The 60,647-nt window shown below is 30.4% G+C and overlaps 3 protein-coding genes and 1 long non-coding RNA gene across 7 annotated transcripts in view; 2 read left to right on the top strand and 2 right to left on the bottom strand.

Annotated features, from left to right (window-relative positions):
• Positions 1 to 2,009: 2,009 nt before the first annotated feature.
• LOC112679234 (protein transport protein SEC31-like) lies at positions 2,010 to 5,721 on the bottom strand. Its single transcript, XM_025548950.1, has 2 exons — positions 5,613 to 5,721; positions 2,010 to 3,761 (listed from the first exon to the last, which is right to left on the bottom strand). Exons 1-2 carry the CDS (start codon positions 5,622 to 5,624, stop codon positions 2,352 to 2,354), a joined length of 1,422 nt encoding a protein of 473 aa, XP_025404735.1. The 5' UTR covers positions 5,625 to 5,721; the 3' UTR covers positions 2,010 to 2,351.
• A 6,195-nt stretch (positions 5,722 to 11,916) lies between these two features.
• Positions 11,917 to 12,624, top strand: LOC112679218 (THAP domain-containing protein 6-like). 2 transcript variants are annotated; one of them, XR_003148187.1, is made up of 2 exons: positions 11,917 to 12,140; positions 12,250 to 12,624. XR_003148187.1 is itself a non-coding variant. In XM_025548938.1 (2 exons), the coding sequence occupies exons 1-2, from the start codon at positions 11,997 to 11,999 to the stop codon at positions 12,509 to 12,511; spliced, it is 402 nt and encodes a 133-aa protein (XP_025404723.1). In that variant the 5' UTR covers positions 11,917 to 11,996; the 3' UTR covers positions 12,512 to 12,624. The 2 variants fall into 2 exon arrangements, 1 of the variants encoding a protein (XP_025404723.1); XM_025548938.1 differs by having other exon boundaries at positions 11,917 to 12,136.
• Positions 12,625 to 21,347: 8,723 nt separating this feature from the next.
• LOC112679206 lies at positions 21,348 to 29,628 on the bottom strand. Of its 3 annotated transcripts, none has more exons than XR_003148185.1 (4): positions 28,921 to 29,628; positions 28,583 to 28,619; positions 22,770 to 22,845; positions 21,348 to 22,339 (listed from the first exon to the last, which is right to left on the bottom strand). It is a non-coding gene; the product is annotated as an uncharacterized LOC112679206 (long non-coding RNA). The 3 variants fall into 3 exon arrangements; XR_003148184.1 differs by having other exon boundaries at positions 28,934 to 29,628; XR_003148183.1 differs by having other exon boundaries at positions 28,938 to 29,627.
• A 9,794-nt stretch (positions 29,629 to 39,422) lies between these two features.
• Positions 39,423 to 60,647, top strand: part of LOC112679242 (glutamate decarboxylase) — an 81,826-nt gene continuing 60,601 nt past the window's right edge. The window contains exon 1 of the mRNA XM_025548959.1: positions 39,423 to 39,755. The gene's annotated coding sequence lies outside the window, so the exon portion shown is untranslated. The remainder of the gene's footprint in view (positions 39,756 to 60,647) is intronic.

Raw genomic sequence — 60,647 nt, 5'->3', positions numbered from 1 at the left:
TTTTTCATTTTGAAACTCTTGTTCGATTTTGTCTCGAGCTTTCCATATGTTGGAAATTTTAGAGTGATCTACGTCTAACTCATTAGCTATGTCGGAATTTATTTCACCTTTTTTTAAACGAAAAATGGCATTTACCTTTTCTTCAATGGCAAATTGCTTTCGTTTGCTCATTTTACAATTTCACAATACAATTTAACACACGAACACAAAACACATTTAACCGCACGACGATTACCAGTACACTGACGATAAAATAAAATAAAATAAAACTGACGACTAAACAACGATGAAATAATGACGGTATTATCAATATTGTAATAGTACCTTCGATAAAGTAAAGTCATTATAGATAAAATATTTTTCAAATACAACCAAAAGTAACCGTCACAACATCCGTATAGTCATTATATAGATGTCATAATAAGTGATACACATTAGTACATACAACATAGGAGTTTTGCCGGGACCTTTATTATAAGGTCATTACACCCAATATGTCACTACAACTGGTGTGATTATAAACGGTTTCTACTGTATTACCTAGATGTGTTTCGAAGTGAACGATGTATTATTAATATTAATAATCAATTGTTAATAAATTTATTATGTTGATCATAATAATTGTTTGAAATCACGCAAAGGTTGCAGTTTAGAATTATGAGATACATTATAACGTTTATAACTGACAAATATTGATATTTTCCAATCGCAACAACTTTTTAAGTGCGTAACGAATATGGCATAGAAATAATTCGAAACCCTACATTGGTTCAAAGATCATCGGTATATTCCCAACAACTAATAATATCACAGCAGCGAGATCTATACCGTTTCCACATCACGAATGGTTTTCGTCAATCGATTTCCAAGCGGTTTGTCGTCGAAACGGTAGTTTGCATTTACCTCTAGATAGCGCTACATTATTCCAAGCTTTCAATTAGTCTTTATTACGGGTAATGGTGTACAACGCGAGATTTCCATCATAGATAGCGTTATGTGTACATGTACCGTTTTAGTAAAGTACAAAACTCGGTCTTGCTAAATTTATAATAGTAATATAGTTTAAAATAATTCTTAAGAACTGGAAAATAAGGAGAAAAGTAAGTTATTAAAATAAAGTTGTACATTTCTATTTTATTTATTAAATGAAACAAAAGATCTCTTGGTTTAAATGAAGTTAGTAAATTTGCACTATAAGCTTAGTGAACCACAATTTTCTTTTTAATAATAGTTAAATTTTGATTAAATACGATTGGTACTTTGGATTAATATTTTTCTCAATAGTTGATTAACGTAAAAAGAAAACATACGGAATAACTTAAAAGTAATAAATTGAATGTAGTACAGAAACCTTTTATTTTCAAGAAAATTTCACTTTTTTCATTCCATCGAATATTTTCGTTTAAATATACTACTGTATGGAACCATCGATAGAATTTTTAATCAAAATAACAATGAGTACAAAAAAAACGTCCAAATAAAATCAAACGCACAGATCAAACCATTGGACCTAAATTTTTATCAACTAAACTTAAATAAGGAGAAGAACAAATCTTCTGGTATTTTTAACATTTTTTTTTTTCAAAATGTTGTTACTATGGATTAAACGTCGATATGTATATACACTTTAAAAGCAAACAGTCATACAACATTTTCGAAAAAACGTCTAAGGTTTCGTTAACATGTTTTCAACTACATTATTAAAGTACATTGAAATATACTTTCTGCAAATCTTAGTATACCTAAGATTTTTTCTTAGCCTTTATATTATAATAATACATATCTCAAGTGATACTCATAAAAACATAAAACGTTACATTTTTATACAGTGTCACCAACCGTATAATTAATTAGTTATTAAAATTTAATAACATTACCAATTTTTTTCTAATCAACTCAAATGACATATATTATAACGTTGACTAGACAATAGGTATGCTATTTAAGGAATAAGTATCAAAGGTTAATAAATAATTACGTTCTTTCGATTTCTTAATCAAGTATTATTTACGGTGATATTTAATCAAAAACAAATACAATCAAAAATAGATTTATAACACATTACAGTATATTTATATTAGAATAAATAAACGCAATAACTACAAACACGACGTAACATTCGATTATTCGAACTTTAGGAATAAAAATATATTACGTATATATTCTAGTGAACAAGATAATAATGTTTTTCATGACTATAAATAATGATCTGCTGGACTCAACGATTCGAATAAGAAAAGAAAATCGTTTTACTTTTGAAGAAGTCAACAGCATACCGTATTAGGAACGCATTAGGCAGCGTCGTAGTGGGTAACACAGTCCATCGAGAGGGTAGTTGTTTTTTCGTCGGATCATTTGGTGCCGTTCGGTTGATAGTGCAACTGCGGCGGCTGCGGTGACGACGCAATCGAATTGGAGTCGTCGAAAACAGCACCGGCGATCAGTTTCGGGTACAGGGTACCGTCGACGAACGCGTTGCTACGGGAACTGCCTTGGATGGTGTTGGATTCGCTGTACGTGTTCGCGGATACCGGGTTCGAGCTGCCGTAGACGTTGGCGAGAACGGGAACAGTATTATCGGGACCGGCGCCGGCGGGCGAAGGGCTACTATCGGGAGCGGAAGCCTCAGCGGGATACGACTTTTCGGGGACGACTACGATGGGGCTCATGGGAAGTCTGGGCGCGTTCTTCGGACCGTGAGCGTCGGTCAACCCCGCGGGCAAGCGGAATGACTCGCTCGGCAGCGTGTACGATACGCTCGGTGTGGGGTACGCGTCGGGACCGAGACCGCGTGGCGTTGTCGGATAGGACTTGTGAACGGATGGATCGAAGGCCGGAGGACGGGAAAAAGCTCCATCACCGTGCGGTAAGGAGGAGGCGACGGCTGGGTCGGTCGAGAACGAGGACGGCTGCGGGGAAGGGACGTTGGCGGCTGAGTAGAAGGACGAGTCTGAGACCGGCACATTGATGTACGGCGGTGGTCTCAGTTCCAAGGCCAAATTGGGTACGGGTTCGGTACCAGAATCGGACCCGGGCGAAGGCGGTGCTGACGTCGCGATTGAATCGCCACCACCCGTCCGAATCGGCTGCGGTTCCTGCTGCGGTCCGTGGCCCGCGGAAGAAATGATACCGAAAATGGTACCCGACGCCGTGCCGACCTGATTGTAATGCGGACGTGGTTGCTGTTCGTCTGAACCCTTCGGCGGCGCGGTGGTCGCGATCGGCGTGACGGACTGCGTGGACGCGTCGTTCGTCTGTGGGACCGGCCGGACGTGGGTCTGTCCCACAGTGACAGACTCGTCAGCCGGTCGCGCTCTCGGGACCGGGTCGAACCGAAGCCCCTCCGCAGCCAAGGTTCGTAACTGCTGCAGATCGTTACTGGCGGCGGTCGGGTACGGTTGCGGCGCCGGCACGGCCAAGGGATATCCTGCGGATGCCACGTCGAACCCGAACCCGGGGAACCGGGGATGGCCGGACAGAGGTGCCAGCAGGAACTGAAACTGGAGCCCGCCGAGGTCGAAACCCGCGTCCGGGTAGCCGGTCACGGGCAGCGCAACGACGCCGGGATTGAACGCTCCAAAACCGGCCGGACCAAAGTGCGGTTGCGGTGACAATGGAACGGACGGCGACGACTTGAAGACCGCGTTGAAGCCCTCGGCGGGCCCTGGAGGACCCGGAATGAATGCGCTTCGTTGGCCCCGCGGCACGTACGCACCCTGAGTCAACGACAGCCAGACGACGCACAGCTGCAGTATTACGGTCTAGAAACAAAAATCGAATGTTAACGCATTCAATACGGTACGAGTGTAACAGCCGGGACAATACAACGCGCTGCATAATCGTACGGCGCGTAACAATATTTATCGCGTAAAACCCTACTAACTTTGGCGATTTTCATTGTTTTATTTTCGCGACATAACGTGTACAATCGTACACCTTGTATTAAGAATCCGCATTCAGGACTAGACATTCGAATTTCGGTTCGAAGCGATTGAAAAAAAAAATAAATAAATCGCAAAATATTATCTGCGCGTAAAATTAATTAGTGTTCAAATAATTCCCTTGTATTCATATTGATACACCGACAAACGTATTATCGTTTCCGTTACAATACTAATAACGTTAGTGGTCTCGTTTCGAACCGGGAAAGTTCGTTCGTATATACTATGATACCATGATATTCGAGGCATTTTAAATTGCGTATAAAGGTACAAAATAGATAGGTAGTATGGAGCTCGGTTCTGTTATAACTGTAACTAGCCTATAAAATATTCACCGGACTATATCAGTTGCGACTTTTTCGAAATTCGTTTCAATTTTCATATAAATTATTATTTTGTTTAACATAAATTACACGTGTCTACCTATGCCATCTTTACTGCACTTTTTTCCCGATCAAAGAACTAAAATAAAATAAGAAATGAACGGACTTCTTTTAATAATACAATTATTTACTTACGTAATAAACGATAAGCATTTAGAATATTATCGAATTATCTATTTAAATAAAATTTATAAATTAGAAATGTAAATTAGAAAGACTATGTATTATGCGTAAACTACTGTTACAATATAATTGTGAAAGTACGACGAAACGTAACATATTACGCAAAAAATGGTTTTTATGCGTCTTTTATAAATATAGTACTTTTATAAAATAAAAATTAATTAGTACTGAATACATACGTTTGAACAAGTTTAAATTCCAATATTTTACTATCATTATTTAAATATGAACATGGAAATATCGCATCAACCTAACCTGACGGCATAAACGACGATTAGATTATTGGTAGATATTATGAATGATTTAGTCAACGTGTTTGTTATCATAGAAAAACGAATAATTAATAGTTCTAGAGTGCACTGTTCAGGGGGTTCAGAATCGTTTTTAACATAGTCCACACGAACGTTACGTCGAGTGAAAAAATAATAATTATTTCGAAGCAAGACAAGAAATACTTTGGAAAAATTCCGTTCAACGCGATCGTGTGCGCGTGTCGTGTATAACTTTTGGCGATCTAGGACAAATGGACGTAGCCGTTTGGACGTGGCCGTTTGGACGTGGGAACAAATGGACGTCAAAAATAAAATAAATATATATATAAATCAGTAAACAAAATAAATAAGTTATTTATATGTATTATAATATGTACATTTTAATGTCAAAAATATTCATTCAAAAAACTTCACCATCGCGATTTGAATTAATTATTGACATCTTACATGTACACTTGAATGCAATTTGTACACGACTAACACAGTTATAGATGTGTATTGTCGTGTCTCGTGTATCACCATGTTTCGATAAAGTGTGATAATTATTACAAGTTGTAAATACCAATAAGTTATATATATATATATATATATATATATATTGATATAAAAGGAACCTATTGCCAAAACGATAAAATTCCATAAGGTTTGATATTATGATACGATACCATTAGTTAAATTATGAACATAAAATATCAATGATTTTATAACTTATAGATACATATATTTTTTTTTTTTGACGTCCATTTGTCCCTATTCGAACTTCTAGAATGTCCTGTCACCAGTACGAATGCGCGGAATCAATATTGATCGTCGATAAAGCGTTTAAAATTTACCTTATTTATCATCGTGAGCGCAGCTGTATATGGGTATTGCACGTCCGTTCCCTCGAATCCGCGTAGTATTATAATATTCTATAACTGACGTCCCGGCCGGATCGCGTCCGCGGTTTTTATATCCAGTATTCGGCGGACATTCCGGTCATCCCCCTTTCCGTTGAAAGCAGTCGTCGACGCAGCCCCCGACACGGTTTTGTCGATTACGACTTTCACCGAATCCAAACCGAAGAAGCAGTGCATTCCGGTTATCTACGAACGGACGGGATCGACAAATACGGTAGTAGTCGTCATCGTCGTAACACGTCACCGGGCACACGGATAAGATCCGGAAGTTCGTGCACTCGCATAAGTAACACGCAAAAATTTTACTAGATAAAATACGTACTCGAATCATGACCAGACAACAGCTTAAAAATAAAATATAATTGTATTTTACTACATGATTATGATTTGTAAACATAGTGTACATTCCATTACGATTGAAATTCATTTAACTCGGGAGTTGAGTTTTTGCTGTACTGCACAAACGACATCGAAAAACGTTAAACTTAAAATGGTAGGCAGTAGATTTTGTACAAAATTGAAATTATATTAAGATTTAGACAGGACCTTAGTCGACTAATTTAATCTATTCATATTAGTTGATTGTGCACAATGTATTTGAATAATTAATCGACTAATATAAATTATTTAAAAATAGTTGGTTAGGCAGATTTTAGTCGAATAGTTAGTCAGTAGTACATGATAAAAACATACTTATAGTCGGTAATAATAAATAGTCGCTTTTACCCATCACTAATGTCAGCCGTTGACAGTGCTTGTAATACCGCGTTGTGAGGTATGTTCCGGGTACAAAATTTAGTTTTTCATGTGATTCAAAGCCTTTGTTGTACAACCATTTCCGGAACGTATAATGAAATATATATTCTGAGTCCTAAATCGAACGAATGCAAAACATGATGCTAATATTCTCTTAAAAGTTGAAAATATTCTTTCGATATTCTTTAAAAATTATAATAAAATATGCTTTTATATGCAAAAGAATACAGTAAATCATGAAAAAACTGATACGAATATGTGTATAGTAAAAAATAATACCGTTTAAAAATATAACATTAACTTGGGTAATATTTTATTTGTTTATTTAAATTAGATTAATAACGTTATTTTAATCAAGAAAATTTTTAAAAAAAGCTACCAACAATACTTTGTGCCATATGCTTTGTTATCATACTGGTATGATGGTCTGTTAAAATGTTTTTATACGTATGTACCTATACTAAAAAAATGTTCGACATCAAATGAAGTCACCGGAGAATGTTACAAATCAGTTATCATAACCATCGGAAAATTAACTATAATTTATACTTCATTAATTTCATTCAATATTTTTACTAGGTTTTTCAACATTTAATATCAAAATTATCAAACATACAATTTATTATATTAACGCCACTGCAACACAAAATATCGAAAATCTATAAAATGAACGGATATTTTGTCTGTTATCTTGAAATATTCTCAAATATACGAAAAAAAAAACTTTTGCCATTCATTTATACGTTTTATAATTTATAAAGATTTCGAACCTCCGTGATTGCATAGAATCATAAAAAAAAAATTATGCAAAAACATAGAGACCTCTAATTATAACATTTTCAGGGTTTTCGTATGCTTATCAAACGTTTCAGGCGAACCTGTCCGGATGTTTATTGCACTATATTTTTTCGTCTTTGGTACACGTTCCCCAAGCAGTTAACTGATTGACCGGGACTAAATCAACATACTAATTAAAAGATATCACAGCACCAAAAACGAGTTTGCTTAGATTTAAAGTATGTTATGATCTAAGAAATATGCTATGGATCCCACACTTTCACACTAATTATTCAATGAGATACAGGCGTTTAAAAAATGCATGTTATTTTTTTTATGAAATTGGAATGATTATAATTTTGATATACTTTCCATTTTTTTTTTAATAGAAAATGATTATTGTAAATTTTGTAAAATTTGATATCAGTGACACTGCGCGACAATATTACGTGATTTGTAAATTCAATAATTTTACTTAATTATAATTTATAAAAGTGTATATAGTCTTATACGTAAGTTAAAAGTGTATACAATAACAAGGTATACTAATTTTTAAATCACACCAATTACTTAAACATATAAATATATACCAAAGAAAAAAAATTCTGAAATACTATCGTAATTTATTAAAATTTTTGTGTAAATCAAACCACTTTTAGACGTAAAACATTGACGTCATGGAGCCGACAAGTGAACAGCTGTCAATGTCATTTTTTGAACTTTAGATTTTTACCAAATTATTTTTCATTGCTTTGTCTACACTAATTCATCAATAAACTAAAAATTAAAAAAAAATAATCAGTGATGTGATGTCCTTTGTCATAGTACCGATTCAACCGTCGAATTTTCTTACTGCGTGTTGTAGAACAATAATCAAAATTTAAAGTAGAATAGAAATACGAATTTCGTGCGATTTTGTGCCCTTTTGTGATTCATGCCCCTTGCTGCGCCACTGACGCGGACGAGAACACGCGCGATGTTTCGGTTACGCGGACAATAACTACATAACACGCTTCCGGAGGCGATGTTGACTGCGTTCCAAAACGCGTTCGCGTTTCAACAATAATGTACGCCTAGAGGACGAACAGTATAGTTAACGACGACGACTGCTAAACTATCTTGGGCGACCCGTTTATGGGAATTTGTAATCGTAATCTGCGCGGATGTTACGTAAACAACAGATGCACCTATCGGTGGTGTACAGCACGCGCGCACTTGGCTCGGTGTTTTACGTTGTTCGCATTATTTCCATTTTTTTTTTCTTTTCTTCTCTCCGTTCTTCCTCTATGGCCGTCTCGCGTGCCTACTTAATATTCACCGTTTAACCCACTGCCGGCACCGGTTACGGTTTCACGTGCGCACAAGAGTTCTTTGTATACCGTACACGACCGCGAGTGGTCACGTATGTGCGCGCTCTGACAAGTTCGAAGCGCACTCGAACGATTGATCTCCGTCCGCGATTCTCGCCGGAACGAGGGATTTACCGTATTATGTGGTTTATTAGTAATCAAAAGTGAACCGATCCTAGAACCGACAGTTAGTTTCGACCGAAACTGTCGATATTTGATGCACGGTATCAGTTTTTTTTTTCGAAACCGATATTTGAACAGATACTGAAAAAAAAGAACCACCAGCTTAAAATTATGTTTTATCACCACAAAATATGGACAGTAAAAATAATGCATTACTGTCAATTACATTTCTCTCAAAAAATATTATTAACTATACATACTGAAATCTATAATTGTTTATTTTTTAATTTAAATTTTTATATTTTGTTAAATCTGTTATGATTAATATAATTAATTATTAGTTACTATTGTTTCAATTAATTTGTGAAACTTAAAATGAGCCTTGTTATTCGTTATTATTTTTAATTATTATTTTATTTTTTTGTTATAAATGCAAAGGAAAATTACTAATTGATATTATTTTCTATTTTAATTTTTGTTTAATCCCATTTCAGATAAAAAATAAATAATTATAAAATAGCTATAAAAATACTAGCAATTTTTGATTATTAATTTGTCCGTGTTTTTTACGTTGTTTATTCTATAGATACTTGTTTAATACTATGTCTAAATATTATTAATAGTTTATATGCAAATAAAACTACGTCCTTGCAAATATATTATAATAAAATAAGAAACGGATATCGTATTAGTAGTATTGAATATTTTGTACGATTAAATAAAAATCTATTACGAAACACATAAATATTTTCACTTTCGTTTACATGTAATATACATAATTCATTAAGATTTCAGTTAGAAAAAAAACGATTTAACCATACACTCAAGAGCTATGTCGTTTAATTTAAAATTAGATACCTATGCCATATATATTGATTTCTGTTTTATCGTTTCGACAAAATGTAACAAATCATATACAGTGTATGCGTACATGCAATCTAATATGTTGGAAACGACAGTCTACGTAATGTGCAATAAAAACGACATTAAATTATCCACTTTAGTAAACCTATTTTACGAGAGCTGCAGCAGTAAAACTAACAGTTGACTATGTTAAAACACGTTTCCGTATTTGATCGGCGGCTCCGTATAGAACGAACCGTCGTAGAACCATAACATTAATACGTAATGTTATTTTTAAGTAACAAAAAATTACGAAAATACGTTAATTTCGGTTGTTGATTATTATTTTTCAGCAAACCCGAGCGTATTATTAGCCATACTTAAAATGTTACAATTTCGATTGCTTTCGCGCTTTACGAAATGTAAACGTGTTTTCTGATGAAACACGGATAAGTCGTATTGTTTTATTACGCTCGTTTACCAAATGGAATTAAAACTATTTTGTTTACGAATGGAACAATTTATCAAATCCAACTGATGCGTACTTTCGTGAAAACTTCGAGATTGTGCAGCAGTCAAAGACGGTACTCGTATAACATAACTTGTAAATATTATTTATTACATATTTCATATATATTTCATAACATTCATATATTTTTCCCTTGACCATCGTCGTTTCCCAAGCATTCGATCTGGTATGATGGACTTTAGTACAAACTTAAACCTTTAGCTTGCGAGTGACGTAATATAAATAAAAAATAAAAACTGATACCATTTATGATATTGTATTTTGAAGAAAAAAAATAACGTACTTCGCACATGAGATATTGTTCTACGTTAATAATACGAACATTAGGTAGTAACAGAAATAATCGTTCGGATTTTTTTCTTCTTCAGGTTTGACATAAACTCAAGATCATGATACAACAACTATCAACAACTATAATAAATGCAAAATGCGTTTTTATTATAATATGCTTATATAGACGATGTGCTCTGCAAATATAACGCATACGTTATCATGGAAGATACAAATGTTCTTTTTCTTAATATTTTTTTTTTCGTTCACAACCAACGGTTCTCGTTATGTTCTCGTACATTTAGATAAAAGTAAAAATAAAAATAAAAACATGACTTCCGATTGTTAAAATAATAGTCACATACAATATCGCGTATGATACGAGTATTGTACAGATATTTGACTCGATATATTTTGACAGTCAGCACACTTTGTGTTAATTCTGTTACACTTACGCTGTCAGTTTAAACGACGTATTTGGATTAACGTTTATTTAATTCAATGGTCTTTGAAATGACGGAAAATGACACGTTTTATGTAGTCTTAACAACAGTTAAATAATAAATAATCACTAATAAGATTTAGTAATCATGGCCAAATCTAACACAAATTTATTTTTTATAATAATGAATAAAATGAGGGAGTGAGAAATCAAAAATTTGAAAGTTCAAAAATTAGGACTACCCTAATATAGGATATATATATATATATATTACGGCTAAATTCCGAAACATAGCTAAAATGCACATTATTGTGCACTCTAGCCCCACTGGTTGGATAAAGTAAACAATTAACATTTAAAATCATAGTTTTGTACACATTACCCGGCAAAAGCAACTTTAGCCATCGTGTTATGGCATATAAGTTAAAAATTTAATATTAATTAACTAAATTTGATGCAATATTAAATTTGTTTTTACCAGATATTATTAATACTATTTATTATTATTTATTTAAACACGGTAAACTTTGATGACATTTTGAATTGTATAGAACATCGGATGCTTTGCATTTGCAAATTATTTGTCTTGCAATTTGATTTACACGCAACAACGCTGAGTTTATTATTATTTTATTTTTAACTTATATTAATTAATTTTATTAAAATAAAATATAATTATGAATGTATTAATAATATTTTACATTAGCCATAACACGATGACTAAAGGTACTTTAGCCGGGGAATGTGTACAAAACTATGTTTTTGAATGGTAATTGTTTACTTTATCCAATCAGTGTGGATATAGTGCACAATATCCGGATAATGTGCACTTTAGCCATGTTTCGGACTTTAGCCGTAAAATATATATCGCTTGTTTGCTACAACAATGATTTAACACAAAAAATATGATTTTACACAAAACGCATTTGAAAATTTTATTTGCAATGATATGATGGCAACGCAATAACGTCACAACTGCCATCTAGCGGCTAATTTTTGTATATTCACTTATCTCGTTCTTGCAGTATAGACACCGTGCATGTCAATGTTAGCGCTACCGGGTTGATAAATTTTTAAGTTCTTTTATCATCATCTGGTTAATAACTATCATAAAAATAATAATATTCATAATTGAAAATTGAAATTTCCTTTTTGTTTTAATTTCGACGCCTATGATTTAACATTTACCTAACCGTTTTCAATTCATTGATTTTATAAATATTGTAGCAATGAGTAACCGAATTTGCTGTGTAGTTAATTATAATAATACTTATAAAAATAGCAAAAACGTGATATTCTACAGTTTTCCAAACAGACCACATGAAAAAAATTTAAAAGATCGTTGGGTAAAAGCTGTTAAACGATTAGAGCAAGTAAATTATTTTATATTTATTTTAGTTTTATTTATTTATTTTTATATACAAAAAAAAAAAAAAATAATACAGTACCTATTTATTAATGATTTTATGATATTATTTTTAGTAAAACTGATCGGTTATGGCAACCAATGGCTCATAGCTTAGTTTGCAGTGACCACTTCATTGGTAACAGAAGATCTAAAGATCCAAGAAGTCCAGCATATGTCCCATCAGTATTTTCTAAAATTTATAAAAGACAGTCAACTAACAAACAACAACAAAATAATAGATATCAACGAAACCTCCAACGTCAAGATAACAAACAGAGAGTATTTTTAAATTGTCATGTAGTTATACCTCTGACAGTGCATAACCACAAATGTTAAATTACATGAAAAGTATAAGTGTTAGCACTCAGGTTGCATTTGATTTTGATGATACTAAAAATTTTACTTTTGAATGTACATTCAATAAAACAGATTGTAATGTCGTGATACAAGCATGTCTGCCGGTAACTTATAATAACACCTTCCAAAAGCCCAATACAGTTGACATATCATGTGGTCCAGACATATCTTTTGTAAATTTAAATTATTTTAGCGGGTTTCAATCAATTTCAAATTAAATGCAAGTAAAATATATTACAGGTACTACTTTTCAAATATTTAATCTTTTACTCTCTTTGATACCTGACTCATCAAATAGTTCTGTTACTAAGGAAAGTAGATTAATTAATATTTCTTTTAAAAATTTAATTAGGCATAACTTACTCAGCTATTAGTGTATTATTTAATATAAATCGCACAACAATAACTAGAATATTTTATGTCATATTACACTTAGCGAACCAAACAAAACATTTTATTTTTTGGCCCAATAAGAGAACAGTAATTTATACCTTGCCCAAAGCATTTGAACAAAACTATCCCAATTGTTGGTATATTGGCTGTACTGAAATCAAAACTGAGCAGCCAAGCACTGTTGAACAAAGAGTGTACATGTTTTCACGGTACAAAAATGCTTATACTGTTAAAGTGCTAGTAGCTATAAATCTCAGTGGTTTCATCTGTTTTCTATCCAAGTCATATGGTGGTAGAATTAGTGATTCATTTATTACTAATATCAGTGGCTTCTTATCAAAGTTAGAACCAGGAGATGAATTCCTATCAGATAAGGGGTTCCCTGGCATTAAAGTGGCCTTGGAAGGTTCAAAAAAGTATTCTCGTTGTACCACCTATTCTTCATAATGGTCACTTTTCTGAGGAAGAAGTATTAGAAACATATACTGTTGCTAGTGTAAGCATTCACATAGGTTTTTGCAATATTTAAAACATATTTAATTTTAAATAAAATTACTATAAATTTGCTACCATATGTTGATGAAGTAATAAACATTTGTTGTGTGTTGACAAATTTGCAAAACCCTATATTAAATGATAAATAATTATTTCAGTATTCAATTTTCGAACTTTTAATGCATAAAAACAAAATATAATGTAAGCTTAGGTATTTAAATAATAAAAATTAAAAATTATTTACATGCTTTAATAAAATACTATGTACTTTAACAAAACTTTTTATATATTAATTTGACAAAACTTAATATTGATGTTATTTGTTACTGGTTATTATAATATGAATGAATGTATTTTAAAGAAAAAAAAAATGTTATAAATAATTACTTAAAAGTAAAATTTAGCAAATAAAAATTAAAATAAAAGAATTCTAGTTTTGCTATTAATGATTTTAAGAAAGAGACATATCTTTCTAAAGTTACAGTTACAGGTTCAATTTTGTTGTAAACAAATAAATCACATTGTTTTAGCCCTGTAAAGTAAATTAATATCTGGCATTGGGTGAAATATTGATGACTTGGCTTCAGAACTATTTTATTGTTTTCAATAATTAATAATTTAAATATGAAACATGACAAATTCTATTAATACGGTCAATTATTGGTTTAGACTTGCATAATATAGGGAATTTTATTTCTAAAGCTTTTAAATTTTGATTGTTTTGTATTATAATACCATCTGGGCTGGTACAAAGCCATGGTTTTTGAGCATGAATTACATTACCACATTTTAAAACTGTAGAACCAAAAAGTTTAGAATATGACTCTACAGCTTCTTCTTCATACTTTTTTCCCATAAGCAACATTGATTTTACCTTGGTATCCTAAAACTTTTCATTTAATAGAGATGTTGCAAGGTTATTTTGATGTTCAATGGATAAATTCTTACAAGATTTAATTTTATGGGCTTTTGCATTAGTTGATATTCGATAATTTCTAACTTTATGCCATAAACTGTTCTCAGATTGATTTTTAGTTTTATTGAATAATTCTATAAATTCACATTCATTAACTATAATTATTTTTGAATAATATTCATTTTCCATACAATTTAAGGGAAAGAAACATCCAGAATTCAGAATTAATTCATTTTGTTTTATTAATATATCAGATATATATATTTTATTAATGTCATTTTCTACTTGATCTATGATGTATTCTAAACACATTTTGCTCTCTGTGTAGGCCTCATACCTTTGCTCTTCTTCAATCATTTTACTTAAGATACATGGTATTGATAGTATGTTATATTTATTCACTAGAATATCATGACTCACGCATCAGTAACAACATCATTTATAAGTTTTTTTTTTTTTTAAATAGATTTTCATTTGTCTTTCCTTTTTTATACTTCAGTTCACCTAATTTAGAAGGCTTACCCCATTCTTGTTCAAATGTAGTCTTTGATAATCCTTCTTCATTATTAATATAATAAATAGTAGCTGCTATGTGTTTGCACTTTTTTCCAGCAGCAGCTGGACACTGACAAGTACAATCAATTACATTTCTCAAAGGATCAATCTTAGATAAAAGAAAAAAAATAGTAAATGTTAATTTAACTATCCACTGCAATTGAATTTAAAATAAAAGTTACCTCCAATGTCACTTTATAAGGTTGCTATGTAACAGACATTTGTCTAATTGCATAACTAGTTATAAATTAATATCCATTTGGTTGTTGGTTTTCAGTTACTGAATGAACATGTTTGCTTTCATCTAGTTTTAAACCTTTATTATTTTTGAATTTATAACCATAATTAATACTTTGAAATCCACATTTTACAATGATATCAGGTTGTATCATATTTATACAGTAAAAAAAAAAAAATTATTAGCTAACAATCTAACATTTACTATTTAAAAAAATATTTTAATATCTATTTTGTATTATATGATATTTCAATAGGTATTAATAATAATAATATCGATTATTGATAAATATCATAAAAATGATTGATATTAAATAATAATTTTATCTACTTTGTACAAAAATTATCAAATGTATAGACCAAGGAGTATCTAAAAATAGTAATATGTAAATAGTCCATCAAATCTCAATATCCCAATAATAAAAAAAACTTCAGGAGCTTAAAACCAGAGCGCGTTGTTTTCAACCAAATGCACGATGCCTTATAAGAAAAACACCAAAATTATTATTATTTGCAAACACCTTAAAAATGACGATTTTTGTGTTGTCATTATTGTAGCAAACAAGCAATATATATATATATATATATCCTATATTAGGGTAACCCTAATTTTTAAACTTTCGAATTTTTGATTTTTCACTTCCTCATTTTGTTCATCATTATAAAAATACATTTGTGATAAATTTGGCCATGATTACTAACCCCCTTCTCATACCACAAGGTGGCTAAAAAATTGCAAAATAGGGTTAGTTTGTCGTTTTTTTGTATATAATTAATAAACTTATGACTTGAACTTATTGTAAAAATGTACATGACGTAAATTATAAATATTTTTATTTTTAATAAAAAAACATGTCTATACAATTAAAATATCGAATATTTCATATATTTAAAAAAATTAACATTTTTACGGTTTTTAAAGTATATCGAAATAAAAGTTAATAATACGAAAAAATCATTTGTTTTTAGAAAATTTAATTTCTTATTATTCTTACACGAGATATTTTGTCGTATCATCAACCATTATTTTAATATACTTAAAAAAAACCGTAAAAAAGTTAATTTTTTTTAAATAAATTAAATATTCGATATTTTATAATTTTTCATAAAAATTAATATATAAGTATGAAAAATTGTATGGATATGTTTTTTATTAATAATATAAATGTCTATAATTTACATTGAGTACATTTTTAAAATATTTTTAATAGTTTATTGATGACACAAAATGGAAATAAAATTTAAATGAGTAAAAAAAATAAAAAAAGGAAAAAAAGTACAGTTAAAAAATTAAAAGTAAGTAATAAGAGCTTTCAATATATTATTATTTTTTCCTTTTTTGTTTTGGTTCGCTAGATTTTAAATTACCAAAAATTGGCCTTCTTGCACTTTAGGATGGCGGAGAGATTGCGTTCAGTTTATACACTGATTGGGGAGTAGAGCACGTTTTCGACTGACGTCTAAATATCGGACATTCCCGTATACCAACACAAGTAAATTATTTTAATTTTAATCTGAATTCAATGAATTTCGACAATCAAAAATATGCTGTAATACAATAAAATAAATATTCTGATATTTAACTGAATTAATTTTATTTAACTACCCACATTTAATACAATCAACGTGCTTCTTTGAAGTTCAAGATAAGCTTATTACACTATAAATATTCGTCAAAACATTTATTATTAAGTTTTTATCGTATGTTGATTGAAAAAATATTATTAATTAATCGCTTCAATAAATTGTTTTAATTACACAGAAATTATTATTATTTTTTTATTGTAAAGATTATGAAATTAGTCTGATTAGGTACATATCTTTATTTATATTTTTTTATACTGCATATTTTTTGGTATGATTTTATTGATTATTAAATAAAAGTTTGGTTTGTTAGAAACAATTTTTCAATTTGTATTTTAATAATAATAATAATATAATAATCTTATAAACATATTAATTTCAATGAATATCTTATGGATATCCATTACACATTACAATTATTAGATTAATGATACTGATGCTGAACTAAATGTAATGGATATTATACCATAATTAATTTATCCCTGATATCTAATGGATGTCCAAAGACTAATAAAAAGACAGCTGATTAGATAACTAGTAAATTTATTATAGACATACAGTTATGTCTTATATATGTTATAGATCTATATGGGAGTTTACCAATTGCGCTCAAAACATTTCAAAACTTATTATTTAGGTATAGTTATATAATATATGAATACACAAACCAATTTTTGTTCAATTATAAATAATTAATTTAATATATATAAATGAATAATTTTTTTTCTTCACATTTAAAAAGTTACTTTTTGATCATAAATTATTCAAAATTAAGTTATAATTATAAGTATAATAAAAATAAACAATACATTAACTGATATATTTTTGCGACTATTAATACATAATATAATGTAAATAAATTCAATTTTAATGTTATACTAGTTACATTATAATTCACATTTAAATATTTTTACAATATTTTCATGTCTGAAGGTAGACAAATTTGAGTAGTGCAATTGGTATATTGACTGTAAAATATATGGATCGCGATTGATACATTCGTCCTAAACAAAAATTCTTTTTTAAGCGCAATTGGTCCATGCCTATCTATATATCATATCTATTATACATCCTTTCTATGGCATACTATCGGATTTGTGTAAATTATAATATAAGCTCATTGCATGGTATACAGAGCTTGTCATTTATAATTAAAAACCAAAATAGTTGTTGCTTGATTTAAGGGCATATTTACTATTATTTCTTCCATAAATGTATACATCTTAGGTTTATGTTTTTGATAAATATAAAGTAACATAATAAAACATTAGGTATCGGTTTTTACACAAAAAACATTAAAATATGTATTCAATCAATGATAAAGTGTATTCACTACATACTCGTAACATTCAATGTTGTATGGTGAAATGTATAAAATTGTTATTATTCCGTGTTTACATAAAAATTAACCCATATATAATATATACATATATATTACTTATTATTTTTAAAACGATATTACTGTTCCATTTAAAATATAATAAAAAAAGTTTACACTTATACTCATGAAGTTAAAACCGTTTAAGGAAATGATAATAACATTGAGAGTAGTCAATGTTTCACGAAAATAACCACGTTACTGAATACAATTTTCCGATATGGATATAGACTTCGATTTTAATGCATAAATGAGCGAATATATATTATCTAGTTCAGACGGACCGTCAAAAGTTCACGAGACTGGTCTGGTCACCCGACTGGTCAAAATGAGCACCGAAATTTTAGACAGTTATCCCAGAGATTTCAACACCCTCCATAAAGCGTCTAGAAAATAATTAAAAATATTAAAAAAATTTCCTGATGTGTTTCGTCTACGACTTTCTTCGTGATTAACGACCTCGTGAATGTATCCAATCATAATTATTTCATATCCATACAGGTTTTATGTAATGTAAGTTATTATTATAACATTATTCGTTTTATGGTGCTTCAAACACTTTAAACATTTAAGCTTACCTATCGTGTACTATAGTATCGTATACGAGGTAGCCGGGATTTTCAAACGTGATGACAAAAAAATAAAAACAAATGCCATTAACGGATAATATAATATTGGCATATCGTTTATTTAAAGTGTCTATCAACAACAAATAGTTTATGGAATTTTTTTTATGCAAGCGTTCACATCGTATAACTTAACCGATAGTTAACAGCGTAACAACAATAAAGGCGATGGAACATTAATAGCATAACGCGTATATTAAAAGCACAACATAATGGTCCGTACAATGTTACACGTCTTCTCGATACACGCATTCCGTCCTCTCTTTACCCGAATGTTTAAAATACCTGCATAATTCGTGTCGCACACGAACCACGTGAAAACTTCGAAGAAATATCTTTGCGGCAACGGATCGATCGTTTTACGAAGCGCGGGTCCGTTGTTACAATGGAATACCGTAACGGATTCGGTTTTTATTAGTCGGATCGACTCGATAAAAAGTCGCGTTCAACGCGCTTCTCGAAACGATTCGTTAGCACGTCCACAGTACATTCCAGCCGAACGCGATTTCAGTACGTCGAACACGCGACCAGCGACTTAGTTGAATATCAATAGTTTTGACATATTATTATTATTAAAAACGTATCTAATATACTAGTAAATAAAAATAACAATAGAACAATTGCAGGATATATTTTGAATACAATTTTTTCTTTTTCAACATTCGTGCGCTTCACATATCACAGTGTCCTGTCCAATATTATCGGCCCAGTACTGATACTTTGGGTTTGTCATATCTGATTTACACGGACAGTTTGCGAAAAACTGCCATGCGAGTGCAATTCCGACCGTCCAGTCCGCGATAATATTGGACGTACTGAGTGCGAAAGTGTGAAACGGTATCGACAGGTTTAATATTTATTAAGCGTTCGAGGTAGTTTAGTATTGCAAACGGTTGTACATAGTTGTAAACATGTTTAGTGAAAAATATCAACACTTAAAAAACGTTCGTACACACATACTGTTGGAATACAACAAGTTCTCTAGTAACATAAGATTTTTCAGGACCGACGTTTGCAAGCGACGAATTCACAAAGCCTACAACCACATAATAATATTATAGGCTCTGCGAACGTTTTTGGTTGACATAGAAAAATTCGTCCGTATTGTATTGAAATTAAACCCGTAAACGTTCAAGTCGGAGAAAACTACGACCGAAGTGTTCTTGTTCTCTCAAACACGCGAAGCCGTGAGCTGTCCGCAAAATAAAACGTTTGTTCATTAAATGTTTTTTCTTTTTTTCTGACAACGATTTACGGATCAAAGCGATCGCCGAACAAACGTCAGTCCTGCAAATAGTACAATATGTTTGACGAACAAAAACGCGATCGCGTACTAATGTTCAAGATTTACATTTTTTAACTTAACGCGATATTTCTAATAATACCTAATGTACCCTACACTACGCGTTTTGCCTATGACTAATATACACGCATTCGCACACAAAATTGTGCAATGTTTATAAATCAATTTAATATCAAATACGGATAAAAACATCGAATCCGTATGTTTGAAGGATTAAACGCTTTTAAAAAATTTTAGAACGATAGTTAAAAACAATATATGAATATAACAAGCGGCGCACATTAAAGTTTTTCGCGCAGATTCATAAATATAATATAATAATCATATTAATATTAATAATAATAATCATAATAATAATAATAATAGGTAATAATAATAATATTAGTAATAATTAATAACCATAATAATAATAATAATAATAATAATTATTATTATTTCGAAAACTAAATAGGTTAATAGTACGACGGATTCACAAAGTAGTTATGGAAAATCAATGTACTTAATGTCATGGCCGTAACTGGAAAAAAATTTCGGGGGGGGGAGTCTAACATTATTATATAATACAATTTATAGTTAATAAACTATATTCACCGCTAAAATGTTTCTACTTTTGAAAATTTCGGGGGGTACGGACCCCAGGACCCCCCCCCGTTACGGCCTTGCTTAATGCGAACGAGTACAACCCTTCAATGCGTTTGTTCCATGCGTCATGTTGTAAATTGTTCGTCGCTTGAATACAATGTCAGGGCGCGAACGAGATATTGAATGTTTAGATTTTTTTCATTTGTGGTTTTGACGAAATATTTGATGTGCAATTTTGTTCCGTTGCATATTTGTTTCGTTTTCAGCGCATTGGATGTACATAACTCGTTTCAGTCACGGTCCCGGATATGTTTCGCAACGGTCTTCGAAAATTGCATTCCATGTGCGAATTCAACCAGGCCGTATAATATTACGACGTTCGATATTCGCTAATCCCTCGAGAACACGCCAACCCCGTACACATAAGATACAAAATCGTATCATATTTTTTATATTATTATTATTTTTATTATTATTATTGCTATAAATAGTATTGCCAAAAATACCTCTAATCTACGGTGCACGCGAATACGACAACAGTATGTTGATTCGATAAATATACGTACTCTAACTATCGACGTGCTATGCCTATACGTAAACAAAACGAATAACAATAAAATACAAAAATAACGATAATAGTATGTCTAGCAAGTAGACCTAATGTATATTTTTTTATTGTCAAACGTCACTCCCCGGTTTAAAGGGCCAGTATTAAGTTATCAATTAAAATGTTTAAATTATTATTATTATCATTTTTTTTTTTTTTTTTTTTTTTTACAAAACGAAAACTATTGTTATTTGTAAACTGTTACACACATTAACTTAAGAGTTAATTATTTTAATCTTATATGTTAAACAATTAATATTAAATTAAACTATGACGTGTTGTACGAATACGCGTAATTGATGGATTAGCATATTCACGTGACAACACGCTTAATTTAGTATTTATCTAATATTAATTAATTTAGACATTTTAATATTTAATGGAAGACATTGTGATCTTATTGCTTTTCGTATGCTATGTACGATGATGAATAAAATCAGCACCAATGTTACTTATCTTACAATTATAATTATATCTATCGTGCTAATAACCTTGACAATAGAATATTAGTAGTGCATATTATAAATAAAAACTATTAAATTACACCACACTGTCGACTACGTTGAACATTATCTCAGACGACATCAATTATTACAATTATCGATTTAATACTAAACTTATACAAGGGTAACACAAAATCAGTCTTCGAAATATATTGTTATTTAAACACTAAGGAATGGTCGACGGGCCTTTACATTTATTTTCTTTTTGTAATTTTTTTTTTTATCTTTACAGCGGCGCCCGCGCGACCATCATCGATCTACACTCTAAACTTAAAGTTAGTCATATGTTTTAACATCATGTTATTCTTGGTTGAATTATCGTTTATGGGAAATTACAATCTAGATATTATAGCCGTTTAAACAAGCGTTCAATGATAAAAAAAACAATGTAAAAACGTAACGTATGTCATCGTCGGGTGCATTTGAAGTGTGTCAGGTTCGGTGTCACGCGAGATTGTACGAGGATAAAAAACCGTACTGAATGAACGGCCAGTTTGCAAAGGCAATTGATAAAAGATCCGCAAAGTGGTAACGATCAGCGGACCAAGCGCCTGACGTCCGCGCGTAACTGTCGTCTCCGATCCATTTAAATCTGATGATTTTATCCTTGGTTCGTGCGTAACACCACCTGAAACGTGAAATATTTATTTTATCATTTACATTGTTAACAGTTAGCGGAGAGTACAGAGAGTTCTGAATCAGAGTACGCGGTACAGAAGCAATTCTAAAAGAACGAAAACTATTTTAAACCATATTTTTTAACTTAAAACGCGATCGATCGAAGAATCATCTAGATTAAGTTCATTATTGGAGCATGACATAATGTTAACGGAGCTACGTAGAACAAAATGATTACGATTACTAAGACTGTTTATGTGTTGCGTAGAATGGAGACGAGTAAAGCCTATCGGCACGCAGAAGCTCAGGGCGGTTGACAGTTCCTTCTAACAGTTGTGGAACAAGAATATATTATAAATATGGATTAGTTAAAACATCGCGGTTAACGCGTTATCGGCCTTAATCGTTGACGTGGTTAGGATTATTTATTATAATATTACCTGGGAACTGCACATGGAGCCAGGGTGGGCAGCACAGCGTGCTCCGGCGACACGGTCGAAGACATCAGAAAGAATTCTGAAAACAAAAACTCGACGTGAATCATTTATACTTAAATAGCGCACGTATCGTTTGATGTTGTGCATATCGTATTATAGATATATCTCTAAACATTATTATTGATTAAAAATAATTTAAAAATAAAACTGTTCAGTTTATGATCGTCAAGTTATGTAAACGGTTCTCGTCCATTATTTTAGTTACTGCTTTTCAATAAAACGGTTTCTTTTACGAGTGACTATAAAAAGGACCATAAGATACTGAAAAATCAATAGTTAAAGGAATAAATTTTAGCAATGTTTTTTTAGTCAGAAACAAAATAACGATTATAAGTCTACGACATTAATTTTAAATTTCTAAATTCACGTATTTGCTTTTATCAATTTTACACATTTTACATAATTAAAACTCCATATTTCGTGACTTTAATATAGTGTAAATAAATAAATGTATACAGATGTATGAATAAATATTCACTTTGAATAAAAAAAATATGCTTTGAGTATAGATCGTGAAATACACATTATTTGATTTCCAAATTATCTTTCAACAAAAATCCAAGTAAATTTATTTATCGAATAGAAAATTTGTTCTTAAAGCGAAATCCGTCGATAATAATATAAAATATAATAAATAAAACTTGATCTTTAATATTTAATCACGCTATAAAATAATAGCATTATTTAAGAAATAAATAACTAATTATAATTCCAGAAAATGTTATCAATATTTTATTTTATTTTGTTACATATAGTTGTTAACATAAGGGTGCTCTAATAAAAAAACATTGCACATAAAAATTATAAAATAGTATACAACAGAAAGAATTAACATTTTACACAATTTACATTTTATAATTAAATATTAATTATTAGAAGAAAGGTTTCCATATTTGCGAGAGACATTAGACGCCTAATTTATTCATTCCATAGATTCAAGAGTGTATTAAAGGTCAATATTTAAGGGGGGGGGGGGCAAAATAATGTTGTACCCCTATGAATATTGATAAATAAATATGTAAGTAAGAATATAAAAAAAAAATTTTCCTCGCTTCGCTTGGACATTTACTTCTTAAACTTCACATTTTTATTGAGTTTCAATCTTTGTTGAAGACTTGATATACGGTTACAATTATATATTTTTGATAAATAATTAAATTACATTATGTTATAATAAATTCAATGATAATATAATTTAGGTACCTATTTATCCATAATTTATAATTCATATTTTTATATCTGTTTATATGCAAATATATGTAAATTAATATATTATTAATTATTACCTGTATAATATACCTAATATAATATACTACTTTAAATGAAACTATTACTGCTCAATGTTTTTATTGTAATATAGCCATAACTACAATTATTATAAATTGTGGGCGCGAAACGCCACTTTAATTATTATATTTTTTGAGCGCCAATCGCTATCTTTATATTTATTATTGTTTCAAGTGCCGTGTTGTGTCGCCGTTTTATTTTTCATATTTGTATTTGTATTTGTATTTTTATTATTGTAATTTTTGTGTGAAACACATATAGCTCTTTAGTTAGTTTAGTTAAACAAATTAGATCTGCATACTGAACTTAAATATAATGAGTTAACTTAATATAAATATACACTGGAGGTGATATATATGCAGATTGTATTAAAATATATTTAGTAAATTATATTATGATTATAATATGAATTAAGTCTATTATAATGGATAAGGTACTAAATAAAAATAATCAAAACAATTAATTAAAATCTATGATACATTTTAGTTTTAATATTTGAGTTATATTTTTGTATAACGACTAATCGCATATGAATACTAACTTTTTCAATAAAAATAATTAAACACGATATCATCATTACCAAAAATGTATTTAATTACCTATATTTATACGCTTAATTCTTGTATGTGTATACTAAACATTTTTATAAGACATAACTGTAATGTTTTCAGGCATTACGTTTAATCTTACTTTATTCTACTTTATTATCTTACTTTACTCGTATTGAAATAAACATGTTTTTTAGCTTTTAATTTTTATTTACAGTTAATATTTTTCTATAATAAAGTAAAATTATAAGGTATCTAAGGTATCAAGTGCAATTTATTTATTTTAATTTTCTTATTGATACAGCTTCTTTCTTATTTTTTTTTTTTTTAGCATATTTTCTGTTCTATTACAATGTATTATAATATAATGGGGCTGTTTAAAAAAAAAATCGTACAATATGGAAAACTACTCTTTATCTTTCTCTCCCTCCCCTCTTTCTCATACACACTACTCAATAACTCACTCACTATGTATACATAAAGCAAAGTATTAGTTCCCTCACGTGTTAAACAGATCCATTAAAAGCTTAAACCACGGACGCCAATGTATGTGGAGGGACCAAATCTAAAATTAACCCTAACCCCTAATTCGACACCACATCAAGTGCGAACCCCTTGTTAAAAAGTTTTCATATAGCTGCGAAATCCACTTAGTGGTCTCTTAAAATTCAATTTAATAATGTTACAGGAAAATCAATGAAATATTATTTCAAATACTAGATTCGAATAAATAGTTTAGAAATGTGGTAGAGTATCGAATTATTGTTGTATTCATTTCTAAATCAATCACGTACTCATTTCAATTATGCATGTTATGAATGGAATTCAGTTTTCGTTGATTAAAAAATATGAAGTACATGCATATCGACACCCTATGTTTCGAGACCCTAGTTGGAATGACTTGTGAAAAGTATTTTTTCTGGGATTGAAAATATTCAAATTAGGCATGGAAATATTTCTAGTACAATAATTTATTATAAATTTAACATTCATATAATCCGGTGTACTGCAGTACATTTTTATGTTGTTATAAATTCAAATAAAAATACAGATTTATTTAATTTGATTAGTTATTAAACATAAATTAAAATAATTTTAAAAATCATTATTTATTTTGTACCAAAATCCGTTTTGAATCTATACAAATATATTGAAACAATATATATTTATAAAATTGGCGAACCATAAATAATTATTGAATAATCTAGAAACAACTATGAAAGTTTCTTAAATATTTTTACATATTTTTTATAGTATAGTTGAAATTTTAAGTCAATTAATACTTTGATTAATTAATAATATGATTTAAATCGAAAGATTAATTTAGAATAAACATCAATATTTATAAAATTTGTCAATTATTTCATAAGAATATATTATTATATTATTCTGGAATTCAATGTAAAATACATTAATTTAATGAAAAAACAATGAATAGTTATTATTTACATACATTGATATTTAATATTTACATTTTTTAAAAACCTAGACATTTTAATAAATACTGGCTCGTTAATTCTGTGGGAATATCAACGCGTTTCAAATAGTTTAATATTTTGTATATTGTGAAATAATTCAAATTTTATAATCAGTAAAAATTAAAAATAAAAAAATGTACGCCAAGTCACGCATATGTATTTAATTGATATTTTTCTATTTATTGTAACTGTAAAATATGCATTAAAATATGGTAATGTATTATGTATTGCACCACATTCAAAGTTTTGTATTACCCCGAGTTTATCTAAAATGTATGTAAATTATTTAAATGACAAATTATTCATCGTTACGTGTCTATTTTAGGGCCAGAAAAATGCGAATCCATATAGTACTTTTTTCTCTTCATCTTAGAGCATATTATACAGTGGTCGCCGTTTATAGTGTTCACCGGACATAAGAATCAGCAACTTATAGTGATAAAATAATGCCAGGAACAACCGTCGTCAGTACATTATTCGCCGCTTATTGTGTTCAGGTTTTCGGTTAAAGTCATCAGAAATATAATTTATATTAATATTAGGTCTTTTTGTGTACACATAGGAGGGAAAAGGACTAGGAACGACAGTTAAGAACGTTACCATCCTAATCTTATCTAATGTAACCCACGTAATGAGCCATATCTTATATGATACATATTTAAACCGTTTATATTCTCATAAACACCGATATGTAAACCTTATACGTAGTTTGTTTTCGTCCGCTGTTTAATGTACTGTGTGTGTAAAGTGTAATGTAATATTTGTATAATGTGTAGTATACTGTATTATGGCTAAGAGAAGTGCACTTTCATTAAGTGAAAAAATGTAAATAGACTACTTTAGCAATACAAATGCTTGGATGATATTTTTTAATTTTTTAAATAATTTGAAAAAATGGGATTCAACACTTGACCACAACAATGTGGTTGATTTTAATTTTCTAATTTTAGACAATTATATAGTGCAACCCAACTTTTCCTTCAAGAACATTGAACTGGTATTTCTTCCTTCCAATACAGCATCTCTAATTTAGCCCCTTGGTGAGGGTATAGTTAAAGCTTCCAAGACTTTTTACAGGACCGATACGAGAAGGAAAATTATTGACGTGATCGATGACGAAGAAATGCTAAAAACATGGCAATGCTACGAGCAATTCAAATGTTACACAGTGCTTGTATAAAAGTTACAACTCCATGTATAGTGAATTACATAAAAAAATATATTATGGTTTCTATAACCACCAACGAAACTCTTGGACTCTATTTACCCGATGTACCAGTAAATGTTTCAGGACTTTAAATAAACACAGAAACCTTAAAATAATGTATTAATAAATACAACGAGAAGAGCTTTAGAAGAGCATGATATAGATCCAGATGACTTTGCTACGTATAACAACTTAGAGCGCATTATGATGTTATCTATGCTAAAAAAAACAGGGGAACATGATCAACTTTTTTGAAAAAACTTAATTTTTAAATTACTAATGTATGTGAAAAAAAAAATGTATACCCTTTATTCTTTTTTCTTAGACCAAATATTGGAGTCAATCAATGTACGAAAGTATTTGTTTAGGTAACTATTTGAATAATAGATAAAATATGATTGGTTTTAACAGGTATTCTCGATGTATTCCTGTTGAGTCATGATCCGTTATACGTTTATAAGATTCGAAATCTAACAAAATCCATTGGTAAAGACCTGTCAAAGTATATTTTATCACCGAAATCGTAAGAATACCTTAACAAAGCTGTTGCTAACGATTTATATTTATGTAGCACAAGAAGTTGAGAAAATGTCAATCATTTTTTTTCTTCGATACGATATCGTGATGATACAATACAGCAACCGATGTCTTCTTTATGATTACAATAGAAAAACGAAGGGAGGATTGTACAACATTCGAGACAACAAACAAACATGACAACTGAACGTAGGTATACAATCGAATTGGAAAATATCTGTGTATAGCATTTGAGTACATTGTGCAAACAATCGATATCATTCTACAAACAATGCATTATTTCCGTGATTCCCGTTTTCGAGTGAAGTAATTCTTCACTCTCTACCAAAACGAAACCACACAAAATGCGATCGATTCTGTTTCTGCACCAGAAATATAATAATAATTTATCACAAGAATACAATATTTAAAATTTGTTTTATCATGTTTTTTTATACAACTACACATTTTACTGAAACAGTGGCATATACGAGGGGTGTAGGTGTCAGATCCTCCTAGGCCTTTTTTTTAAATATTATACAATAATGTTTTTAGTGTGAGGGACTTAGGAAATGTAAAAAAAAAAAAAAAAAATTAAAAAAATGATTTGTTTGCGAATTCCCTCCCCCCCTACAAAGTTATGTATACGCCACTGTACTTAAAGTATATAAAAAGGTCAAATATTAAACTAATTATCTTATTTTAAAAGATTTTACTTACGTTCATGTTGTTCTCATATTGTGAAGACTCTACCAACCTAAAAAAATTTATAATAACAAATCATTACATTACAAGTTTACGAGTATACTCGATGTCAAATAGATTTATACAGATTTTACATCTCCAAAACATGGTTTCAACATCGACATCACGTTATTGTTGTCGAGTTATTTTAAAATCACTGTTATAGCCGGTTTTTTTAGTATTGTTTACTGAATCAAATTATATTACATGTTACTGACTTGTAAAGAATATTTCAATAACATAAACGTATGACGTTACAATAGTGTTAATATTAAAACCACTATTTTGGAGACATGAGATCCCGTACGAAATACGTTTTTGTTTTACAAACAGACAGAGACGAGCGATTCCCTCCTTTTGGGCACAACAACAAATCGGTGGCCATCATCGAAATACTATACCCGTAAGGTACGTTCTTAAGAACAATTTTTCAACACTTTGTAGACGGTCCCTGTAGAACTGCGCACTCGATTGCGCAACGGAACAGAATCGTGTCGTCGTTGAACGTGTTTGCAAAGCAGCCCCGCGATAAACCGACAAAACCGAAACACGGACATTTTACGGTGCGACAACGCGAATAGTGATGCTGTGAAAAAAAAATAACGTACAGCGAACGAAATCGATCGTAGCGACGGCAGAACGATATTTTTTCGGGGCTGTTTGGGCGATAAACGCGTTTTACCACGCGGACCCGGAACAATATGTTTCAGCCGGGACGACGCGCATGACGTTATCGCGTCCGTCAGTGCTTCTCAAACGATGGGAGGGGGCGTCGCCCTCTAAGGGATCGTGCCCATACAAATGGACGGCCGTTACGTTTTAACCGTTTGGTCATTTGGGCACTACGTGTTACATAAATGTAACTTTTTTTATCGAAACCAAAACGAAAAACATTAAATCACTACCGTACACGGCAAATCCATTCGATCTCGGACGATAGACTTGGCGAGCGGCGTAGGAGCGCGCGTCTGGCGGCGGTGGGCGCCGGCTGCACACTCGGCGCGCGACAGCCGTTCCGGCGGAGGGTCGGCAGCGGCCACCAGGGCGAAGCGGGCGCGCGCGATGGGAAGTCCGTGAGGGGGCCGGCGCGCGTTCCCGTGACAACGGCGTCCGGATGGGCGGCGCGACGACTTCCGGTGGCGGGCCGATGCGAAAGCTGCGGGAGGACTTCCATGGCGGTGTACGACGAGCTGACGCAGCTGCGGCAACTTCACGTAGTTTCGGCGAAAAGTTACCATCTCCCACCTCTCCCCGCACAATAGGGAAACGGACGGGACGGGACGGGACGGAGGAACGTCGTCGGAGCCTGGTAGTTGGGAGATAAAGGAAGTTTTGCGCGATCCGCGTGCAAAGGACGTACAAGGGAAAACGTTAGACCGTACGTGTTTCAAGATCCTTTACCCTGCACTCGCTCTCTCCATGCCGAGGATACAAAGGTCACCACAACCAACTCGAGTCAAATGTTTGCAATTCTTCTCACGCGCATTTAACACGAAATCGGTTTGAATTTGTGCGAGTCCGAAACGTCTCATCGTGATATGTCGAAATACGTATAAAGAAAAAAAAAACGGTGAAACAATGCAATGTGGTCAACCGCAGAATACGTACGCTCTCTAGGATGATAAACTTTTTGTGAACAATAAAATCGTAAAAATTGTTTTTACTTTAAATCTTAACTATTTAGGCACGGCGTTTTGCATAGGCAATCAAAGAACATTACTTTAAAAGCATAAATGGACAATGGTGCGCGCTCGTGAGAAAGTAACGTATAACACTTTTTTAAAACTCAACTTACCGGGTGAAAACATTTTGTTATGCGTGTTGACCGGTAAACGCTTCTATTAACTAAACGACACATAATAATAGGTTAATAATCAAATAACAAAAACACAATTCCTCGGTTAATGATGATATGAACATAAAAATCCATTCTAAACATAACATGAGTAATATTTTCAATGAAGTAGAGATAAATGCGTGATTGATATAGGATTGATACGTTATGAATGTAAATTTAAACGATCAAGTAAATAAATATTACCATCTTAAAAACAAATTTTCCAAAATAAAACGTTTTGTTCAGTGTGTATCAAACACATTTTTATTATTGAATGAAATGCATGTGCTCTTCATATTTATTCGTTGATTGGTGATTATTTAAAACTTATTAACTTGAGCAATTAAAAAAAAAAAAAAAAACCAAAAGATATTTTTCTGAAATATATCCTTGAGTAGTGTTTGAAAATTTCATGAAATATAAAGTTGTGAAATATTTCAGTATTTTAAATAAAAAATTGTTTTTCTTTTATATATGTTTAAATTTTATGTATATTTCACATTTTTTAGGTAGAACAAATTAATAAGACCCATAATTGATTGTTTCCTTTGGTATTACACATTTATAGTATTTAAAATTTTTGTGGAACAAAAAAAAAAAATTTAATAAGAATATAGTTTAGTTATTATATTTAGGATATACATTCGGACTATAGACTTCATAAAGACATCTTTAATGTTTTTAGGGCATTTACAACAATCTAAAATGTGGTTTAGTTGACGAGTTTCATTTTTTACTGTTGTCCAATTGCAGTAATTACACGAATTTTTAATTATGGTTTTATTACGTTTTTTCACTATACTCTCTAAACACTATGTAATTTTGAACTATGTTTGCCCATGTTCAATATTATACAAAGGTATTCGATACACGTATAAACGTTTGAACAGAAATGAGTAGAGATTAATAATAATATTATATTAAATTTGTAAGTATTAACGAATATTTACATAATATAATAGTAATAATCGTATGAAAATAACTCATATACAATTTTCTTGATATGAACTTTATAACGATTACGATAGTAAAATATATTGACCGTCAATAACAGTTATACGTAATACGTATGCCTACACATTGATACACTTATATTATCATATAAATTTGTAAATATCCTTATATTTAGTCACGAACCAAGACCTAAAACGGGCATTATTGTCGTCAATGATAAACTGAAATACAGGGAAATTAAACCAAGTTTCGTTATAAACGTTATAATAGCCCTATGGAGCATTATCTTTTCAAAGAACTAAATACACAACAACAATAATTAAAAATAAATTCAATGTTTCACATTTTTGTGAAATACTTCACTGTGTACTAAAATATTTCAAAATGAAACCCTACCCGTGAGCATTTCTGTTTCTTTTATATGTGAAAAATGTATTTTTAATTTATAATCTGGACTAAATAGTTTCTAATAAATATTATTTAATGAATACATGATAACCCAGCATGGTTTCTAGATAGAAATATCTCCGTAAAAATAAATTTTTTTTTGTTTTAATGCAAATTTTATTTTAAGAAGTCAAATGAGAAATTTAACAAATTTGTATTTACATTGTCATTTATCCGGTGTAGAAAAATAAATTTTACAATTTTAATTTTTCATTGTTTTAGCTAACGTAAGTTTTTGAATGTCGAAACGCGTATAGTTGTAAATTAGGTTGGATATGGCAATAAATTAGTATAAATTAGATAACTGTTATCTTTTCCTTGTCACATTGATGGATTTGTGTACTTTACTAGTACGGATTCAGCAGTGTCTTGCTAACGCCGTGATGAATTAATGCAGGTATATTAAATACAGTTTTCGTTGTTATAATGGTTTTCTTAATCAGACTAATTTATTACGTAAGCCATACATTACACCTTACCGTATACGCTTTCCATTTTCAAAATTTACATTAGCTGCAAATGTGAAACCAATTATTGAATTTTCTATTATATATTTTAAAGCTTTCCCAACAATTCGTTTTATAAAATGGCAATTGTGGAATTCTATAAAAATTCAACACTTATTTTTTATACCCAGTTAAAGGAACGAATAAACGAATATGACATTATGTTTTTGATATAGCTTCCTCTACTTCAAATTGTACTAGAAAAATTATTTTTTAAATAAAAGTTTATGGAGATATTTCTAACGTGAAAGTATTCTAGGCCATCCCTTTGATAAAGTACGCATATGTTACATAAACACATATACGCATAACCAAAGCGGATACAAAATGTCTTAATATAACAGTCACACTTTAATACTGATTTTGACAAAAACAAAACCGATGTTAAAAAAAAAATCAATACTTAACTGTTCACTCCGAAGCACAACAATCGTTCAACGAGCATCTACATAATTTCCGACAAAGGCTGGTAAAATGTGTCAATATTCGTAGTACGAAACGCGTGAATTCGTGTCGAACAAATGTTGGGTATTAGTTTTCTCTTTTCCTTATTTTCCTCCCAGCTGTCGAGCGCGTTCAAGAATTCGACACAATATGCGCATTAGGGTGATCCTTAAAATCGAAGATCAAAATTTAAACTGCGCCACCTTTTAATTTGAAACCAAACCATAGAAAAATAATATTTGTGTAATTTTATAACGATATTACAACCCTAAAATATGCCTCAAGAGAGTTGAAATTTCTTTTAAGATGGCGTATTTTCGTTTTTTTCATGTACCTCAAAATTTTTTGTAATTAATAAAAAAAAGTGTACATCGTATTATTTGTACACAATGAATTTATTTAAAAAAAAAACATATCGTGGAGAAAAATTGTACAACTTAAGAAGTATATTATTTAAATTAGAACTTATAATCTAAAATTTTAAATTGTATCAAATTATCAAATTTGTTTTGAAAGTATACTTCGTTTTGCGTCAGGATACTTATGCCGATAGTCGTAAACTGTATGCATCAAAAATTGTTTTTGTTCCTCGTCTTAAGTAATTTTGTCATTGAAATCAGTTATTAATTTCACTCCCCTCTCAGCTGCATCATTTACAACTTTAACTTGACTAAGTACAGATATACCTTTTTGATAGTTGACATTTTTTGTATCATTTTTGATACCATTCTTCTGGCTTTTTGTTAAGGAAATTTGTAGCAATGTTAAACCTTTCAAAAAATTTCATCGATGAACTGTTGATAAAATTAGAAATTTGTGAATTTTTTAGCAATGTTAAATTATTTATCGGTGTAACATAACATTTAATAATATTTTTATTTTCATCTTTAATTTTAAGTTAATCTATCATTTTTATTTTCATTGGCAAAGGAATATTTGAATCAAAATATTAAAATGCCGCTGCTTCAGGATTTAGATACCACAAATAACTACAACATTTTTTCAATGCAATATTTGATATTTGTTCATCAATATTTTCATAATTAATCATACTCTGAACGAATAAAATATTTTGGTATAGGGCTTCAATTGCAACATGTGAACGAAACCATTTTTCAATGTAAACAGATATAATAAAAAATACAAGTATCGTGACACGCGTTTTCTTGTGTTTTGGTCATATAAAATTGTTTTCTAAATATATATATTTTTAAGTAATATATTGCTTTAGACATCCATCGAGCGTTATGAGATGCTCCAAAAACTCGAAATGATTTACCGCGATGTGGAATTCCACCAAGAAAAATTTTAAACAGTTATAACAACTCTCTGTAATCCTCTCTAAACTGTTTTTCTTTAGAATGAGTTAAGGCAAAATCAAGTACACGTTGTTGGACATTATGGCATAATATTAGGCTAACATCATCATTTTTTTATTCCTGAATTAAATTTTACAGTATCTATTTTACTCCAGTTGTCTTGACATTTTTTTAAAAGTTGTATGTTGGGCCCAGAGGTGGAACCAAATTTCTCTTTGAAAAAACTTCTTAAAACTAGATAATAAATATGATGTCGACAAAGTAAGTACAATAAATATTTTTCAAGACGTTTTTCTAATAATACGCATGCGCCTTTTAATCTACCAGTGTTTGAAGCTATAGTATCACAGCAAACAGCTATAACTGAATTATTAAGATAATAGGTAATAATAATAATAACAACAGAAGAGCAAAATATTTGTTACGTGCATTTTTTAATAACTTGCAATAATTATTGTGGTATGAGAATTTTACAAAAATCCACCCTCCTGAATGAAATTTCAACTCTTTTGAAGCACATCTTAAAGTTGAGGTAATTAAATCAAATTTTCAACTCATTATTATTTTATACAATTAACGAAATTGTAAGATGACACATTCAAAATTTGTAAAAAATAATTTTATCTATAAATAAGGACCACCCTAATGCGCATATTATATGCTGTATAAAACGTGTGCAAAAGTTACGCGACAAAAATTTAGAAACCATTACGCAGTGCTATACCTAATCCCATGATCTGATTTAGGCATTTCAAATCCATTTTAAAATATCTTTTATAATATATTGCTTTATTTATTTTAAACGACATTTTAAAAGTTGTATACTGAAAAAAAAATCATATGAATTCAAGGCCCCCCTCATAACAATAATTATAAGAATCATAACAATATTATATTAATATATTTGGTTCTGTTGCGAATTTAAACCATCAACTTATAAGCTATTATTCTATTCGATGAATCAACGGCCAGTACATTTATATTAGATCCATCACATTCATATTATCGTTTATATCGTCTTGTCGTTTGTCGGTTTTCGTCATTTTTATTTCTGTATTTTCGTCCGTTTTATCTTTTCTTCGATCATCCGAAACAGGTTTTTCTTTTTTTTTTTTTTTTTTGATTTCCTGTCAAAACTTGCTGCTGACATTTTTATTTGATAGACGATGTGCCATAAAAATATTGATTAAGACTAGTAGAGAAAAATGGGAGACGAAATTCCCAGGTCAGATAAGACTCCATGGTCGGGTGAGATACAGGGATGGGTAAATGACATTACTATACTTGACTTTTAAACTAAAATCCACTGCAACATTTCTCACGAAAAATGATTCTAATTGAAAGAAATCAAGTAAATCAGTTTGGATGGTTGGTATAAAGTAGAACCAAATTTCACAATAAGGTTGAAAATGTATTGTTCTAACATTCGTAAAAATAAGAGATACCTACCATTTGGAAAAATTAAAAATTCCAAGTGTGAATAAACAGAATAAACTTTATTAAAATAATTAAAAACTATGAAATGTCTCTAACTAAATAAACAATGTAGCTGGAAATTCGTTGAAATATCTGATTTTATCAAAATTTAATTTTGTGAGGTTTATAAAACATATTTGCATATTTTCAGTCACATTTTTTTTTTAAAGAAAAAAAATTTTAATGAAAAAAATTGAAGTGCTAAAATACAAAAATCGAACGTTATATAAATTTTGAACTACAAAAATATACTGAATATATTGTGATTTTTATCGTTTTATCAAAATTTAGTTTTCGAACAATCACACATTTCGTTTTTTTTTTAAATTCATAAAAATTATTTTAATAAATCAATGGTAAATATGTATATGGAACTTTTTATTCAAATATCAATATTCTTTCTTATCGTACCAAAATTATTATACCAACATTTTAGATAAATGAGCTGAGATATATCTATAAAAATGTATATTATCTCTAGCAATCGATTACATAAGCACTTAGTGAAAGTTTCAAGTCTTTACAATTATTATTTTTTTGTGTTACGTTGAAAAGAAAAATTCGATTTAGTCGAAATCCAGTGTATCGTAAATCTTACATTTATTTTTTCTACAATTTTTATAAATTCACGAAATTATTAAGAATTATGTCTGGGAAATTTGAAAATATTCTCATTTGATATACCAAATAAATAATATTTCTGATCAGAAATCGCAAATGATTATGTTAGTCGAATCAATATTTCTGATCAGAATTGTGTACATAAATAAAAAAAAACAACACATAAATTATATACATTATATATACATAGTACATATCTTGTTTCACTCAGAATCTGAAACGTGATTTCAATGTTGATATTACTAACTGCACGTCCATTTTGCACAGAAACCAAGGTCACAAAATATCATTTTAATTCTCTTGTGCATTATTTATGAGTAAATATGTACGAATGTGTGTCGTTCTATGCTTATCCCTTATTAATCATGGACTTCTGCTTCAAATTGATTATTTATCTATACAAGGATAATACGAAACAGTATTCATAGCTCACTATTATAAAATACATAATTTGTTAGTCGAATGGAATTTATTTTCAGACCATTATTTACTAAGCGCGTTGCGCTTAAATTATTGATTATTAGAATTGGGTTATTGTTTAAATCATATCCATATTATCACAATATCATTCGTTATGTTATTTAATGAGCTAATCCAGCCTGTATTTAGGGGGGACACGAATAGGCACATGCTCGGGGGTGGCAAAATATTTTAGCAAAATTAATTTTAAAAATGATGTACCTAATGAAAAAAATAAAAATAAAACAATAAAAAAAAAATAGTGTGTTTTACTATGTTTAATTTGTTAATAAGTGTTATATTATTATTTTTTATTTTTTTTGGGGAGGGGGGCATAAATTATATGTCCGGGGGTGCCAGATTTTTAAATACGGGCCTGGAGCTAATTAATATTAACAATTTAATATTACGCTATATATATATATATACATACGTATTAATATTTTTAAAGTAATTAACCATTGTACATAAGAAATATTCGTTATTTTTGTACTAAAACGTTTTTAAAACATAAAACTATACCTGATATTCTTTAATTTTTCATATTATAACTGCATTACAGTTTTTCATTATTTAATTTTTAAATCTAAATATAGTTATATACTGTTTTCTTTTATAAATTAATAGACGAATTGACATTTCCAGAAGTGAAGTTAAACTTTATAACATTTTTCCGAAAAAATATAATAATTTTATAAAAATGTTTGGATACAAAACTAGAAAAAAGTTTGGTTGTGTGTTTTTTAAATAACAATGATTAATAAATTATATTACAAATTAAATGTTTGAATCGAGAATTAGAAGAAATGTAAATTTTTATTTATTTTTAGATTACTCTTTTGTATTTTCTAATACTTCAAATACGAAGAGGGCCAGTCTAGAATCATTACTATTTATAGCTTTGTTTTGTAAACATATTCTAAGAACATTATTCTTACTTAAATGACAGTGATGATGTCTAGAACAGCAGTATTGCTTGTTTAATTAAATTAATTCTATTCGAAGAGCATTATGACACAGCGATTGTTTTACAAAAACACAACTATAATAGTTCATAGATTTAAGAAAAATAAAAGAAAACAAAAATCTTATCAAAAGAATAAGAAGTAGAGAAGGGTATAAAGTGATAAATGAGTTAAGATTAAACAGGCAATGTAATTCCTGGAATTACAGAAATGATTAAAGAATAATTCGTGCACTTTTTTTTGCTAAAGAGTTTTTTCAAGCACTTTTGTGATTTCGGTATTTAAATCATTTTATTTTAATATAAAAAATGTAATAGTTTCAGTATCAGAAAAATAATAGAATAACTTTTTATATGGGTTATTTTAAAATTATGTAAAAAACGTAAATGATGTTTGAATAATTCAATTTAATTACATATATGTCACAATAATCAATAATGCTGGTTTTATAAACTGTAACCTAAAGCAAAACATAATATTAACACCTCTAAAAATTACCAATAAAAAACCGCATAAAATAAGTTAAAATACGTATTGTTGAATGTAAGTTCAAGGCATAATAGATAAAATTAAATAACCACACAATCACAATATAAAGAAATTTATTCATATGTTATGGATATTTTTATTTTCAATAATAAACTTAAAACTGAAAGAACAATGAAAATAATTCACGGTTTATTTAATCTTCCCTTTTTTTTAAATTCAATCGTCAATATAATTTAGGTAATTAGTTTCAGTTTACTGAAACTGCATTCATAAGTTACTGATATTAAAGGTAAAGTAAGAAATATATTGTTATAAAAAAAAAAAAAAAATTGGAGGAAAAAGAAAATATAAAAAATAATAAAATAAGGGAATAAAAGTAGATATGGAATGCATTATCTTCCTTTTTATTTAAATGAGGACATTTAGGGTTACAAAGGTTTGACCTAATTAAATCGGTTTAGTCCGTGTGCTCAAGAGCTTTTTTATATTAAATAGAAAAAAAACGGGTTGGTGTACAGACTGTGCGCAAGCAGTCATGACTTGCAACAAAGAACTCCCTGAAAGGTTCAAGGGACGTATTAACATTGATTAAACATACATATATGTACGTTTAACCAATGGTATTACGTAGGACATTATAGCTGGATGGTTATTTAATCAAAGTCGGTAGTCTTTGAGGATTGACCTATTTAAGATCATAATGGTGTACCAAAAGGTTTGAAACTAATTGTTTAATTTGTTTTTTCTATGCGAATGTCAAAAGAACCGTTTTTTATCAATCACTAAAATGTAACGATCTCGAATGATGATCACATCATTCATATTTGATAATTTTCATATTTTAAAAACAAAAGTTCATATCGTGTTTTTTTTGTTTTTTTTTTTTTTTTTTGTAAATAAATAAATAATCATATTCGGTAGAATATCGATTGATGTTTTTGATCGCATCACACGATCATGTGGACGAATTGCCACACGCGGACGGCATTAGATAGAAAAATGTCAAGATTTTTTCGTAACGAAACATTATTATAGCCATTATAGTAGTTCAGTATAAAGTTTACACTACAATATGTAATGGTTTATACTATAAACCATTACGAATGTTATGAACCCAACAAAACGATATTCCGTACTGCGATGACTAGCGCTTCGGAACGGTGTTGCGCGAGCAAGTTCAATGTTTTCGAACGAAAAATTGCCGTCGCCGAAGCGGTGCGCGCGCGACGAAACCGATTTCGCGGTGGCATTAATGTCCGAACAACCGAACGTCGTCCGGTGCTGTAACGCCGTTTTCACGAAACACGACCAACTGTGAGTGCGTATCGGTTGTGTGCCGCGACCGTGTGTGTACGTCATCGAAGTAGAAAAAAAACCACGGTGGAAAAAAGTAAAAATAAACTGTATCGAAAAAAAATAAAAACGAAATAATCCATAAAGTGTCGTGGAAACGTACGTGTGCGTTCATTTGACGCGAAACAGTCGTCCGAGGACGTGGCCGTTTGCCATCCAAGGCGTTTGCGTTGAAAAAAACGATTGTCGAAACCGGCAGTGACCGTACGTCAACAGCGGTTTTCGCTGTCGACAGTCCTGAACGATATCCATTCCGTCGGCACCACGGTTGTCCGTTAAGTAAGCATAAAACCGTCAAGTAGAATAGTTGTTGCGCGCAGGCCTCCCGTTAGCGCGGCAAGTGTCCATACGGTAGGGGCGGTGAATCTTTTTCGGTTCAAGTGCCAAATTTTTCCTTTTTAGGTATTGAAAATCATTCGCGTGCCCAGAGATGATTATATTTGCCAAGACTATAAACAAAATTACAGATTTATTATACGGTTTTTATTAAATTTTAGTCATTCTTAGTGAAACACAAACAGTGATTGTTTCGTTGGTCAAAACGTTTCTTTCTTCCGATTTAATTCAACGTGTTATAGTGAATAAGCTTTCGCAAACATAAGTTGACGAAAAGTATGAAAGCATAAGGAATATTGTCATTTTTAAAACATATATAATTTATTTATTTGAATTTCTTATACATAGTATATTTTTTTTTTTTTTTGTGTTCGATTTTTAATAATTTATACTTTTTGCGCGTTCCATAGGTTCGCCACCCCTGATCTACAGTCTCGTAGGCAAATGAGGTACCGGGATCGGTTTTCGGGAAAATGTTTCGTCCGCGTGTATGATCTGAAAGCTACGACGAACGTGTGTGTATTGTCGCGCGTTCAACGTTCGTTTTAATCTTCGCTCCATGTTCCGTCTATTCGTCTTTCGTCACCGGCTCTCGGTTTTCGTACCATTTCGAAAGGAATCGCATTTTTCCGATCAAAAACCGAACAGCAAGTAGGTACCGTTATTCGTTCCAGTAGTTAGGTTCCTGATTTAAATTGCACACCAATGGGATCCCGTGTTAAGTTATACCTCACCAATTGGGTCCCAGAAAAACGAAAAAAAATATTTTCCTTCCCACTTTTACAGGCTTAGGGTTGCGTCTGAACATATAATTGTTATATGTTTAAAAAGTTTTTTTTTTTTTGCTATCGTTTACTATAATTTTTACGATTTACAATCGCTCGTTGTCTGGTCGATAATGGTTAATAATTGGGTTGAAATTTATAAAATATAGATTTAACAAAATCCAAGTAATTAATTTTTCCAAAGATTTTTGGACCATAAAACAACAAGTTTTCAATTTACTATCCGCATAAATTGTATTGAGTTTCCGTATCATTTTGTAATTCATTATGCAATTTAGATATACTCTCACAAGGCTGTTCTTGCGTTTTTCTCTTTAATGAGGTCGGCCTGATTAAATTAAAAAAAAAAATTAAATTAAATCGTCAAATTCATGATCGTGTGAGATGTTTTTTTCAATTGTTATATTATATTCATTGTAAATCAGTGTATTTCAACGTACATTATTTGATTGCCAAAAAGTACGTAATTCCCATAATATTCGTATTTTATATTATTACTACGATACGATAAATAACGGACCCAATTCGGACACATAAAATAAACACATATAAAGCGATATGCCCGTACCCGATTCGAATAAAATATAAAACTAAAATTATTTCCGGACCCAACTCGGATGCAACCGACCGTTCGAAATCTCGGCAAACAGCGAGCAAACCACCGGCTGTATGTCGGTGCGTTACTTCGTTCGATTGGACTTAATATACTTATCGACCACACCGTAACAACGTTTGATGTTTGTGTGAAGATATTTCACCAGGAAAAAATTTGCTTTGAAGTATCAAATTGAATATAATTATATACATAGAACAGCATTTAAGGGAGACAATGGTCACAACCACACCGCGCGTTAAATTTTTAAGGTGGTCGAATATTAGTCCACTGAAATATATTTGTATATATTATGAATCATTAAAAATTTTAAAATTTAAATTGATTTACGATATTTTTATTATAATAATCAATGAACTATCAAAATATTTAAAACAACAAAAAAATTATGTTATGGATTTAAGATTTATTTTTATATATAATGTAGTATTAGGTATATGTAATATAATTTACTATATTTACATAGGCGGCAACAATGGGAGTTGAGGGTAAGGACATTATACGAGTAGTTCCTTAAATAAAAAGTTATTATTTAATCAATTTTTTATTTTTACTTTTAAAGTAATTTTTAGTATCTATAATTTCGAAAAAAATTGGGACATATGTTAACATATTTAAAAATTAAGTATAAAGTGACGTTTCATGTAAAAGTTCTTAGTAACATTTATTTGACATATCTTATAAACTTATAATGTATATATTATTTAAATAGATTAAACTATATGTAAATTAATTGTGTAAACTTCACTTTTCTTATGCACGTCGTACTTTTAATGTATTTTTTCAGTATAACAACTGAACGTTTTACAAAACGATTTATCCTTGGACAGATCTAGTTGATTAAAAGCTTCTTTTTTTTTTTTTAATTTTGACAAAAGCCAACTAAAAATAAATATTGTTTGCGGCTGTAGCATAGGTATTAAAATAATAAAGATTGTTCACAATAAAAAAAATATGTAAATACAAGTTTTCTCGAAAATTTTGTATAACATAATTATCGTATTATTTAACCACAGTTTTTTTTTTACCACGTTTCAGTCTTATATTATATATAATTTATGAATATTTATATTTGTGCATGAATTACATGAAACAATGTACCGAAATACAATATTATTGAAGTTTAACGTTAACTTTTATATTAATATTTATAATAAAAATATAATTATAATAAATAAATTACGTATGATAATGACTTTCTAGCATAAATAATGTAGTATTTTACTGTATAATAACTATAGTACAATGTAATAAAATACACTATAAATTACAACCTCTAAACGTATTATAAATACATTTTGTGTTCTTTATTTTTATTTAAATTCTCAACATTAATTTCCATATACTCAATAATGTTAAATTTTAAATTAGATCAAATACCTAATTTATAATACTTATCAAACGATATCATTATTATTTTATTACCATTTGATAAATGTAAATAAACAAATATCAATAAATAACCTATAGTTCAAAGATTAATAATATATATGTATATCTATGTGCTTTGATCGGTGGATTGTTATAAAAGAAACTTAACCTCTTAAACCTTATACCAATATATACATACTTAACAGTTTCAAAAAATGTAAATCTTATTATCTCAGGAAAACGGTTACCCGGTAACCTCTTTATTGATTTTTATTTAAAACATCATAGTTTTGTCTATAATACAGCGTGGATATTTAATATATTGATATTAATCAATATGTAAATTAGTACATATATGTAAATTTTCCCTTGCGAAATTATTATTTTATTCTTTATACTAATTATAGTTCGTATTGTTTTTTAAAAATCTGTAACTAATTACTGTATAGTTTAGTACTTTGTTGTTAAGACATACCGAAAACGAGTATACTCATTCGACCTCTAATTATTACATTATATAGTAATCACCATGAAACCATGATACAGCACAATAACGATCACAATTAATGCCATTTATTTTAGAATTCAAGTACATACTAAAAATACAACATCGATTTGTGGTTTGACTAGATTTACACTATGTACACGAACCATATTGATGAAGTTGCTAACTTTTTATCGACAAATTATGATAATTTAGCACATAGGGTCGATTCAACTCGACGTACTTCAACACCGAAGAAAATATTATCTCACAAAAAATCTTCCGTGGCTTTTCATTTTGTCATTAATTTACTATTCAATATATTATAACTGATTATAATTGATTCATGATTATACAACACACGACATGTAATGTTCACTACGCCATTAAATATATTTTTATCAGATAACTATAATAGAATTGTTACCGATTGGACTAATTTTTTTCGTGCGCACGTTCTTCTTCAAAGTTCATGTTTTACGTATTTTTGTGGTTTGCGCTTTTAATATTAGTTTTCAACTTTATTCTTCGAACTTTAGGATTATAACAACTTATGATGCCAATAGTGTGTTTCTAAAAACCGATATATAAGTTATTTTACTCGAACACGAGATAAAGCAATGTCGATGTATTTGCATTGTTCTATTATATTATGATTTGAAAAGAATTGCTTCCTCGTATGACATCAAATAATCTGTTGCGTACGCTTTCGCTTTTGTTATTCTGGATATAATGTAGGAGCTAACTTCTCCGTCGTACGAAAATCATACAATACACAATTATTATTAAATTAGTTTTCACTATTAGTTTTTCTGATTTATAGACACGAGTCGTAGATCTAAGTGAATTTGTGTTTCGAAAACTAAAGACACGTCATGATGATGCGATTCGAGAAAAAAGGAAGTTTTAATAGTTTTTTTAGACCGAACATTACGCTAAGAGACGGTTTAAGTTGTACGACAAGCCGACACAACGGCTGACTCCTTGGATCGAGTTCCAAGAATTATTGGACCGCGCAGCGTGAAACGTTTTTTACGTTCATTAAACTTTTAACGACGCGTTGAAAACATTAAAGTTCGTCGGCGCGACGACGTAACAATGGCAAAACTTGTAATATTTAAAATTCGCTACGGATATGCTTAGGGGCTACGTACATGCGACCGTTTAAACTTTTGGATTTCTTCGCGTTGAAATCGGAATTGCAAACATTAAACGGATGCAAACGCGGCACTACAACGAACAGAGTGTAAACAAAGTGTAACCTATCAAGCACTCGGCAGATTTAGACCAGTGATTACCCTCGACTTCGCAATGCTTTTGCTTCCGTAACGGCACGAGCAACAATATTAATCATATATTAATGACCACAATAATAATTATCGATCGATTTTTCCAACTATAAATCATTATTTTTATGGCCGTCGCTATAGCTTAATGATTTTTATTTAGTAGATAAACGTTTTACTTATTTATTACCCGTACGTACAGAAATTGAAATTATTTTTATCAATTCATTTACGAGTTCGACTGGTTCATTTTGGTCGCGCGCGCGTATGCGTTTTAAAGTATTTTAAAACAAATTGTATGAAGAAAGTGCAATTTGTTAACTTTAGTTTTTCAAACCGATTTCTAATCATTCTGGTATCCAGTTACGGACGATTTCGACCTCCCAGCGAGGTTAATTGTTTTGATATTATTGTTCATAATCCAAACCATACTTTACCGGTCAGCACTGCATTCGGGGGTATCAGTAGCAGCCGGACGATAGGCGATCGCCCGGATGACAGTTTTTAGCGACAAGCCTGCGCAAAAAAAAAAAAAATTCATCAGTTTCAACACGCTAATAACACAATTGCGTTCAATACGCATATGCGATTACACCCGCATTTTTAAGCTTCCGTGGGAGGACTAAAAAATACGTTTATACCCGGTTACGGTTTTCGAATTTTTTCTACCGTTGCACGTTTTCTAAAATTATCCGTCTGCGCGTCAGCAAAAATAAAAAATAAATAAAAACACACTTCGCATTGTTATGATATAGAATTGAAAAAATACCGTTAAACCGTACACACGTATTCCTGGGAAACGAAATCGTATAACCTCGGAGAGCATTGTCGGTGTTGGACCGGAGTACATTTTAACGGACCTGAACGATTGATACGCATTTGCAGTGGATATCCTAACGCGGTAGGGTAGGGCATTGAGAATGTTCGGCGTACGATGAAATCGGTGTACGCAGAACCGGAAAATCGGTATTTTAACGTCAAAACGCGGATGGTGCACTGATAGTGTCCGGTCAGACGAACGCGGTCCGATTGAATTCATGCGTTGAAAACTGAAAAATACAAGGGGAAAACCCAAAATAAACGAAACGATAACGTGTATTGGCGTGCAAACGACTGCAACTATGTAAATAGCGTTTGGCTACAATTTTAGCCTTGGTCGGGTTTATCGATCAACTGATGAGAATCCGTTGAAAAAATGTCAAAGCTTTGCTCGCACGGACAATAGTCGGGCACACGAATAATTTTTCGTAACGTCAGGAGTGTACACTCCAAGTGTCGTATTCCGTTAGCCAAAAATATATAAATCGAAATAATATATTTAATTATTTTTTGCCAATAGAAGCGCAAAAGAATTCTAACAGAATTTTATCGTGGCTGTAAAAAACTTTTCAACATTTCGAAGCAGTGAATTTAAATCTCCGATCGGTTTTGCATGTAAATGTAATTACGTAGTAATAGTTATTAACAAGATATTTACATTACAGTGTACATGTACACACATATATAATGAGGAACGTTTTTATTATTATTATTATTACTATTATTAGTTTTTTAAGTATGTACATTAAACGTATTACTTAGATTATTTAATATCGTTCGAATAAAATAATTATACGTTATTGGATATACATAACATATAATGTACATATATTACGTAAACGTAACTTGAATATTTACTTATTTGAATTTAGTGTTAAATAATTTTAGACGACTAACGTTGATGAACATTTTTTTTTTTTTTGACAAGACCCTGAATTTTTTCTTATGAAATTCTTATGAATTCCAAGTACCTATGAAATATGTGATTCATCAATAAGTTGAAAAGTTTTGTACTTGTAAAATATTTAGCATTTTTTTATTTTTTAATTATTTCAAACACTTTTGTCTGAATGATTTTTTTCATCATTATTATTATTTTATGTTCCGAGTGAAACGAAAAATTTATTGGTTTTACAATAACATGTGTTATTTATTTTTTTTATATGTTTCAGTGTACATGAGTTCGATCAGTATTTTCGGATTTTCTCCGATCATAATCGGAGGAAACCTCTAAGAGAAAATATTATCTAGTTATTGTTTTAAAGGGAGTTTAATTTAACAATTTTTTCAATAGTTTTCATAATAATTAAGTTAAACTAACGAGAAGTTATAAAAATATATAAATATATCTATATATATATATAAATTCACTAAATACTTATATCACCGTTAGTAATAGATGACATAACTTTCTAAAAAAATTTTTTTTTCTATTTATATAAGACCTAAATTATCATATTTTCTTAAATTTTTTTTCGAAAATGTCAATAAAATTATTTAGGATTGACAAAAAATTTTGAAAATATAACACAACATTTCTTATATATACCTATTATTGGTTAAAGACAAAATTACGAGTGTTATTGCTATGAAATTTTGAAAAAATAATAAAAAAAAATCCGCTACATTTTTCTTGCCAAAAATTCATTAAATTTTCAAATACTTATACTTGAGACTTGAATATCGGTTGCAAGATTTATCACTTAGTTCTTCTACTATAACAAACATTTTTAAAAATATAAACATATTCACCCCACTCTTTTAATTCGGAATCTTTTTTTTTTTTTTTCATTGGTTTTATGTTTAAAAGATACACAACAATGCTATTCGCTAATCCGGTGACATAGTTAGAAATGTATCACAGGAGAGGGGTTATTAAATTAATTAAAAATTATTATTATTATAAAAATGATATATTATAATAAAGGGGTGTCTAATTTACGGTTTGCGGGCTAGATCCGGCCCGTCAAGTTTAGTGCTCTTTTGTAAATTTTATTTCAAACTTGAAAAAAATATACACGTTAAATGATTTCAATATTTAGCTCTACTTACTTATATGAACAGACGTTTTCAAAAATGAAACACGTAAAATCTAAGTATAGAACTCACTAAAGTGACGAACATTTACAAGTTGCAAATTATCAATAAAATTGAAAATACACGCAATTCCAAACTTCTCATCCAATAACTTACTCGTATCTCAATATAACAAATATTGAATTATAAGAATAAAAATATAAAATAAAAATAAATATACATTTTTCTAATATCTAAATAAACCATATCTATTATTTTATATTTTTTAATTTCATTATCTCTCTATTCCTCTATTCCTAAAAAAAAAAATATTGGCTCCCGAAGCCAAGGCGTATCTTAGATTTGGCCCACTGTAAATAATGGTTTGAGCCCTTGAGCCCCCTGTTATAATAGATCCTACATTCATCTTATCTTCCTTGAATTTTTGACAAATTAATTATTTCGTCTGTTGATGAATATGTTTTCATCTAGTTTCCGTATAATCACATCCGAAAAATAAATCTACTTTCCATTACAAAACTTCTGTCGAAGGAGAACTTTTTCTCCGTTGATTTAATTGTTGTATTCTGAAATGATAAATTTGAATGCCCAATACGTATTCAAAGTTGATTAAAATATTTTTTACTAAAAATATAATGCCAAAGTTTATTAAAGATTTAATTTTTATTTACTTCATACGATACTTTTGAAACATCCCTATTTTCAACAATTACTGGTTCAGTACTTAAAAAAAGTATATATAATATTGTACTAGCTTTCACTAGATTTTCTTTTTTTGTTCATATTAAAAATGAGAAAAAGAAATGCAAACGCAATAACGAATAAAATATTTTTTCGAGAAGACAGTGCGAGAGTGTGTGGCAATGGTACACAATATTACAGTCTGTAAGTAAGTACCTATATAGAATATGGTGTTTATTTTTTTCCATCACTGCTCATTATAAATTGTTTATTTTCCAGTAAAATATTTTCTCACGTTTTACCCTCATGTGGGCACTGTAGTACAATTACATAAACCACAGCAAGGCAATATTGCTATTTTTATTACTCTAGTCTACTGCCTATTCTAATAATTATTCTTCGATAGTTAAAGACGACAACAGAGTACATATTTTAAATAGATCTATTCTGACTGCACTCAAATTATTATTATAATTACATTTCAGAATTATAATGTTAAATAAAATAAAAAAACTATAGTTGGTTTTTAATGCTACATAATGAAAATCAGGAAAAAATATACTTTACAAAACACTTCATAATTTTTGATTTATTTTTTATTTTTTTTGGGTGAAGGGGAGGCGGTTGACCCCATAAAACCCTTCCATGGCCCTTTCACGCCACTGCAATCACCTATCCCTGTATTCCAACTGACCTAAGAGCCTAGCTCCTATTTATTTTTATATTTTCATTTACAGCAATCATTTCGCGATCGTTTATCTTCTTATAACAAATAACGTAACACCAAGATTTTAACAAAAATGCATTTAAACTTTACTTATAGTTTAGTTAGACCGAACAACAGTCCGAACCTGAAACAAATGTCGTTTATTTTATACGTATTTGCCGGATCGGGCCGACAAATTTTCGTCGGTAACAGATAAGTGTAAATCGGGCTGCTAACGAGGACCTCGTCCTCCGCACCTGTTATTCGTCGGAGCTTGCGCACGTGCGGTCACGACGGTCGCCGGCGCGCGCGACTTCAGAACGGACCCGTTTTGTAGGCGGACCCGAAAAACCAGGTCAAACGTTGCTGACCCGCCTCCACGCACCCTCTACTCGTACGCGCACAACCCTCGTACCCGTTGACCAGTTGATCGGGGGAGGGGTAGGGGTGCGAAGAACGACGGGCAGGACGTGGGTAGAACGTTATGCGAACGCCCGAAGAACATTCCGAACCATACGCTATCGATTATGGCTTTTAGTGTGCGTGTGCTTATGCGTGTGTGTGTGTGTGTGTGTGTGTGTGTGTGTCTCTTTTCCAGTGGCTTTCTTTTTCGAAAACTAACCGGCAGGCCATACATCGGGATTCTGTATTCTCGCATTTAGGTCGGACGGGGATCGCACTCGTTATACGCACCGCATATGAGGGTGAGTCCTCAGAGATGGCTCGCGTGGAATACATTTACAATATTACGATATCATATCACCGTAACGTATGGTAGACGCATACGAGACGGGTTATTATAATGGTATATTATATAATCCGCATACCAACGTCCTCGTTGTTTCAATACGTTTATTAAAATCTCCACGGAAATACACACCGCGTTGACCCTTACCTGGTATCCTTATAAATTTTCAAATTTTTATTTTTTCGGTATATTTTTTAATTTTTTAATCATATTCTAAGTATTCAAATGATCATTCCGTACTTAATGACGCAGTTTTTTTACGGTTAAAAAACGCAAAAAATAAAATGGTAAAGGTCATTTTCGATCCGAAGATACCAGTTATGGGTTGACGTTCGTCTGTAACGTGATGTTCCACTTGGATTTTTCAGCTATTCACGTAGATTTGTACACGTCCTATATCATACGGTGATAAACATTTATGTTTGTGGGCTCGTTGTCGTTCGATCATTATTGTAATCAGGGATGTGCGTGGAAATTGTTTTCGGGGAGATGTTCAATAGTTTTAGTATCACTTATTTTAAATGTATTTATTTTGCATTATAATAATTTTGGTAATAGTTTATTGTATAGTATCAGATCGACAATGGATTATGTAAATTATTCTAACAAATTTTTATAATAGAAGGTTATTCAAAATGATTCATCTGATTTCAATGCTTACATAATTTTACTTTTTAGTCTTAGAAAAATATGTTTTACATTAAATAAAAGAGAAATTTGTTAAGTTTATTTAATTTTACCTATAAATATTCTATATGAGGTCTTTTGATCACACGAACAACATCTAGCTGGTAGTTAATCTCATTCCATACTTTTTGTAGCATATCTTTTGTAGTTGATTTTAAGTGGTACACGGGTACACGAGGTCGGCCTGTGCTTTTTCCTAATAACTTATCGCTTAAAAGCAATAATTGTAAAACAAACAATTATTCGTATTTAATTTGAATTCGCAGTAATATATGTACATTCTAAAACTTGGATGTACTTTTTATTAATTAGTATATAATTTAATAAGATAAAATTTATAATTAACCGTTTTATAGCTATTTGAAATCGGATGAACCATTTTGAATAACACTGTATTAAACTGTATTAAAACCTCATTCATCTATACTTTTTTTCTAAATTCATTGAAATTTCAGGGGAGGGATTGAACACCCGAACCCCCACGCCCCTGATTGTAATACTTATGCGAGTGGATGGTTTTAGCAAGACAATATTTAGTCAATACGTTTCCCACATGTGATTATAATAGCTATTAACAAAGAAAATACGACCGTATGTTTACTAGATTCAGTAATCTGCGGACAAAACTGGGGTTAGAGTTTTGAAGCTGAATTAGCAAAGCGTACTTAAAATAATACGCGAGAGTGAATAAAGTATAGAAATATTTTTTTATATGGTCATGATACGAAATTTTATAAGATCTTTGAAATAAGGAGAAAAGAACAAATTAAAATACATGGGAACGATTACGTCTTGAGAGCTTCTATATTCCACCCCTGTAAATATAATGCTTAGTCCTTCTCCTAGTAAGAACCACGGATACACTACTTGTTATGTACATATTTCAAAAATGACCTTTTTCTCTTCGATAAAAGCGTAAATTTCGGTCATAAACAGAATGGGTGTATTTTGAAAACGACGCGTTGGTGTACATGGCTACGGCCGATTCGGGTGGAAAGTATATACGCGTTTAACGGTATTCCGTTCCACAGGATATAAACGGCTAATCGAATTTCCTGAGCCTGTTTATACCGGAGCACGTTCAGAACCCCAAGGCAGTGTAAAGTAGATTATAAAGTTACCTTATAGCGCCCGAACAGTACTAATATTGTTTATTTTTGCTGCGCTGTTTTTTTATCTGCCGTGAGCCGTCAGTCTTTTTTTAATTTGAATTCGCAGTAATATATGTAACAAAAGCAAACAAGTCACTAAATTCCATTAAACAAACAAAGCGAGCTAATCAAATTTTAGAAAGGGAAATTCGTGGCAGTTCATCTGAATATTATTAAATTTAATTGAATCATTTTTATCGATACCCATCGATTCACCTATTACTAATTCGCTTTCAATTAAATTATTTTTAATAATATACGTACACGCATACATTTGCACGAAGGTATTATATGTTTGTTAGAATTTAAGTAAAATCAAATATTTTTACATTTTATTTTTATTTTTTTTATTTGTATGGAATCAGTAATTGAAGATATTGGACAACTTTTATAAGTTTTAATTTTGATTTTTAAAGATTTTCTTACATTTTTATGTCTAATTAAATACAAAACCTATAAAATATAAAACATTTAACCTTTTGTTTTTAACATTTTAGACAACATTTTAAAAGTAAATTTTTTTGACCAATTATTGATTTTATAAAGTATTGAGTGGCATTTTTATTTAGTTTTGTTAGCAGAAAGAGCATTACAAAATTAATAAATTTTTCAAGAAAAACATAAATGAAGAACAGTAACTGAAAAATAATTAAATTAATTATCATAGGAGATCGTTCAATGTTTTTAACACTAGAGAACCTAATCACTGATTATTATTGGTCGTTAAATATTTATAGAAAATGACTAATTAAATTTCGTATTTGACTATTTATATTTTTGTTGTATATCCTCAATTCACGACGTCTGAAAGTGTCAATCAAAAATATGTTGTGCTTATTTAAAGCTAATTGGCTTACTTCATTATTACGATACATGCATTAGATATACAATGAGGTCTAAAAATATGTAAAAATATTCAATGAGGATTACATGCACATCATAGTGTATTAAGCAAAGCCAATGTCATTTACACTTTCAATCCCCGAGATTTTAATTTTTCAAAAGATTTTTCTGCTATGGGATCGCTTATCAAAACTCTTAAGAATACAGAATGTCGATTTATCATGAATAGATAATGAAAAATAATAATAAATATTTTATTAAAACGTCCGTTGGGAGCAGAATCAGGTTTCGATTCTGAACGAAGCAAGTATAGATCTTTTTCAATGCGTTTTCAAAGCGATAAAAAACAAATGTTCTAGTTCTTTAAGCTTTTAACAGACGATATTAGACATTATTGCCAAATTCTTGAGTCAAATTTCTACTAAATATTTACCGTTCAAAAATATGTGAAAGGCCATATGTGTAGATCCATTGCGTTTCTTGGTCAGTATCTAGTACAGTATCTAAAAATATAATATAAAAAGTAATGTAACAAGGAAGCATATTTTTGCTCGTATACTTGTAAATATATCCCAAATAGACACACGTAATCAGTAATCACGATCATCCGTCTCCGATCCATAGACGGCGATTTATCGGCTTAAAAAAAAAAACCCTGTGTACTTTCATATTTTTACATCACCTAAAATCTGTCAGGCTTCATCATGAACGTAGCACTGTAAATTCACACCCATATACACACAGACTAATAGATCACTACCGACCCGTTTTGCCTCGTATTAAAACCGCTCTCGTAATAATAGGTCTTAATCGTCATCGCAAAGAAACCCAAAACAATTGTTTACCGGTTATCCTCTGCGACAAAACAATAATGGGTGGCAACGGTGGTAGTTAGTTAGGTCACATTTTTGGCGTAAGACCGCTACTGGCACAACTAACTCTTATTAATATATATTCTTCCTGAAGCTTTTGTATTAAACAAAAATATAAATAAGAAATTATCGAAGTTGCTGATTTTATCAATAATCCTTTTTTTTATAATTTTCTTATATCCCCCATCGTTCCATAATGAACTGTTCATTAAATAACATATATTTTTTTTACTAATTAGAACGAAATTAAATCAAAGAATACAAATGTATCAACACTGCTATAGTTACTATTTAATTGTAATTTAATAATTGGATTCTAATAAAATATTCGTATAATCAGACTAGATGTTAAACAATTGAAAATAGTTAAATATTAGTCTATATTTATTTATTGTTCATAGAACAAAATGTTATAGTGTTTTTTTTTAGAGTAATCACAAGCATATTTCAAACCCTAAGCAAATTATTTAAATAATGACCCACCTCTTACTAAGCTATACCTATGTATAACAACTATTTAATAGTACTACCTTGAGGATTTTCATTAATTACATTCAAATACCTAACCTATTTGCATATTAAATTATTTTTCATGCAATTAGCTAAATAATTTAATCATTTAAATAAAATATGTTCATAAATACATGAGCCAAGGGATACCCAACCCCTTGATAGGTTTCAAGGGCTAAGCCATTACATTAGGCAAACATCGTTCACCACATTAATGCAAACATATACCATAAAATACGCCTAATAAATATATTATAAAACAATATATATATATATATATATATATATATATATATAATAAAGAACAATTTTTCCCATTTTAGATAGGTTTCCATTTAATACAAGACGATAAAAAAAATGTACAATAAATGTTTTTTTATTTAATACATACATCATTATTATTTATTACATTTTATAAAATTTTATTATACATACGTAGTTAAAATTATTTAAAAATTCAAAATTACAATAAATTTGAATTTACGTACTTTTCCAAAAATTTTCTAAAACTTTTAAAACTATTCAACAAGCCATTCTATGCTTTAAATACCGCGTGTCATTTGTTCATCGATTTGACATGCTTTACATTGTATGATTGATACAGAAATTGATAAGGTTTTTTTCTCTAGCACTTAAAAATCATTTCCAAGTTAAATTCTTTATTTATTCATTTGATTTTGGTTTTCTTTTCATCCCCCCCCCCCCCAATTCCTAATATCCTATAAATTATATTATACGTAGATTTATATCTTAAATATTCCATTAATTTATAAAGTTAATATTACTATTCATTCATTATTCTCTTATTTCTTTTTTTTTTTTTTTGCTTTAACATATTTTAGACTTTTTGGACACTTGAAAAGTTCACAAATTTGTTTTACTGATAATTTATTTTTTTCACAAGACTCATTTAATTTTAATTTTTCATTTAAAGTTTAACATTTATTGATTTTTGACATACTGAATTTTGCAATAAAAAATAATAATATGTAAATACAAATACCATATTCAGTCCGAGACGTTTTAAATACAAAACACTACTTCAAGTTACAACATTAAAGAAAAATTAATGTAGTGTAACGAAATAATCCTAATCAATATAGAATATATTTATTAACTGATGATTTTCAAATAGACATTTCCATGATAAATAGGTACCTACATGACAAAAATATTGTTTCCATTTCCACATTAGATAAGTTCCATCTTACTCAAGACATGACATATTTTTAAGTATATTAGAATCGCTAGGACCAAATAATTTTCCCATAAAATACAGGTTTCCATAAAATACAGGTTTCCATATTATTCAGGCTCCATATTAAACAGATATTGCTGTATAATAACTTCAGAACAGAAACATTATGTTCACCATATTGGCTTAGTAATTATTTGCCACATTGGTAGTAAACTTTTGAGTTATGGGTGGTATTTCCGGTTTGCGATACGAGTATTCATAATGTAACTATTTATTCAATAATTTGATAGTTTGATCAAAGTACGAAACTCTGACGTTCGTCCAAACTAAGTAACCACGAACGCGCAAACAGTATACTAAACTTCTAAGTTTCATATGAATATCATACAAAAAGATTAACGAGTAACAGAATAATAAACGTGTTGTTCAAAATAATAAATTATGATAAAACGACCCGTCTAAAATATTTTAGTGTAATATTGTGATAGTTTTATAGTAAGATATAAAATATTAACACATAGGTGAAATAAATCATGCATATTAATTATATTCAAAATCAATGTTTGTAAGTAAAAACTAAAACCTACTCGCGTGTAAATAAAAAATATAACTGCAGTGCAACACAATAAAAATTAAATTAAATATTGTATTATTTTCAAGCAGTTCGGTTTTGTTATTTTTTGACGGCAACTAGATATAACCAAACGTTTCAATAAATATCAGAGGTTAATAATATTTTCCACTATTTTGTATTGTTTATTTTTATTTAAAATATCATAAAATTTTATTCTATCTGTAATACTAATGACTAGGACTCGAATTTATATATAAATACATATTTTTACTGTGACGTGTTAAATTAATTTAGGTAAGTGATAAAATTGTTTCAAGCGATTTCCAATGAAATTAACTATATTTTATTTAAAATATTTTTACATATTTTACCATAAGTACATATTTTTCTTACATATTTTGAATATTTGTCCATTTAAGATTTATTAATGATTCAATACAGACAATTTCCCATGTTTCCAAAAGTACATAAACAAAATAATACCAATTATTAAATTTAATCTACGGTTGATATACGAGTATGTTCGATATTTTGATGTTTCAATATATTCGACAAGAAAAATAACTTTAGTTCAAAGTTTAATATTCGTAGAAGAAGCTGTACAATGCATGGAACAAGTACAAAGACCATTGAGAGTTACAATAATAGGAAAAAATGTACAGTGTATTAAACAAAAATCCTGGTTTAAATTGCCTAAAATTAATTAGACATATACATTGCGGAATGAATGGGGTAATATTGCAAAACAAATTATCTATCCTTTGGACATTGGAAATATGAACCCATTACCTCTGTTGAAGTCAAGGGCTTCTTTAGTCGGTACAAATCTGTGTTACGACCAAATCCTAAATCATTTATCATTGACCATTTGTGCGTGTATATGGTATCTCACTGCTATCAAGATGAATAAGGGTTAATTTCATAATAATTTCAATTCAAGTGTCTTAATTTTTTATTTTCATTTTTTTTATTTATAAAGCGATTTTTAATTTTTTTTATATTCCATTTTTCATTTTATTATCCCGCTTAAACCGACTTGTTATTACATATACGTTTACATATTTTGGTTATTTTAATACATATAAATTTGAGCCCTACGAATGACGTTTCAAACTATTACCGCTACACATCATGGAAAAATAACGAGTTGATGGTACGTAATAAAATGTTCAAAAAAATAAAACGATTCCATTTACATTCAGTGCCCGCAAAACGTTTTATTTATTTAACGCATAACGTACAAGCACATCCTGTGTAATCGTGTGAACTCGAATATGAAATCGTTGTACACCTGTAATGCAATAGTTGCACCGACCGTTGGAAACTCTATATTATTATATATCTTATATTATTATTCATCATTACGTGATTTACAATATTATGATCCTATGAATATTGCAGAATATCTAATTTGCGAACGGACGATCGCCGATAGCCGGCACGCACCCGTGACGGATTTGGTCCAGTCTTGACCGGTCCGCGATATTCCGTTATCCATTTCGTTCACAATAATCCTTTTGTCCCGGATTAAACGCGGCTCGAAGGTCGAAACTATTTAACCTTACAAAACGCGACAACGGCGTAACATCAAATTAAAATATTAAGCTAAATTAATAAAATATTAAAACCGTACACCGTTACACTAGCCTAACCTACACTGAAAACAATGTAAAACACGTTGTTCTAAACATTAATCGTTAACCATTGTGACAAATGACAAACACAATGCATGAAATATTACAGTGTTAATTTTTATAACAGCAGAACATAATAGCTCCCACAACGAGAGCTGACTTTAAAATTGAATTTTTCACATTTTATGTCTACTTGGGATAAAACGATTTATAACCACGGTGACGTTATCAATAAAGTACAATATTTATGGGTGCGGAATATGTTTCGAGTATTGCAGTTTTAACGGGATAAAACATAAAAAAATAGTTTTGTTAGTGAAATAAATTTTATTTATTTACAGGATTGTATGAATGGTATTTTGTTTTTTATGAATTTTTGAAATAAAATTATATATCTGAATAAAATCTCAAGAGTTCATTATGACCTAAATATTTATAAAAATATCACAAAAATGAATTCCATTTTTTATTGTACGTAATGAAATTAAATAAAAGCAAAGTTAAATATATGGTTTCATTGTAATTTTTCATATTTCTGCAAAAATACCATATAAGATAAATTAAAACCCACGCAAAATCGAAATAAAAAGTAAAAATAAATTCATTATAAAACACAAGAATTACATTTTTCAATGTGCTAGAAAGTGTGATTCAAACAAAAAAATAATACACTAAAGCGTTAAATTTCGAGTAAAGTTATTGCAACTTAATGTAATGTTTGAATTTATAAACACATGACATTTTAATTAATATATTTAAGCTATGATGTATGAAAAAATTAACATAAATTTAAATGATTTCATCCAAAAATATTTATCGTTTTTTTTTTCTCGAACCAGAGCAATTCTAATAGTGTCTTTATTCTTAATCTTTTATTTTCTTGTTAACATTTGTTTAAATACTGAATCTAAATAACCTGAATCGAAAGTGTTAGGTGATCACTTTTTTAATAAGAATTCAGATTAGGATTTTATTCAGAACACGGATATTTATTGATTTTTCTAAATTTTTCATTATGAAATAAAATTGAAAAGTTGGAAATAATGTTAAATTTAGTCCGGCTGTAATAGGCATTGAAGTTTTGCCGATGAAGTAATTGTTTTGTATTGATTTCATTATCTTATCTTATTCAAGAGTATCGTATTTTACTTCATGTTAAAAATTAATAAATACAATTGTTAAATGGAGAATTAGTGATCGAAAAAAATTATATGATTATGGTTTGTACAAATAATATGTTATTTGAAGCCTCGGGTAAGGGAAAGATGGGATTTTTCAAATTAAGTCAAACACGTTAAACATAGTCTTATTATTAAAATCTAGTCCAGATTATTTTTAATCGTAGTACATATGAATAATACTCGTTTAAAGGGTTAAATTTATTTTACTTAAAAAAGTCCTATTGGTATTATTATTATTATTCCGAAATGGTAATAAATAAAACTCAATAAGCTACGAGTAAACGTAAACTAATATAAATTTTATATTCATGTGAAAAATAATTATTAATCAAGCTCTCAATCGATAACGTCAAGTCACGTGTGCTGAGCTGCGATAATAAGTTGATAATAAATTAGACGTGCATGATTCATAATTGATTATTTATATTAAACATAATTGCGATTAATTAGCTCTTTGGTTATCTTACAAACTCGGTATATTTCAATGAAATCGCATAATTTATTTTATTAATAATTGATTATAGATCCTAATTGTACCATCGACGAGCCGTTAATAACTAATTGATGCGTTATCAATTCAATTTAATGTAGTATAATGCTATTCAATGCTAAAACGAAATAAATATGAATAAAAATAAGTGAAACGATACCATTTACTTATCAATATTACTATGATTCTTTTTCTTCGTCTAATTAAATATTCTAATTATGATATTATATATATATATATAAGATTATATAAATATTAGACACCCCGTGTTTAATAAAATCAAGTATTCTAACACTATTCAGAAAAGAAAAAAGAAAAATAATGTATTGCATATTTTACGCGTTTGCCATAGAACATCTCATCTATCCATGTATGTTATTACTAGGGCTCGGATTTCAATGCATTTGCATCTTTTTTTTTTGGGATGTCTTACGCGATGCTTTCCAAACTATAAATTTGTTTCAGGTACTCCGTGTTCTACCCACAAACATTTTTTGCATTTTTAGCGGATTTTATACTTTTTAAAGCATTTTTTGACGTTTTTAATGTATTTTTTTTATATTTTAGGACATTTTTTACCTTTTTCTCGTATTATGACTAACTTCAGTTGATATCGAGAGATCATTTTCAGTATATAAAAACTTATTGGCAGATAATCGTCGATCATTCAAATTTCAAAACTTAAAAGAAATACTAATCGTACAGTGCAATTCAAATATGTAATTTAATTTTTAATTCAATTTTTGATTTTAATTATTTTTTTATTTTTGTAATGTAATGAAAATAGAATTTCTTTTTTTACTCATTTTTTAATATTAATTTGAATTTATTTAATAAATGATTAATTTTTTGATATTTTTAGGGCATTTTTTAAAGATTTTAGGTCATAAATGCATTTTTTGAAAGGGCATTTTTTCGATATTTTTAGGGCATTTAAATCCGAGCCCTAGTTATTACGTATGTTATGTAATAACTAAATTCATTCTATGTACATTATATACGTTTTAGCGGCGACCACCACGTCCGATCTCGATTCTGTCGGATAAGCAGGTGCGCGAAATAATATTGTGTAAACGATTTGTCGCCGAACACAGCGGTCTGGTGCTGGACAGTCGTCGTCGACCGTCGTCGCGGACCGCGTTTCGGCGCGTCGAAAAACAAAATAATACACCGTCATCTGCAAATTCGCAGATAAAAAAAAAATCGATGGATTTAATTAGCGTATAAAAAAAAGTACAGTTAAATCAAGTTAAAAATATTAACTCGATATTAGATTGAGTATTAGGTGTAATCGATTTTCCGATAAAAGTGCTTTTCTTGTTCGTTGTTGTATGGAGTTTATGTTAAATACTGTAAGTCTGTCCAGCATATTTACTACGAGCCGCTACCGGTCGGCACGTCGACGAACAAAACAATCGCGCGTTCCGCCGCCGTTGGGGGGGGGGGGGACACGGGCGGTATCCGGAAAAAACGGAATGCTTACGGACGCGTACGTGCGGTGCTTATGGGTTTCGCGGGAAGCTACCGGGAGGTGAACTTTTCGCAGCCTCGCGGGGGGGGGGTGCTGCGGGAGTGGAGCAGCGCCACCGCGGACGCGTTCCCCTACGCGAACGCAAAGTCGTGCACCGTACGAATTTCGAGTGCGTGCCGAAAGGCGTCCCTTTCCCGTGCACCTATGGTTTTCGTGCGCGACGGTCTGCGCGGCGATAAATACAAAACTACCCCGCCGGCGCACGCCCGCGATCCCGTTGCACCCCGGGTCGTAACGATTGCCGGGAACACGCGCGCGATCCCGAACTTCTGTGCGACCGTGAGGTTTTTCACCGGAAACCGGATCAACGGATCGATTCTCACGTCCCGCGCAATGGACCGTTGCGAACCGAACGGTCGAATCGGCCGGAACGCTAAAAACGGTACGGGCGGCTCGGTTTACCGTTTGCGATTTCGTTTGCCGCTGCGCAAACCGCTGTCCCCGTAAACGTTATTGTTTCGGGCTTGCCGTGCACTCGTAACCGGCGCGCGCCGCGTACGGCGAAAACGAGTTTTCAGGCGAAAAACTCGTGTAGCGTTTCCGTTTCGTAATCCGTTCGACGGGTTCGCCTCCAAGAGAGCACTTCCGACGGGGACGGTCCCGCTAAACACCAAACGGACAACGCGTTGTCGTC

Source organism: Sipha flava, unplaced genomic scaffold, assembly GCF_003268045.1.
Source record: "Sipha flava isolate LNK unplaced genomic scaffold, YSA_version1 132_pilon_pilon, whole genome shotgun sequence".
Lineage (NCBI taxonomy): Eukaryota > Metazoa > Arthropoda > Insecta > Hemiptera > Aphididae > Sipha > Sipha flava.
The sequence above is the reverse complement of the archived record's forward strand: the minus strand, read 5'-3'. Positions and strand labels throughout refer to the sequence as shown.

Coding starts and splice junctions, on each gene's coding strand:
- LOC112679218 (XM_025548938.1), top strand. CDS start 11,997: ATGAGTAACCGAATTTGCTGTGTAGTTAATTATAATAATACTTATAAA. Junction 12,137..12,249: donor AAAGCTGTTAAACGATTAGA/GCAAGTAAATTA, acceptor TATTATTTTTAG/TAAAACTGATCGGTTATGGC.